This window comes from Larus michahellis, chromosome 19 (assembly GCF_964199755.1).
Source record: "Larus michahellis chromosome 19, bLarMic1.1, whole genome shotgun sequence".
NCBI lineage: Eukaryota > Metazoa > Chordata > Aves > Charadriiformes > Laridae > Larus > Larus michahellis.
The window spans coordinates 7,538,621-7,608,128 of NC_133914.1; the positions used below are offsets into that span (position 1 = coordinate 7,538,621).

Below are 69,508 nucleotides of genomic sequence, written 5' to 3' on the forward strand. Positions count from 1 at the left end.
GTAGGATCCGTCCACCTCTGTGCTGTGTGCTAAGGGTGTCCCTGTTCCTCTGGCCCCGTTTGCAGCCCCTGTCTCGTGTAATGGTATTCAAGCCCCCAAACCCTTCCTGGTGTCTTTTGCTCCAGCCCTGGTCGCACCAGCCCCGATTCTGCCCTTTGCTCCTACCAAATGCAGAACTAATCCCAGTTCAGAGCCCAGCCCCTCACCTGAGGGCTTCCCAGCCCTGTAACCTCCGCAGGTGCTGCCGGCGGCGATCCTGGGTTACCTTGCGGGTTTCCTTACAGCGAGGGGTGAGTGGCTTCATGTCAAGCACAAATCCCCGTGGGAACCCACGAGAAACACCTGGATCCCAGCGCCCTCCCCCAGTGAACACCTGGGTGACGTCCCCAGCATTTGAGCCCCCTGTGACGTCCGGGATGACATCCCGTGGGGCGCTTGCAGCTCGCCCGTGGCATGTTCAGGCTGCTCCCACCCCTTGCCCGCTCAGGACACAAATCCCACATCCCATCCCAGACACTCTCTTGTCCCAGGTTGCTCAGCCACCCAAGGGGGACCCTGGGCTTCCCTCCAGCTGGGCAGGGGAGTTCCCCTGCGGCACCGCTCCTCCGGCCCTGCAGAGACAGACCCCACACACTTCAGAGCTCGTTGGCTCTGAAGTAGCTGCTGTTGCACGACTCACACCACAGCACCGGGGTGCTGGGTCCCTGCGTGCCCCGTGACGGCATGGGGCAAAGGACAGTGTCCTCTTGCACCCAGCCAGGCTCACTGCTGGGTCAGGGGCTGGAACCTTCTCATCCATCGACCCACGGCAATTAGGTTCTGCACTAATTGAATTCTCTGATAGGAAAGTCTTTAGTAGTTGAACTCTTTCTTTCCCTTTCGTGGTTGAGTCCAGAACTGATCTGGAGGGACAAGCTTGCAGGGGTGTGCCAGGTCTTTGGGAGCACCTCTGAGGCACGACCGCCCCGCCGCGCTAATGGCTGTTTCTCCGAGTTATCAAAAGACCATCAGTAGACAAGAACTGGGTGCCTCGAGCCTCCTCGCCAGGACTCTCCATGCCTGCACTTCGCTACATGGCAGTGACATAGGGACAATCCGCAAGAGCAGAAACGAAGAAAGATGCTCCACCTGCAACACCAGCAAGTGGAGGTGGCTAAACTGGTGACACTGCTTGGCCACAAGTGCCATATGATGGACACATATTGTTCAGATGCTGTGCGTAGCGTGCACAGACTCCTGCAAACCACATCCAACAGCCCCTTCCCCCAGGCACCAGATGGATGGGGAGATGGGGGGGGGATATTTCGAAATAGGTTTTGGAGGCTGCCTCAGTTTCCCCACCTTTCTTGTAGCTGTTTATCAAGGGAGAAGTTGAATTCGAGCCATGCATGGGATCGGGAGCTCAGGTGCTGAGTGACCTGGAATGAGTCCTGCCTTTCCTGCAGCGCCCTCAGAGAAGCCATCCAAAAACCTCCCCGAGGAGAGGCAGGATGAGGAGCAGAGATCAGCTGGCCAGAGCGCTAGGATGGGAACAGGGGTTTTGGAAGGGGACCCGTCCCCTTGGCCCATTCGGTGCCTGGCAGCAGCTTTCTGTGCCTGAGAGCACCTAGAACCATGGAATCGTTTAGGTGGGAAAGGACCTTTGAGATCATAAAGTCCAACTTGGCCGTGTTGAACCGCACACCATTGGCCTCAGCCCGTCCATCCAGCCTGTCCACATCCCTCTGTAGAGCCGTCCTACCCTCCAGCAGACCGATGCTCCCACCAACTTGGTGTTACCTGCGAACTTGCTGAGGGTGCCCTTGATCCCCTTGCCCAGGTTTTTGATAAAGATATTAAAGAGAACAGGCCCCAGTTCCGAGCCCTGGGGAACACCACTTGTGACGGGATGCCAACTGGATTGAACTCCATTCACCACCACTCTCCGGGCCCGGCCTCCAGCCGTTTTTTCACCCAGTGAAGCGTACGCCCGTCCAGGCCATGGGCAGACAGTTTCTCCAGGAGAACGCTGTGGGAAACCGTGTCGAAGGCTTTACTAAAGTCCAAGTAAACAACACCCAGCCTTTCCCTCATCCGCCAAGCGGGCCACCTTGTCACAGAAGGAGATCAGGTTAGTCCTCAGAGGGGTTTCAGCTTCTCCAGCCTGCTTTGATGAGCTCTGGGGAGCACCTTGGGTGGCCAAGTCCGCTTTTCGGGGCTGACTGAGGGGTCTTAAAGCAGAGACCCATCCCTGAACCTGAGCCCTCAACCACAGAGGTTTCTTCCCAACCCACTCTGCCCCAAGACCCCAAATCCTTGCCCAAACTAGGAGCCACAGACTCCAGTCACTTTGGCAATTTTTTCCCAGGACAGGAAATATATTCACCCACAAGAAGGGGAAGTTTCAGTTCAAACAGCTCCCACAGCTGCTGAAAAAGGGGATTTCCAGGCCAGGGGCTGGGGCTGCACTCAGGGAGCGACGGGGCTTGGGGCGGCGGGTGCAGGGCATGAGCACCACCACAAGCTGGGCACTGTCACCCACCGCTGCACCGGGCAGCGGTGACACTGAGGCAGGCCGTCGGTCTCAGAAAATATTGTTAAATATTGTTAAAAGTCAGCAAATATGTATATTTATAAACTGCCCAGGAGAATGTCCGGAGCTCTGTGTCCAGGCGGGACTGCACGAGCACCTCAGCCCGACCGTCCCCACGCTGGCTGCAAGCTCAGCTTCACCAAACGTCACCTCTTCTCCTCGCTGGCTCTCCCCAGGCCCCCCAGCTTCACTGGTCCAGTACTGCCCCAGTTCAGACACACATAAGCAATATTTAAAACAATTTTATTCATGAAAATATGCTGTACAATGCACTATACACAGTTCTTTACATTGCCACATACACAAACTCTAATAGCACGATCAAGAAAGTTACCATTGCCTACGATAGATGCATGGTGAGAGATGACGCCTGTCAGAGACCCTCCCCCCCAGTCTGTACAGTTATAAATACGAGGGAAAGGACGGACCGAAAACTGCCGTATGAAGCAAACCGGTGGGGTCCCTTCAGCGTCCCCTCGACACCGGCTTCTCGCTCTGGGAAGGGCTGGGGCTTGGCGGGAGCAGGGCTGGGAGCAGAGGATGCTCCTTGTCCCCAGAGGCTGTCCTGTGGGGTGGGGGGGGCCGGGAGGGAGAGGGGGTGATGGAGTGGGGAGGCTGAAGCCAAGCGAGGTGGGACGTGAGGTGGCCTGTGCTCGGGGAGCTCTTTCCAGAGAGGGAACCTGTAGCCCCTGCCAACGAAATAAAGCCCTGGTTTCCCCTTCCAGCAGCGCCGGCAGCGGGGCGGTGGGAGCCGCAGGGGGCACGGCTGCGCCAGCACCCCCAGGACCTGCCTGCCCCATGGGCACAGCCCTGACACCCCCGTGCCATCACCACCACCACCCGATCCGGGCACCATGGTCCCGGCATCCCTCAGCTCTGCGGCGGGGCCAGCCCGTCTCGCCTCCCCCTCCAGCCTTCCCCGGGGTCCCAGCCACTTTGGGAGGGGGGGGGAGGGGGTTGGGGGGGGTGGTCTCTGTTCCTGCCTCCCGCTGCCCGCCGTCCCTCGCACCGCACGACGAGACTGTACACACGACGCTTACCAACACGACTCCACCGCACACACGACAACCCCACGGTCACGAACCACAAAGACAGCTTGGCAATGGGACGCGCCCCGGGGGGGTGGATGCCCCGGGGGCACCACGCAGCAGGGCAGGGGGAGGCAAGCCGGGGGGAGCAGGGCAGGCGCGGGACAATGAAGGGGGGGCATTTCTCCTACTGCTGGTGTGGCTTCCCCTCCGCGATTATGGTCGGCCCCGTATCTGTGACACTGAAGGGGTTTGTGCCGGGGGGGGGGGGGGGTCTCTGTGCCTGAGCATCCCATCTGCAAGTGCCCGACTGCCGGGGGGAGCCCCCGCCGGCCCGCGCTGCCCGGCTGCTGGTGTGCTGCTGGAGGTGTGCCTGGAGAGCGGATGCCTGGAAGAGCCAGGACCCCTTTCCTTCCTCCCATGCTCGGGGGGCAGAGCCCCCCTTTTCTCCCCTGGCAGCCCCAGCTGCCCTCCCTGCCTCTCCTTCCCCCCCACCCCCGCCATGCGCAGAGCCGGGTGCCAGGTATTAAATAGCCATTTGCCATCAGTTTCCAACGATTTTAAGTACGCCTGAAACGAGAGGTGGTGTATAAAACAAATGCGGTAATGATCCTGACCAAAGAATAATCCTTTTTAAAAAAGCATTCAAGAAAGATTATATATAATAGAATATATTAAATTCTGTACATGATCAAATAATGTAAACATAATTAATTAACCTGTAAGAATGTCTTTAGAGACCATGCCCGCCGTGTGCTCAGGGCGAAGGTGAATGGTGGCACATGGGGCTCCTCTGTCGCGCTTTGCCACAGCCGGGTGGGTCAGGAGAGAAGCAGGAGGTGCCCACCCTGGGTCCCACCCTGCCGTCCCCAAGCACCCCCGCTTCCCCCCGGGGCCAGGTGGGACCCAGCGCCCACCCCATGGTGGAGGAGGTGGTGCTGGAGCGAGGGAAGAGCTGGGCCAGGAGGATGTGCTGGTTCAGTGGAATAATCCTGCTGCACCCCAGGGGTGGGGGGTGGGGGTTAGAGAAAGCCTGTGGTGCCCAGAAGGAAGACGGGCTGAGCCCCGGGGGACAGAGCAGCAGCTCCCACCGCCTCTCCTCCCAGTCCCTCCATCTCCTCCGCCTGGCCGCCGTGCTCCAAACCCCCGCTGCCCCAGGGCTGAGCTCCCCGCAGCCGGCAGTCCTCGCCACGCGGTGCAGGAGGGCGGTGGGTCCCTGGCTCACCCCTGGCCGCAGAGCAGTGGGGACAGTTTGGGGTCCCCACACACAGCAGGACCAGGTGTGACTCCTGCTCCCCATCCCCCTGGAGCACTGGCCCTTGGCAGATGGGTGCACCAGGGCTGCCCCTTCCTGCTGCCACCCCCCCGCACCAGCTCTCCTGTCATCCCTGGGGATGGGCAGCGAGCCCCGCGGGACAGGCATGCTGGCTGCTGGCTGGAGTCACTCCTGAAACCAGTAGTGACCCCCCCCCAGAAACCCCCACAGCCCCGGCTGCGAGCCCTGTGGCACCTCCCTGAGCTCTGCACGTAGGGGACGCAGCGTGGGTCCCCCAGGCTTGGGGCAGGGTGAACCAGCCACCGCATCCCTCCCCTCCTCTCGCGCACACACCCCCTCCTCCGGCATGACCCACATCACAGCCCCTCCAGCTTCCACGCCACCATCCAACACCCAGCGCCACGGCCGAGCCAAGATGAGACTTGCAATGGGGCACAGCCCTCCCCACAGTCCACGGCCCCGCTCCTCCTCTCCCTGCCCTCCATCCTTCCTTCCTTCCAACGCAAAAACTCAATGGCAAAAGAGTGCATGAAATCAAATAAATACACCCACCCCTCCCCGACCCTGTGAGCTCCCCCTGAGCCTCCAGCACAGGGGACCAGGCCAGCAGCGGTCACTCCCAGCAGGACCATCCCCTGCAGGAGCATCCCATGCCTGCTCCGGGCAGGGCGCTGCAGCTTTCCCGTGGGCAGGCGTGATGACCGTGGCACCCCCAGCCACCGGCGGGCACCTGGGCTACCGAGGTGCTGTCCCCAGGGCTGCAGGTTGCGCGCCCTCCATCGCCAACCCCCCCCCCTTCTCACTGCTTGGGAGGAAAACCTGCCTGGAGCCACGCAAGGGGCCCCACAGCAGAGGTGGCCTGGGCGCGCGGGCTTGGCAGAGCTCGGATCTCCACCTGGATTTAAGGGTGACGAGCTCTCCCTTGCCCTGGGGCAGGCTCCCTACTCCTGATACTTCTACTCAGAGGACTCATTTTCCGCGGTGGCTCAGAGAAAAGGTCCCTTTCCAGAGCGGGGTGCCCACACAGGGGGTTCCCACGCCACCAGCCGTCGCCACTCTGTCAACCAGCCCAAGGACAAACCAAACTGGCACCGTCGCAGCGGGGCATTGGGACCATCTGGAAAGGCTTTCCCTTCCTGCTCCGCCCCTGCACCCGCCGGGCTCCGGCTGCCTCTCCCACGCATCCTGCGGAGGATGCTCGCAGGAGGACCCAGCAGATGGGGCATGCGTGTGGGCTGGGGGCCCTACCCCGTCTCAACATGTGACCCTACGGTTTGTGTTTCGTGTTCGACCTCAAGCTCCGGCCGATGGCTCTAGCCCATCTTAACAAACAAAGGCAGAAGAGAAAGGAAAAAAAAAAAAAAGTTAGTCTCAATGTTCCCCTCGTGGCTTCTCGGTGGTGAGCGCCCCCCCACCCCGGGGCGGGCGTCACCCGGGCACCCAGCTCTGGTTTGTGGGCTGCGGACCCCCGGGCAGCGCGGGCACGTTGAGCCCGTTCTGCGGTGGGAGAGCCGAGTCGAAGTTGAAGTCCATCTCATCGCTGTCCATAAAGTCATTCAGGATGATCGACTCCACATCGCACTCCAGGCTCCCGTTGAACATGTCCAGGTCCAGGTCTGCTGGGAACCTGTCTTGGCCCAACACTGGGGGGTGGACAGCCCCCGGGTAGGGGCCCTGCAGCGAATCCAGCAAGCTCATGTGTGCCCCTTGGTTATTAGCGTAGGAATGCAGGTGCCCGTGGTGCGGCATGGCCGTCATGCTGCACGTGTCACTGGGCAAGCTCATAAGGCTGACAGGATTAGCTAAGGCACTGGTGTTGACCGCAGGGTGGTGACCGGCTGGTGACGGGTGGTACAAAGCGTTGCTCTTCATGAGAGAGCCCGAGTGGGACGGGTAGGAGGACAAACCCTGCTCCCCGCTCCCGCACAGCAATGGGTTGTGTCTGTGGCCACGGGCCGGCACCATGGGGCTGGCCTGCGGCAGGGGCAGGTCCCCCGGGACCATGCTCTCCTTGTGCGCGTAGGAGATGGAGGAGAGCAGGTCCTGCAGCGAGGCGTTCCTGTAGGAGCTGACGGGCGAGAAGGTGGCTTGCTTGTTCTCCTGGATGGTCTGCATGGGCAGGCGGCGCATGAGGCTCATGGCCGGCTGGCTGTAGATAGTCCCGCAGTAGGTGTTGGTGGCGGCCCCCATGGTGGAGCACTTGGAGTTGAAGGTGAAACTGGAGCTCCGCTGCCGCAGGGCGGCTGGGGGGAGCTGCTGCGAAGGGCTCATGGTGTAGCCGTCCTGCAGGTCCTCCAGCATGCTCTCCCCGAGGCTCTCGTTCAGGCTGATGGTGCCGGTCAGGTCGGTCAGCCGGGGCAGCTCCACGGAGCAGCGGGCGTTGAGGGAAGGAGACATGGTGCTGGAGGGGCTGGGGTACATCAGTGGAGAGGAGGGGGTGCCGTCGTCCTCCTCCAGCTCATCCGGCTCGTGGTTGGACATGATGGGCGAGAGGCGCCCGCTCAGTGTGCTGGCCGTGGAGTTGGCCCGCGTCCTGAAGTCCGCCCAGGCGTCGTACTCGTCGCTGGCGTGGGACGCGGGGCTCTCCGACCACTTGGCTTGCTGGGAGGAAGGGCTGTCCTCCCCGCGCTCCTGCGTCACCTGCAGCTGCTTCTTTTTGCTGGCCTTCCCCTTGATGCGCAGGAACTTGCTGTTGTTGTCCATGGAGACCGCCCGCCGGCGGGGCGTCTTCCCCGTCTTGCCGCCCTCAGGGTTCAGCATCCACCAGGAGCTCTTGCCGGTGCCCTCGTTCTGCACGCGGATGAAGCGGGTGTGCAGGGAGAGGTTGTGCCGGATGGAGTTCTGCGGAGACAGCAAGGACAGAGGGGACGGTCAGCAGCGGCTCCAGAGCCCCAGGCAGGAGGGGGATGACCACAGGGCTGGGGGTACCCGGGGCATCATGGGAGACCTGGGCTCCATCCCCTGGGACATCACAGAGGGGCAGGGCCGAGCGGGCTCAGCTGGGGGGTCTCTCCCACAGCGCTGCCAGGCATTTCACGCCCAGGAGCCCACGGGTCATGGCCCTTTGCTGCATCCATCCGCTGTCTATCGTCAGCACGATTACTGTCATGGCAGGGAGTGGGGGGAGTGTCTTTAGCATGTACCCCGGGGACCTGCACCAGCCCTGCAGCAGGCAAGGCCAGGTCTCGGGGGACTCTTCTTCCCTGGCAGGAGCCTGGGGAGGGACAAGGCAAAGAGGACATAGAAAGGACAAGGAAAGCAGAGGCAGAGTCAGGACCATGCACAGGTCCAGGTCTTCTCCATCCCTCCCAGCCCTGGCCAACCACTCTGGGAGCAGAGCCCGCCAGGATGCTCCCCACACAGCCTTGCCCACCAGCATGTCGGCAGAGGTCCCAGCCCCCTGTCCCCACCCCACCAGCTCCATGGGCAGAGGGACTCCCTTTCCCCACACACTGCCCCACACCGACCCTCTGGAGCTGGCTCCAAACCCACGTTCCTGCCCGGCATCGTTCTGCGATGTGCTCCCTCCTCCCTCACCGCCGGGCAGGGTGATGCATCGGCACCACCGCAGCCCAAAGCAACGTGTCAGCACCGGGTAAGCCAGACCTTGTCCCCAAAACGCCCGTCACTCTCTGCCAGCAGGGCCGGGAGCGCAGGCGGAGGGCGTCTGGTTCCCTGCGCCTCTGCAGGCTGGGACAGGGACAGAAGACACAAGCCCTGCCCAAGAAGCTGGGGGTACCACAGCACAGAGGGTCTGCAACGCCAGCTACAAACCCCACTGCCCACACAAGGCGGGGGACTGCTTTGCTCCCAGACAATCCTGGCTCCCTGCATCCACACCCAGCGCCGCGGAGGGGTTCACACTGAGCAGCACTCCGTTCCTCTGGCTCTCGTCTGCCCTGCAGCGCCGAGCAGCGCACGGGCTGGAGCGGGGATGGCCGTGCAGAAGGCAGGAGGAGGCAAGGAGCTTGCACCAGGGCCACATCCCAACGCGAGCATCCCCAGCTGCCACTAACCACGGGGCGACGTGCTGGGATGCCCCTGGGGAGATGCCTTCAAAGCTCCGGCCAGGGGAAGAGCGGGGGTGAGGACATCTGCCTCTTGCAGCCCGTGGGATGCCGCTCCAGCTCCCCGTGCCTCAGTTTCCCCAGGGTCCACAGGGGAAAGGGAAGACGCAGAGCCCAGAGAAGCATCACCCCGCGGTGCTGCGGCGCTGCCGTGGGCTGGGGGCTCGGCAGGGGCTGCTGAGGGCAGGGAGCTGCTCCTGCCCCTGCCCAGCCGCGGGGGGACGGGGAGGGGGAAGGAACCAAGGTGCCGGGGAGAAAGTTTGGTGCCGTTGCTGGCGTACAGCGGAATACTAATGAAGAGGCGAGTGAGCTCCAGCCTCATCTATCATATTATGTAACGGCTTACTTCTCTGCACTTCATTTATTTGGAGATTGCTCCCAGGCTGGCTCCTCGCCAGCAGCCACCAAATCCAAGTCTACAGAAATCAATCTCGCGCTGACTGATTAAGCCGTGTTTAGAACTAATTGCTCCTTCGTGTGTGGGGAGAATAAATTACGGGCTTTAATTTCACATCTTTAAAATGCAACTGCAGGTATGGGCTAGCCGTTAACCCCTTCCTGCGCGGCCCCCGGTACATCTGCGGAGGGGGCAGGCCGTGGCTGGCACGGATCCGGGAACAGGCTGGGACAGGCGGCGGTGGCTGCCCGTGCCACTGCTCATCGCCGTCAGCCAGAGCAAGCCAAGCCCTGGGCCAGCCAGCCTGGCAGGGAGAGCTCTCCCTGACCCCCCCAGACACCTCTCCCTTCAGCCACAGGGTGACCCAAGCTCCTCTCCATGCCACCGAGCCATGATGCAAGTGGCAGGGGACAGAGCATGTGGCCATCATTGCATTTGCAGAGCCAGAGCCCCCAGCCGGATCAGCCCCGTGGTGCCACCTTGCACCCACACACATCATCCAGGGGTGTGGGGACACCCCGGCAGGGCTTGCTGTGCACCCTTGTAGGTTTGGGGACCCCCGATATAGGGGGTCCCTCGCTGGCCAGCGCTCCCCGGGTCTGCTCAGCCCCAGAGGCAGGAGATGCTGCAGCTCTGCATGACTGGGGCTGAGCTGCCGTGCCTGGCACAGAGAGAGGGAGCAGGGTTTGGGGGGTTTGGGAACACCACGGCTGGATGGGGGTGACATTCATCAGGGTGATAACCTCCTCTGCAACTCCCTCTGCTTGGCAGCTCCAGCACAGGGCACGCAGGCACCCAGCACCACCCATGGACCTGGAGCCATGGTGGGGCTGGTGCCGGGCAGGGGACCGGGCTGGCGGGGTCAGGCTGCGGAGGGAGAGGAGGGGAGGGCAGGCTGCTGCCTCTTCTGCAGCGGAGCTTCATTAACAGCCAAAAGACAGCAGCAATTAAGTGCAAGGCACGGCGAGCCTGGCTCTCTCCTCATTAGCACCCCGATGTGCTCAGCTGGCCACGGCTCGGGGTGCACGGCGCAGGGCAGGGGGCTGCACGGGGGCGGGATGGGAGCTTATTAACACCAGGCAGGCAGGGACCTCTTCACCCACCACCACCCCGGCAGCCCCCAGCCCCCAGCATCCCACAGCCCCCAGCATCCCACAGCACCCAGCCCCGGGCTAGCAGGGAGCAGTCCATGACGACACGGCCCGAAATGTGGGGCTCAGCTCCTGGCCAGGCCCTGGCAGTGTGACAATGTGTGAGGGGACATCAGGGCAGGCAATACCTCCCTGGCAGCAGCTGCCTTGCACCAGTGTCTGGCAGATTTTCGGCTGGGTGCAGGGGAAGCAGGCGAAGGCTGATGCCAGTCCCAGGGTCTCCGTGACGCCTCCGGCACTGCTCTGCCCCTCTCTGCCCTGCGACCCAAAGCCCCGCCGCTTCCCGCAGCAGCCTGCACCTTTGCAGGGCTGTCCGGGCCCTGCACCCTTGCTGTGTCTCCCTCCCCGTCCCCATCTGTCCCCATGTCGCCCTGCCATGCCCTGCCTGCCCTGCTCCAATGGCTCAGGCCCCTCGCCAAAGCAGCAAGACCCTCCTGGCACCCTGGCCCTACGTGGCACCGCAGCCCCACGGTACCCAAACGGCACAAGGCAAGGAGCATCGGTACCCAGCCCACATCCAGCCCATGCCAGGGGGTGACATCCACCATGTCCCAATCATAGAATCATAGGATCATAGGATCATTCAGGTTGGAAAAGACCCTTGGGATCATCGCGTCCAACCACCAACCCCACTCTACAGAGTTCTCCCCTACACCATATCCCCCAACACCACATCCAAACGAGTCTTAAACACATTCGGGGATGGAGACTCCACCACCTCCCTGGGCAGCCTATTCCAGTGTCTGACCACTCTTTCTGGGAAGAATTTTTTCCTCATATCCAGCCTAAACCTCCCCTGCTGCAGCTTGAACCCATTCCCTCTTGTTCTATCGCTAATGACCTGTGAGAAGAGACCAGCACCAACCTCTCTACAGTGTCCTTTCAAGTAGTTGTAGAGAGCGATGAGGTCTCCCCTCAGCCTCCTCTTCCTCCAACTGAACAGTCCCAGCTCCTTCAATCGCTCCTCATAAGATTTATTCTCCAGGCCCTTCACCAGCTTCGTTGCCCTCCTCTGCACTCGCTCCAGCACCTCGAGATCTCTCTCGTATTGAGGTGCCCAGAACTGGACACAATACTCAAAGTGTGGCCTCCCCAGTGCTGAGTACAGGGGGACAATCACCTCCCTGCTTCTGCTGGTCACACTATTTCTAATACAAGCCAGGACGCCATTGCCTTTCTTGGCCACCTGGGCACACTGCCGGCACCAGGCGCCAGCCCTCGCCCCCCGTAGCTCCGCGGAGGGGCAGGGGATGCTCGGGGTGGTGGAGGTGAGGGCTGGAGGTGGCACCAGGGCTGCCGGGTGCTGCAGGCGGACCCAGGTGCTGCTCAGCCCCGGTTGGCACCAAGGGAGGATGAGGCTGGAGCCCGCGCCAGTCCCTGGCCACGGGCTGCTGGAGGCTTTGCCAAGCTGGAAGACCCGGGTGCCATCCCGGTACCCGTCTGCCGGGGGGCTGGCCCTGCTGCAGGGGCTGCCATGGGGCTGAGGGGGCTGGGGGGAGCTGTGGGCACTCACTGAGCCTCCTCACCCCCCCCCCCAGGAGCCCTTCTCCACGGAGCTTCATTGTCAGGGGAACAGCCAGTGTGAAATCGGTCTGATTAGCAATTAGTCCCATTGTAAAAGGATTAGCCGGACCCTATTGTTTGGATGAGTGACTTGACTATCAATTTGCATCTGGCAGCGATGTTTTCTGCCGCTGCTGCTGCTGCATCGCTGGGATGGCCGGGATGGCCGGGATGGCTGGGATCCTGTGTGTCCCCCTCCGTGTCCTTCGGAGGGGCCAGACGCTGCCCGCGGGGCTGTGCCCGGCGCGGCGGCGGGTGCGGGGGGGACCCGAGACGGGCATCGACGCCAGGCACCGAGGTGCCCTTTGCAGCATCCCCAGCGCCCCACCGATCCCCAGCATCCCAGTGGCGGGTCCAGCTTGGGGATGCCCCCAGGGTCTCGGGGTGCGAGGGGGGGCTGGACATTCTCCTGCGTGTCCCGGGGGGAGCACGGGCTGGGGGAAACAAGCGCAATTCCAGCCAGAGCAGGATTGCACAAGCCCTGCTGCGGGCCAGAGCTGGGGAGAGCAAATGAAGGGGGCTCTGTGGACCCCGCCACATCCCCTGCACCCATCTGCTGTCCCCGTCACTCCCCCTTGACTGCCACCCCCCCTCACCCAGGGTTTTTCTGAGTAAAACCCCCAAACCCCAGCCTTCCCCCCACCGGCGCAATCTACCCCTCCCAATGGCAGCAGAGCCCAGTCGTGCTCGTGGAGACCCTGCGCATTCCCAGTGACCCCCAGCCCTGCAGCCAGGGCGCGTCGGGGTCCGTCCGTCTGTCAGGGCTGCTGGTCCATCCAGCTAATGAGCCCGTTACCTGGCGGGGATTCGCACGCTGGTTAACAGGAGGAAGCAGCGACAGGGCCACTAACGAGCGAGCGCTCTGCCGGCCGCTCGCTGGCAGCACGAGGGTGGCTCCGGGGGTTAATTGATGCTTATTTACTTCTCACACATAAAAATTGCCAGCGTTGGAGGAAATATTCCAGGGGGCAGATGCTGCCGACAGCCCTGATGGTGCCTCATCCCAGGGGATGCCGTGCAGGGCTGGCGGTGGCACGGAACAGTCACCGGTGACACTCCTAAAGACGTAGTGATCGCCCAAGAACCGGCACTGCCCATGGGCACCAGCACCTAAGTGCAGGATGGCCATCACCATGGCCTCTTGGCACCATCCCCCGGGGATGGCCAGCCCTACTCGCCACCATCGGAGCGGGCCCTGTCCCCTCCCTCCTGCCCGAAGCGGCTGGTGGGGGTGTGCAGCCCACCAGCGCTGGCACCGAAGCGCCGCATCCTGAGCCCGGCCCACGCCTGCCTGGCGAGCAGATGGCAGCTGGCACAGCATGGCCGCCCGCCCCGCGCGCCAGAGGGATGCCAAGCACCCCAGATGCTCACAGCATCCCCCCTCAACCCCGCGACCAGGAGGGACAGTCCGTGCTGACAGCAGCTGCCTGAGGCAGCGCGCAGGATGAGAACCCCGACAGCCCCCAGGCACATCACGCCCCCCCCCGCCACGGCAGCCCCCCCTGCGCAGGTGGGTGAACCCAGCGCCAGCCCCGAGGGGGGGGAAGTGGCATGGAGGAGAAAGATGGGGCGAGGGCAGTGTAAATCCAGCCTAACGCGTGACGAGGTTCCTACGGCTCCGCACCAGGCTCCCCAAGGACGGGATGCAGCCTGGCAGCAGCAGCACACGGGGCTCAGGAGGGCTGTGAATCCCCACCGGCCACTCTGCTGCGGGCAGCCCCACTGATCTCCCCATCTCCCCGCCGTCCCCGGGCTGGGGTGGCACATGCCAGCTCCCCGGCAAGGAGCAGCCCCCGGCGCGGGGCTCAGCGAGGCGGTTTGGAGGAGCTGCCACGTGCATGGGATCTCCTCTGTTCCGAAACTCAGCCTGTGCTCTGCACTGCCCCACAGCATGCTGGAGTGTGGTAGCCCCATAGCACGCTGGCGTGGGACTGCCCCACAGCACCCCCCCACTAGCCCTCTGCGCTGCCCCCTCCCACCCCCAGGCAGCCCTCTGCAGTGCCCTGTAGCCATGCAGCTGCCCCACAACCAGCTCTCTGCAACGCCCCACAGCACCCCATGCTGCGCCCCATAGCACCCCACAGCCATATCCCTGCAGCGCCCTATAGCAGCATCTCACAGCAAACCCACTGCAGCGCTCCATCACCGCTCGCAGTGCCCCATAGCATCCCACAGCCAGCCCCCCTGCAGTGCCCCACAAGCCCCCACCCCCCACCCCCCTGCAGTCTCTCATGCGCCCCACAGCCAGCTCGCTGCACCCCAGCTGGGGTCTGACATCTCCCCCTTGGGGAGCTGGGGCTGTGTCGCCCCCCAGCGTGTCCCCCCCCTCCCCACGGCATGGCTGCCGGCGCTGGGCAGGGGGACGGCAGGGGCTGCCCGGTGCCCCCGGGAAGGGCACGGCGGGTGCAGACGGGGGGCTCCCGCCTCCCCGCCGCGGGGGTCTCGCCGGCGGCTGCCGAGCGGAGGCGAGTGTATTCGGGTCAGTGCGTCGCCTGAGCAGAGCCGCTCTGACGTGCTGCTAATTGAACCAAATGCCCATTAGAGGCGTGACGGGCCGCGGCCGTCCCAGACCCTCCGTCGCAGGTGGCTGACACGCAAGGAGCCTGGGGGCCGCTCAGCATGGCCGGGCCAGAGCAGCTCCCGCCTCCTCAGGCACCACGGCCGGCGCGAAGCCCAGCCAACATCTCATTAGGAGCCGCTAATCATCCCCCAGGCGTGCGCTGGGCCGTGGAGAGGGGCAGCTGGGGCGTACGGGGTCCCCACGCTGCAGCCCACCCCTCACCCATCCCCCGGGCACAGCCCCTCTCCAGCCGCCCCCCGGGGCAGAGCGGGGCAGGGAGCAGGCAGGGGGTCCAGCCTTGCCCTCCTGCCCCATAGATCCACGATGCCGTGGGGCAAAGCGGGGCTCCAGGCAAGGCCCAAGCTGTGGGGTGTAGCAGTGGAGCTGGGAACCCGCGCTGTGGGGCCAGGCTGGGCCAGCCCGGGGCAGATGCTTGCCCCCTGTCCATGTTCCTCTGCCGTCCCCTGGGGCTGGGGGATGGTGCGCCAACACCAACCTCTCCTGAAGGAGAAGGTCCAGGTGGAAACCATCACCGTGACCCCGACCCACGGCCAGGACTCACCAGCCCCATCCCACACCCCCAAAGCCAGAAGGAGCCTGGCTGTGGCCGCCTGGGCTCCGGGGAGGTTTCAGGACAGAGATGGGCACTGGATGGTCCCCAGAGAGAAGCCCGTCCCCTGCCTGGCTCCGGGCTGGTCCTGGCCCACCTTTGCCACCACCCCGTGGCTCGCTGCGGCCCCCCACCCCCGGGGGCCTCCCACACCATGCTCCTCCTCGCCACCCCGCTGGACTCAGCAGCCCAGTTTGCGTTTCGCAGTTGGCTCGGTGCCTCCCTGACCACGGGCTCCGCAAGCGATTCCCAAACCCACCGGAGAAGCGACTGACGCAAATCAAACCACACAGCACTCGCCACCCCCCAGGCAGCCCCCTGTGCCCAGCGCTCGCCCCACAGCCTGGGGATGCTCAGCGGGGCATTCCCACGCTGCAGCCCCCACGTGCCCCACTGGGACAAGCCGGAGAGCCCCGGGTGGGTGCCGAGCCCCGGGTGGGCGCTTGGCTCAGCCCTTTCTGTGCTGGGGCCATGCAGCGGGGTGAGCCCCTGGCCCAGGTTGCCCAGAGAAGCTGTGGCTGCCCCATCCCTGGAGGGCTTCAAGGCCAGGTTGGACGGGGCTTGGAGCAACCTGGGCTGGTGGGAGGTGTCCCTGCCCAGGGCAGGGGGTGGCACTGGATGGACTTAAAGGTCCCTTCCCACCCAAACCGTTCCATGAGACCCTCTGCACACCCCCCAGCCAGAACAGAGCTGGCAGAGCGCGGGTTGGCCACATCAGGAGACACCTTATGCCCAGGCTGGAACCATCCCAGCGGTGGCAGGGGTGCCACCAAAGCAGAGGTGGTCGCCACGGCTGAGCATCCCTCTCCCGGCCCCAGTTACCGCTGCTGCCAAACAGCTGGTTGCTACCAAGTTCTGCAATGGGAGTGTTGCCGTTGCCATGGCAGCCGGTTTATTTTAGCCAGCTGCCATCACCCCATGTCCCATTCAAAACCAGGAGCATCCTCCCTGCCCCGGCGGGTCCTGCCTTGTCCCCGTCTCCGGGCACCTCGCTGAGAGCCCAGGGAGCACCTGCAGCGCCCACCCCCTGCGGGACAGCCTTCCTCTGCTGCCCAGGGGGATAACACAGCACCAGCATCTTCCTCTCTTCCCACTACGGCTACTGGGGCTCACACCAGCCCAGCCACCAGGTCCCAGTGAGGTGGCTCGGGGGCTGGGTTCCTCCAGCCCAGGGGGAAGGGGGTGGATGCGTGGGGGCAGCGTCAAGACTGGCATCGGGTGGTTTTGGCACTGGAGGGACGCCTGGATGACACCTCCGCTCCCACAGCCTGCTCAGAGACACCCCCCGCGCCGCTTCGCTGCTCCCTTGGCCAAAGCCTTGGGCTTCTGATGGGGCCAGCGCAGCCCCGAAACCCGCCGTGACTTTGCTGGGGCTGTGCGTGACACCTCCTCCTCCTCCTCTTCCTCCAGCCACAGCCCTCCCCGGATTGGTTCAGGACCGGGGGGACCCGAAGTGCCAGTCCCCGCTGCGGCTGGTGGGGAAAAGGTCCCTTCACCCCACGTTGTCTGTCCCAAGCCCTGTCCTATGGGGCAGCCCCAGCCAGCACCTCGAGGGGACCGTGATGTCTTCCCAGCTGGGACCGTCCATCCTTGGAGCTACCAGGCTGTGCCCGGGGGGAGCAGAGGGACCGCGGGGGCAGCGGTGGACCCCTGGGGATGGTGTGTAACGCAGTAATCCCTCTGTATCCCCGGCAAAACTGCTGTCTCCCTGGATCCCCCCAGCACCCCCTGGCCTGCCCCACGCACTCCCCAAAGGGCTCATTAGCTCGCAGCAGGGTGGCTGCGGATAACGAGCAGGCGCGATGGCCTCCTGGGGAAGTGGGCAGGGAGCGGGCAGGGAGCGGGCAGGGAGCAGGCAGGGAGCGGGCAGGGAACGGGCAGGGAGTGGGCAGGGCTGGGGAGCCCGAGGACCCTCCTGCGGGAACCGGGGGGCTCAGCAGGCGGTGGCCTGGCCCCAGTCCGGTGTCACTGTCCCCGCAGCCCCCCGCCTTGGTAAAGGCACGGGCTGCACATTTGGGGTGCAGAGCCCAGGGCCGAGCTCAGCACGGGACGTTGCGGGGGAGCCTTTCCCAGCACCCCGGGGGCAGTCACGCAGCGGTGGGTGCAGGGAGCCCGGCTGCGGGCTGGCCTCAGCACCGGGTGCCACCGAGGGACACGGCCCAGGCAGAGCGGGGCTGGTGCTGCAGCGTGCCCCGCTGCCGAGGTGATGGGCTGGCTCCACACTCGCCCTGGCTACGGGCTGCGGGCCTCGGTGGGAGGCAGGGGACAGCCAGGAGTCTCTGCCCTCCTCCTGCCTGCCCTCCCTGCCCCCAGCCCCACACATGGCCCATGCCCCTGCCATCACACAGCGCCAAAAGAGGGAAGGGGGGGGCTCGGTGGGGTGCTGGGAAGGTGTCTATGGACCAGATTTGCTGTGGCCGTGTGTCACACATTTCCGAGCCGGCTGGCCCGGGCACAGCTGCCCGCTCGCCTTTGGGCTGCGGCGGAGCCGGGGGCTGCTGGGCCACCTGCCCTGGCCAGATGGCAGGGGGACCTGGCGGTGCTTCCGGGCACGCTGCTGCCTGGGGATCTGTGCCAGAGCCCGCTGCGCGCCCTGCTCGTACCCAGCCCCGTGGTGATGCTGAGCGTGGGCTGGGGGGTTGAGAGGGCTCGCAGGGGGTGAGCATGGGGTCAGGCTCTGCCCCCTTTGCAGCGCCCTGCGATAGCCCCAGGCATCTCCTGCCCTCCCAGGCCAGCACAGCACCCACATCCAGCCTCCCAGTTCACAGCACCCCGACACTCGCAGCTGGAAACCACGTCCTCTCCCAGCTCCCTGGAAAACCTCGTGGCGCCGAGCCCCGTGCTGGGAACTGCAACCCCCCCCCCCGCCCCCAGCACAGATCCCCTGCCAGGCTGAGCCCAGGCAACCCCTTCCCCGAGAGACCCGCACAGCCTGGCCGCGCCGTCCCCCCCCGAGAGCCACCCCACAGCCGGAGAAGACCTGGAGCCTCCCTCAAGGGTCCCGAGGGTCCTGGTGAGAGACGCTCCGCAAGGTGCCTGCATCCAGCTGGGAGACATCAAGCCCCCTGCCCTTGGGGACAAAACCCACCCGTCCCCCAGCGCCCCAGTCCCAGCCTGCCCAGACCCCTCTCCAACACGCAGGACCAGGTGAAACGCCTTGGAAAGACCCTCCCCACCATCAGCCACTTATCCAGTAATACTCTAATTACACCCCAGAGCTGGCCACCAAAATAGCTGCAGTAAATCACTCGGAGCTGCCATGTAATTTTTGCATGAAATTACAGTATTTTTTCCCCTGGGTTCAATTTCCTCCACACCAAGTTCTCACCGCAGCCAAATAATTAAAGCAGCCGCACTCCCTTTTCCTCGGGTACCATTTTAACTCCCCGCTGGCTGCCCCCCGCCGCCTCCCCTCGGCTGCCCGGTACCGGGGCTGTGGCTGCTGGGGACAAGGTGTGAGCGGGCACCGGCGGCAGCCCTGCCTGTGCCCACACCGAGGACGCCCAGAGCCAACACGAGCCGCTCCGGATCCGAAGGCAACACAGATCAAACCACGCTGAGAGACCCCGGGGAGACCCAGCACCCACCAGGGATGCAGGAGGCACCCCAAGCAGGATGCTGAGCCCCCGTAGGGCATCCAAACCCCACCAGGCAGAGGAGCCGGCTGTTCCCGGGAGAGAAACAACCCGCCTCCTCTTCATCGCGTGCAGGAGGAAGGCGAGGGGAGCAGCGGGGCTCAGCCTGCACCATCCCGCTTTACACAACGATGCTCGGACACCTGTGGGAAGCGACCATCCTATGGGGTGCCAGGAAACCCCATAGAATCATAGAACCATAGAGTGTGTTGGGTTGGAAGGGACTTCTAAAGGCCATCTAGTCCAACCCCCTGCAGTCAGCAGGGACATCTGTAACTAGATCAGGTTGCTCAGAGCCTCATCCAGCCTGGCCTTGAATGTCTCCAGGGATGGGGCCTCCACCACCTCATCTCGGGTCACTTGAAAAACTGGGAGAGATGTGGGTCCCAGCCACACGTCACCCCTGTGTCCTGCCCCGATGCACCGACCTGAGCAGCACCGCGTTGGCCTGAGCGGCAGCAGAACCCTCAAACGCTGGGGGGTTTTCATCCAGCCCCGTCCTCCCGCCCAAACCCTCCGGTCAAGGCTGCACTGCTTTTCAGCCGGTGATCTACCTCATGGCTGGACTGCACCCAAACTAGCAGGGAAATCTGGGCACGGGGCCACGCGCTGGGGCACACATGTCCCCCAAGGACTCACTCTGCTCCAGGAGATCCCCACCTGCCCCACGGCCCCACACCAGCCCCAGGGACCAGCTGCGGGGACCAGCCCCACGGGGGTGCTCGGAGTAGACGTGAGCCCCTCAGCTCCAGCCATGGGTCTTTCGAGGGCCCATAGAGCAAAGCCAACCCCTTCACAGACTTACAGAATCCCAGACTGGCGGGGTTGGAAGGGACCTCTGGAGATCACCCAGTCCAACCCCCTGCCAGAGCAGGGTCACCCACAGCAGGTGGCACAGGAACGCCTCCAGGCGGCTTTGGAATGTCTCCAGAGACGGAGACTCCCCCACCTCTCTGGGCAGCCTGTGCCAGGGCTCTGACACCCTCACAGCAAAGTTCCTCCTCATGTTTAGGTGGAACTTCCCATGGTCAAGTTTGTGCCCGTTACCTCTTGTCCTGTTGCTGGGCACCACTGAGAAGAGCCTGGCCCCATCCTCCTGACACCCACCCTTTCAGTATTTATAAGCATTGATAAGATCCCCCCTCAGTCGTCTTTTTTCCAGACTGAAGAGACCCAAATCCCTCAGCCTTTCCTCATAAGAGAGATGTTCCAGTCCCCTCAGCATCTTGGCAGCCCTTTGCTGTCCCCTCTCCAGCAGTTCCCTGTCCTTCTTGACCCGGGGAGCCCAGAATTGGACCCAGCACTCCAGGTGTGGCCTCCCCAGGGCAGAGCAGAGGGGGAGGATGACCCTCCCATTGCTGGCTCATGGTCATCCTGTTGTCCACCAGGACTTTCTGCCACGCTGTGTCCCACCCACAACCCCAGAAGGTTTGTGCCGGCTGTAGAGCAGGGACGGGCTTCCCGTGCTCCGCAAACTCCCCGGCAGCAAACCCGGGGCAGATGCAGGGAGATGCATCTCAGGGCGGCCCTTGGAGATAGGTCAGGCCATGCATGAAAAAGTGCCTTTTCCAAAATGCCTGCAGAGATTCCATCCCGCCACCAGCCAGCACGGCCGGGAGCTCAGTGCGGGAGCACCGGGGTCCCAGCCCCGAGGCGGAGGGGGACCAGACAGGCTGCCAGGACAGCGGGGACATCCCTGCTTCCAAGTGCTCTCGGCTGAAAGACATTTCATGGAAGAGTTTTATCCTGATAAAAAAATCCCACTTCTTCAAGAAAACAAGTATTTGTATTAATTTGCAGGTTTTAGGCCCAAAAGGCGGGGCAGGAGAGGTTTAGCAATGCAACGCCTTTGGGTGACAGGAGAAAATATCCATCACGGGGACCGGCTGCGCAGCGCAGTGATGTTGCAAGAAGCACTATTTAAAAGATGTCTGTGACAATAATGAGCAGTTTCCAGCCACCAGCAGCGCCGGGTCCACCTGCTCGGGTCAAGCCCATGGCACCCCTGTCCATCCCGGCAGGTTCGCACGCTGTCCCCGCTGTCCCCACGCCGCTGTGCCTCTCGCAGGACACTGCTCCGCACCCCAGCACGCAGCAACACCCGCAGCGGGCCGGCTCCAGCCACCCCTCCTTCGGCCACATGAGGTGACACATCCCCAGCCACCCCGGCGGGGTCCAGCCTGTCCCCTCCACCAGTGTCAGCTGCCCCACACCAGCCCCTGCAGCCGGAGCACCCCCCTCGGCACATGCTGCAGCACAGAAACCTTCCCAAAACCCACACAACTCCCTTTTTCCCACTCCCAACTTCCATTTTTCCTGTGTGCATGGGACACAGAGGGGACAAAGCCCTGTGTCACCAGCACAGCCCACCTGGGACAGGCAGGAACCGGCCCCTGCAGGAAGCAGAGACCCCTGTGGTCACCCCCCTGGCACCACGCCGGGAGCCAGCGTCCCGCAAGGATGGGGACAGGGAGGTGGTGGCATGAGATGCTGTCACAGCTGTCACCATGTCCCCGCAGAGCCAGAAGCACAGCAGGAAACGGCCTCACGCTGATGTCCCCCCCCCCGGCCCAGGTGAGCCCGAAGGCACCAGGTCCTGATCCGTGTACCACGTCCCCCCACCGAGGGAAAGGCAACCTGGAGATGCCGGCACAGCCGAGATGCCACCGCGCGTGGTACCCTCTGCTGCGGGGCCCCGAGGGACATCAAGCACCTCTGAAACAGCAGCCCTGTCCCCCAGGTGTCGCGGAGCAGGCGGCCGCCGGTGACAAGAGCCCCCCCGCGCCGTGTGCTCGCACTCACGCACGCAGACGCGGACCCCGGGGCAAGACACGCCGGGACGGGAGCTGCCAGCGGGGCTGAGCCCGCCGTGCCTTCAGCGTCACCCAGGCAGCCAAAAAGTCTCGGTCTGTGGCCAGGGCTGCACCCTGCGGTCCCCGGCCACACGCAGGCCCCACTGCAAGAGACGGCGAGGAGACACCGGGGGGGCGAGCGCAGCCCCCTCGCCCCGAGCGTCCCACATCACACGCTCGTCGCATCTTGAAGCCACCCCCCCCACACCCCCCCCCAGCACACGCTCGGCGAGCCGAAGTCACGCACGCAGAGCAAGGTCACCGCAGGGCCCCAGGGACGTTTCCGCAGCCCCAGCCCCATCGCTGGCAGGCAGAAGGGATGCTGCCCTCACCCACCCAGCCCAGGGCTGCCGCGGCCAAGGGAAACTGAGGCACGGGGGGGGGGGCTGCGGCAGAGGGGGGTCGCCGGCAGAGCTGCTTCTCAGCCGTTGCTCAGGAGGCAGTGCTCTCCCCGCCATCTGCCCCCTCCCACGGCCCAGAGCCTCAGCCCCTGCCCCACGGCCATCCCAGACGTTGTGTCCCCACCCTGCTCACAGCCAGGACCCACGGAGACGGTCAGGGGGGTGATGGCACCCTGGGGTGCTCCCCGAGGGGGATGTTCTTAGGGCTCACTGACACGGGGTGAGGGGCTCACGGCTGCGGGCGGCTCGTGAGCGGGAGAGGGTCCTGGAGGAGGAGAGGGATGGGGGGTCCATCCCTGCTCTGCCCTGCAGAACACCCATAGCAGCGCGCCATGGGGGCAGCCAGGGAGCTCCCCGGGGGCTCCCGGCCCCCATTTGATGCTGAACAGGAGCCAAAATCCAACACGGTCTGGGAGGGGAGATGGAAAACGCTCCATCTTCCCGGGGCCAGGGAGAAAGAGCAGCCACCGGCTGCTGCCCCTGGATGTCACCAGCCTGCAGCGAGGTGTCACACCTCTCCCCGACACATGCGCAGGGGCACAACACGCACCCACCCCGCATGTGTGCACCCCCAAACCCACACCTCCCCCTACAATGCCCAAGGACCCCCCCTGCACCCCGTCATCCCCAGCCCCCCGTGCCCCCCGCCGCCCACGCCAGCACGCAGACGCGTGCCCCGACACGCACGCCGCCTGCGCTGTGACTCACTGGCCCCCCCGGCAGCAGCTTGCCTTGCACCTGCCAAGAACGGGCCCCCCCTCTGGCCGCCCCCGCAGCTCCTCGCTGCTGGGGTCTCGCCAGCCTGAGCTTACTCACAGCGCAGGCAGCCGGCAGGAGGGGGGTCACCCCCACGCACATCAGCTGCCCGGAGTGGGGGGGGGCTTGCAACCTCCCCGCCATGCCCCAGCAAGCGTGGGGCTCGTGCCACTCATTGCTCCCGCACCCCAGTGCTCCCCACTGCCGGCACCCTGCAGCCTCCAGGCACCCGCTGAGTCCTTGTCGGGTCACTGGGCAACTGGTACCGGTTGGGGCTGACCTGTTGGAGGGCAGCTCTGCAGAGAGGGACTTGGGAGTCCTGATGGGCACCAAGTTGCCCATCAGCCAGCAATGTGCCCCTGCGGCCAAGGTGGCCAACAGGCTCCTGAGGGACATTAAGAGCGTGGCCAGCAGGTGGAGGGAGGTCATCCTCCCCCTCTGCTCTGCCCTGGGGAGGCCACATCTGGAGCGCTGGGTCCAGTTCTGGGCTCCCCGGGTCAAGAAGGACAGGGAACTGCTGGAGAGGGGACAGCAAAGGGCTGTGGAGATGCTGAGGGGCCTGGAGCATCTCTGTGCTGAGGAAAGGCTGAGAGCCCTGGGGCTGTTCAGCTGGAGAAGAGCAGGCTGAGAGGGGATCTCATCAATGCTCAGCAAGAGCTAAAGGGTGGGTGTCAGGAGGATGGGGCCAGACTCTTCTCAGTGGGGCCCAGCGACAGGACAAGAGGTAACGGGCACAAACTCGAACATGGGAAGTTCCACCTAAACATGAGGAGGAACTTCTTTGCTGTGAGGGTGTCAGAGCCCTGGCACAGGCTGCCCAGAGAGGTGGGGGAGTCTCGTCTCTGGAGACATCCCAAACCCGCCTGGAGGCGTTCCTGTGCCACCTGCTGTGGGTGACCCTGCTCTGGCAGGGGGTTGGACAGGATGATCTCCAGAGGTCCCTTCCCACCCCTGCCCATCTGGGATTCTGTGATTCTGCACACACAGCGCTGTCCGCAACTTGTGCCACCGCGGCCGAGGAGGCCACTGGGCAGGTTACGGACCCCTGGTGTCACCCCACATCGACACACTCACACGCGCATGCAGGGTTGCACCGATGTGCTTGCACCCTGCGGGGCTGGTGCTGTCAGCACAGCTCCACCACGGGGACCCCCCCCCGTGGGACATCCCCCTGCCTCGGCAGCTCCGCAGGATCCCGCTCTGCTGGATCCCCTCGGTGCAGGCAGCACAGGCCAGTGCAAAGCGAGCCAGCCCTGCCCGAGGCGATGCACCCCACACGGGGGTGCAGGAGAGGTGCTGTCTGCGAGCAGGTCTGGGGTTCCCCCCCCAGAACCCCCCCTCGCAGACAGCCCCTGCTTGCACGCACCCCCCCGGCCCCAGCGCACAGGGCAGAGCAGAGGATCCACGGGGAAATCCTGGCCACCGCCGCACTGCAGGCTCCCATTTCATCCAAATACAATCCACCCCCCCGGCCCCGGGGCCGCGGCGCCTGGCTGGGGCCCCCGCAGCTGGCCCGGGCAGGGCTGAGGGCTCCTGCATCAGCGAGGGAATTTCCAGGCTCCTGATCCGCTGCTGGAGACAGCACCTGGGGCTGCCACTGTCACAGGGGGCTCCCAACCGGTGAGGGGGGGTTCCTGACCCCCCCCCTGCCCCGGGACCCAGCGCTTCCCCCTGTTCAGTGGGGCTTAGCAGGGCTTCTGCTCCCTCCGAGACTCGCCCCGGGAGCAGAGGGATTTGCCACTTGGGATGGGATGGAGCAAAGCTGTTAATAGAGCGAGGGGGGTGATGGCATCTGCCAGGACACTTTTCTGCCCGCTGCGTTCACCCCAGGACGGGCTCACGGCATGAAGGGCATCGCCTGGTGGAAAACGGCCCCAGGACCAGCACAGAGTGGGATGCTCCACGCGTCTCACCAGTGCCCTCCTGGAGGTTACCAACTCCTGCCAAGAGCAGTCGCTCAGAGGTGACCAGGAAAGGGAATTACCAGTTCTCCTGGACACTCTCAGCCTCCCTTGGCTATTCTCCCCTCGGGAACAGGGACTCCCCCCGAGCCCAGCCACAGTCCCCAGCTGCAGTGCAGGGAGGGGGTGGGACACGTGGCGGGCGCCGTGTCCCCCATCTCTGCCTCTCCTACCACCTCAAGCTGCCCACCCACTGGGCTCCCCAGCACCAGGCTGACCCACGAGGCACCTTCAGGGAGGAGAGCAGGGACCCGGCTCTGTGCGTGCCAGGCAGGGCTCCCACCCCCCAAAGGCCATTTGCCGTATCTTCCCATCCTTGGCTCTGGAAAGGACCTGCCAGCCTGTCTCCACCGCTCAGCCACAGCCACCCAAGGCCACCACGGGCCACCACACAGGCACGGCCCTTCCACGGGTGCTTTGCTTTCGGGTGGCGAGCGGCTGGGCACGGCAGAAGGCGGTGGGTGGGCTGAGGTCCTCCTCTACCTGCCTGCCAGCGCCGGCTCCCGGATGCTGGGTTACCCGGGAAACGGCGGATGACATCGCAGGGGAGGCAGGGAAACTCTGCCCGAGGTGTTCGGGATGCCATCGCCGTTGCCAGGGAAACGGCGGGCGACATCCCGCAGGTGAGGGAGGGTGGCGAAGCGGGGGGCCGGCAACGCACCCCGGCTCCCTCTGCCTTCCCTTCCTGAAAAGGGGTCCCTGTCCTGTGCCAGGTGGGAACGTGCCCTGGGGGTGGGCAATGGGGTTGGCCTCCACCTTGCCACCCCCGCCCAGGTGATGTGGAAGGGATTTTCCCCTTGGGGACATTGTCACCCCGCCTGGGGCTGCTCTGCTGGGCTGGTGGCAGCAGGGAGAGGAGCCCTGCGAGCGCTTTGCCGCCCGCTCCCCCGCCGCCGCTGCCCGCTCGCTTTGTCTCCCCGCAGCCATGGGGGACACCTTCCCCTGCCTGCAGCTCCCCAGCATCACCCCATCCTTCGGGAGGCTGCCAGGGGGCCAGGAGCAATCCCCCCCACCAGGGAGAGGGAGCTTTGCACCCCCAGCAGCACTCCCGGCTTGCCTTTGGGTTAACTGCAGCCTCTGCTTTTCCCTCCAAGGGGGCAGAAGCACCGTGGACGCCCCAAGATTTCCCCCGATGCCCCAAACACCTGTGGTTGTAAACAGCTGCTTGCCCCCAGTGGGGATGCACCGTTACCTCAGGCAGGGTGTCGTCCCCCCCTCCCCATTTGATCACACGGGGTGGGCAGGAGAGCCACCGCCGCAGCCCGTCACGGCGGTCTCTGGGCTGCGCTTCCATATGTGCCGGCTGTAGGCGCCGGGCAGGCAGCGAGCTGCAGGGATGCTCCCAGACCAGGCATAAAACCAGCAGGACCAGGGGTAAGGAGTCAGCGGAGCCACAACGGGAGGTGTTGGGGGGTAAAATGCCCGATGCAGCCTCTACCCGCCCCCCGCGCCAAGCACAGCCCCGAAAATGAATCAGCAACCGCAGGCAGCCGGCGCAGGAGGCAGCCGCACCTGGGGAGGCAGCGGGGTTCCCTGTAGGATGCTGCAAGGCAACGGGAACACAACAATCCCCCCTCGGAGGAGTTCAGCCACCCGAGGCGGAGCAGTTTAACCTGCAATGGCAAAAATTACATCAGCCGGAGCCTGCCGGGGCAGCGGGTCCCGCGGGCGCTGGAGGGAGGATCCATCCCCACGCTGCCACAGCCCCAGTGGGGGACGCTCGCACCCCGAACGATGCGGGGGCCGGCTGGTGGAGATGCTCCAGGTCAGGCCGTGAAGCATCTTCGGGGCTGTTTTTTAGTGCTGCCGAGTCTCCCTGGAGCAAGAGGCCCCGAGAACCCAACCCGCCCCGCCGGCAAACCGGCAGCGACGCCGTGGGCCGCGGGGTGCAGCCCCTCGCTGCCACGGTGCTCGTGGTCCCAGGACCCTCCTCAGGTCCCCGCTGCCAGCGCGGCTGTCTGTCAGTTGGAGGAATCAGACACTTGGAACCAAAGCCACCAAAAAAACGTGTCGGGGGTGGGTTGTGGTGGTGTTAAAGTGTCCAAAAAGGGGCACGAGGAAATGGTGCCGCAGGAACAAACCAGCCCTGGGCTGCAGGGGGACGAAGCCCCGCGCCTGAGCCCCATCCACAGCCCTCCTGGACATTCGTTTTAGGGTTTTTCCTGGGGGAGCGATGGGCTGGGGTGCCAGGGAGGGTGACGGAGGATGCCGGGGCACAGGGAGAAGGTGTGGAAGCAGTGGGAAGCAGGAAGGCTCCCTCCGAGCTCCTGTCACCTTGAAGCTCATCCCGAGGGGTCCAAGCACCCGGAGTCACGCCTCAACACCTCTAACTGGGGGGGACACCTCCAGCAGCTCCGCGGGGTCCCTGGGCTGTGGGCATCTGCCAGCGGTGCCAGCCCGGCTACGACCCCCTGCCAGCGTGCCAGCTCTCCCGGCAGATTTGGCGGGGAGGGAGGGAACGGGACACCCCCATCCCGGTGACGTCCGGGCTGTTTCCCAGGGGACCTGGCAGCCCTTCAAACGGCCGCCTTCCCCGCGGGGGCCCCCACCCGGCTCCCACGCGCTGTCGGCCTCCCGCCTTCGTGACACTGAGCTTTAATTGAATTAGACGGTGCTGCCTGGGCAGCGCAGCCTGCAAACCATCCTCGAATTCCTGGGCACGGCGCCCGCTCGCTGTCTGCAAGCCCGTCCCCGTCGTCCCCCCCCCGCTCCCAACCCCATCGCCTCCTCCCCCTGCACTGACCCAGAACCGAGGAGCATCCGACCCACCACCCCCCGCCCCGAGCGAACGAGTGGGAGAGGGGGGTCTGGCCGGTCTCAGCGGGGCTCATTACACACATGATGCGGTTGGAGGGCACAGGGCCCAGGGGGGACACCCCCCACGCCTCCCCCCGGCGGGGTCAGCTGCGCGGCAGCAGCCGGCGAGCCAGCCCGTCCCCGCGCCAGCTTCCTCCGCTACAGAATGTACCGAGGGCCCCGCAGCCCCAGCCAGGGACACGATGTGCTCCCCGCTCCAGGCCCTGTTTTTCCTGGCCGGGCTCCTGCTCCGCTGGCGGCCGGGCCCTGTCACTCAATGCAGCTTTTGTTCCTTCCCCGCTCGCCTCCCTTCACACCTCCATCCCACCCCTTCGGCCCCTCCGCGCGCCCTCCGGACCCGGCCGTGACCGTCCTTGGCTGTGACCGTCCCCTGGCCTCTCCCACAGCTCCATCGCCGCCTTGATGGCTTTTTCCTTCCCTGCGAGCGCTGGCCGCGGCAGAGGCGATGCCATCCTGCTGTCAGGGCAGCCCGGCATCTCCAAACCCGCAGGCAGCATCGGGTACCCGCCAGAGCTCCCAAACCCCATCGCCCAGGAGGCAGGAGGACGTTGTGCCCTTTCTCCGGCTCACGGCCTCATCCTGCTCCGTGCACAGCCCATGGTTAACAGGTCCATCCATAACTCACCCACGTGTTTTGCGTACAACCAAGGCGAACGTCTGCCCCTCGCAGGGCTCAGAGCCGTGCCAGCCCCACCGCTCCCCACGCTGATGCTGTCCCGGCCGTACAGCACGGATCCCCCCCCTGCCCAGAACCCCCGGGGACACCCATCCCCGCTGACACAGGGGTGAAACCCACCGGCGATGGGGATGTGGGGAGGGCAGGACCCCGAGCTGCCCGCGCAGGAGAGCTGAGCATCCTTCGAATCCTGACACCGCTGGGAAATGAGTATTTGAGATCCCAGTACAGCAGTTCATTCCAGGTTCCCAGTTTAAACATTTCCTACAGTAAAAGCAAATTAATCGCTAGGAACCAGAGCTGCCGACCCGTCCTTCAGCCCCGCGGGAGCTGGCTCCCGGCTGCCCAGCGCCGCCCGTTTTCCTGCCCTCCCCTTTCAGCCAATTTGCTATCTTGGCTGGTTGACCCAAATTTGCTTTTCCTTTGTGGCAAAAACCTCCCCACCAGCAGATGCTGCCCAACTGACCCAAAACCCAGCTCCCCACAACCCAAACCTTCGCTGACCCCAGGAGCCATCCCCACGCCCGCCGGCTTGGCACAGCACGGCACAGCCAGCACCGGGATCCCAGTGCTGCTCACGCTGGGAATGGTACAAATACAAAAACCCCAAACGCCTGGGCACAGCTGGGCATGAGGCCAGTCCTCCTGCCCCACAAACGCAGGCTGTGGGGCTGTAAAGGGTGAGGATGAACAGCAACCGTGTCCCCAAGAGCATCCCTACAGCCACATGTGCCACCGCTGCCTCCCCAGGCCCCGGAGGGGGCATCCTGCCCCCATGGCTTGTCAGGGAGGCAGAAGGGACACGCTCGCCCGGGCAGGGCCCTCATCACCCCCAAAATCACCGGCGGGTCTGGCTGCCGAGCATCCTCACGGCCTGCGCTGGGGCAGTCGCCCATAGGGCTGGGAGCCCCCAGCTCTGCAGTTCCTGGGGAACCCCCAGCAATGCAAACCCTCCCCGTGACAGCACCACCGTCCCCCCCACACACCCTGGCATCACCCAGCGCTGCTCCCTCCATCTCTCCATCCCCCCATCCCTCCATCCCTCCATCTCTCCATTCCTCCATCCCCCTATCCTTCCATCTCTCCATCCCACCATCTCTCCATCCCTCCATCTGTCCATCCCCCATCCCTCCATCCCTCCATCTCTCCATCCCCCATCCTTCCATCTCTCCAGCGCCCCATCCCTCCATTTCTCCATCCCTCCATCCCCCTATCCCTCCATCTCTCCATCCCACCATCTCTCCATCCCTCCATCCCCCCATCCCTCCATTTCTCCATCCCTCCATCCCCCTATCCTTCCATCTCTCCATCTCTCCATCCCCCATCCCTCCATCTCTCCATCCCTCCATCCCCCCATCCCTGCGCCCCTCCATCTCTCCATCCCCCATCCTTCCATCTCTCCATCTCTCCATCCTCCTATCCCTCCATCCCTCCATCCCCCCATCTCTCCATCCCTCCATCCCCCTGTCCCTCCATCTCTCCATCCCACCATCCCTCCATCCCCCCATCTGCTCACACCCCTGCCCATACCCCGGCAACAGCCAAACCTGCTCCCACCTCCAGGCACCCCACGATTAAGCCGGATGGCATCGCTCCTGCCTCCCCAAAGCCCCTCTTTTTTTTTTTTTTTTTTTTGGACACCCCCCCACACGCACTTTTTTCTTTTGCGGCTGCTTTCCTCCCTGGCGGCTGGGGGAAGGGGGGGGGGGGTCTTTCCTGCATCCGTCTGGCAGCGGAGCCCCTGTCGCCACGGGGGCATTAGCAGCAGCGCTGCGGGGAGCTCCCCGGGGAGGAGTAAGTGGATCAAAGGGTTTTAGCAGCAGACGGCTCCCAGACAGATCTGGATCGTCTTCAAGGCGGCCACTTGCGGCTACAAATGCACTTTCTGCCTGCCGCTCCCCAGCCAAAAGTTTCACACCGGTTTTGATGGCGTTTAACCCCTCGCTGCTCCCGGCCCCGCAGCCGGATCCCGGCTGGATGGGGGGGGGGGGGTCTCACACACACACACCCTCCGCCGGGCAAATCCAGCCCCGCAGGAATGCCTGGAGGGCTGGGGGTGCTGTGTGGCTGTGCAGAGACAACCCCCCCAAAAGATGGGGTGTCCCGAGCCGGGCAGCGAAACAACCCGCTTGCCGGTCCTGCCCCCCCCCCCGCCTCCCCCGCCCAGCACCGTGACAAGGGGGAAACTGAGGCACGCAGCGTCGGGGAGAGGATGAGGATGCTCCTGGGCACACGCTCAAACCCTCTCCTGCATCTCCTCCCCAGCCCCTGGCAGCAGGTGACAGACACCGCTCTGTCCCACCCCACCGTCCCAGCCAGCCTACCCCCCCCCCACGTCACCCCCAAAGCTGGCCGGCAGCGTGGCGAGGAGCCGGAGCAGGGAGAGGCTTTGTTGGAGTAAGGCTGCCATGAATTATTCAGAGCGCGATGATAATTATAGGAGCCCCCTGGTTCTGCTCCCGCGCCGCGGGCAGGAGCAGGATTCGTGCTGTGGGGAGGGCTGGGGGGCAGGGACAGGGGTCCTGGGGATCACAGCCATCACCAGCCCCATCTCCCTGGGGCTGTGGGGTGACCCAGCGAGGCAGGAGGGGACCCCACGCACCCTGCCCCCCCCCCTGCTGAGGAGCCCCCTGCCCCAGACCCCTGCAGCTGGATGCCTTGCTGGTTAAACTGGCAGCTCTGGGGAGCCAGGCTGGCCCCACCGCCGGCGCTGCCCACCCCGTGGCGGCTGCAGCACCCCACACTGCCCAGCCCTGCGCCCCACTGCACAGTCCCGTACCCCGAACCCCCCAGCACTGCACCCCGGTCCCCCCACAGTGCTGTACCCCAATGTCTCGCTGCCTCGCTCCCCAAACCCCGGCAGTTGGGGTCACCCTCCCTGAGCCCCACATGGGCACAGAGACGTGTCGCTGCCTCACGGGGACGGGGACAACGGGCACAGGGCTAACTGCCGGGACCCTGCCACCCATCCCGAGAGTACCCCTTGTGCCCCCCCATGCCAAGCCCCCACTTCAAACCCTGTCGCTGCCACCGCAAGCCCAACGCGGGGCTGCCGCTGCCATAAACCCCACAGCCCCGCAGCCGGCACAGGGGGCTGGCAGCCTCCCCGTACAGCCGCTCCTTGGCTGGCGCGCTCAGGCTCCGGGATGGAGGGAAAACAACAGGGGGGTCAGCCAAAAAATACGCACGGGGAGTGAGTGGATCCTACCGCCGGGATCCCAGCGCTGCCTGGCCATGACCGAGGCGTGGGGAACCTCGGCCAGAAGGTCCCGGTGCATGGGAGGACACGCGGTCGGAGGCCAGGGATGCTGCTCGGGTACCGGCAGCCCCACCAGAGATGTGCCCGCTGCCACCCGCCAGCACGGGGCAAGGGGGGGCACACATGTGCCCCGCGGTGCTGGCCCGGTGGCAGCGGGGAGGTGGCTGGACCACCTCTGAGCAACCATCTTCCCGGCACGGCACGCAAGGAGGGGTCCGGCATGCAAGGAGGGGTCAGCCCCATACCCGGGTGAGCCGGACCCCACAGCATGGGGTAACGGGGGGGTCCCCCCAGCCCAGCCGCTGACACACCCCTCTGGCATTTTCTCATTCCATCGCGGGCTGCTGTTGCGCCGCGTGCATTTGCCACGGCCTTGTCAGCGGTGGAAAAAGCCCTATTTTGCAGCGTGGGAACTGCACCCCCAGACCCACAGCGGGGGGGCACATCCCAACTGCTCGGGCTGCCGTGCCACGGGGCGAGGGGGGACAGGGGTGTCCCCTCCAGACGAGGCACTTTGCAGTGACACCCCGTGTACCCCACAGAACACAGAGGGGACGGGAGGCAGAGTCGAGCACACCGGGGCTCGTGGGCATCATCACCCACGTTCCGTGACCTGGGAAAACGGAGCTTCCCGGTGCCCAGGGTGCACCGGGCCAACTGGGAATCCCACCCAAGGGCAGGCGGCGGTGCCCAAGCCGTGACTCCATGGCGCAGACCTCACCCAGGACACGGTGCGTGGGGCAGAGGGCAGGGGGCCAGCAGCTCCAGGAAAGGCAAGCCCATGGCACAGGGTGTGAGGGCACCCTCCTGCCTGCACCCCCTGCCCGCACCCCCCACCCGCACCCAGCAGCCCCCAGTTAGCAGGGAGGGTGCAGCAGGGAGATGAGCTCCAGGCACGGGGCGGGGGGGGGCTGAGTGGGGGGAGGAGGGCAGTGGGATGCGGGTACGGGGTAAGCAGGGGTGGGGTTTGGGGTATGTGGGTTCAGGGCATGGGGTGCACGGGGGGGCGGTTCAAGGTACGGGGTGCGCAGCGGGTGTGGGTACGGGCTTGCAACGGGCAACGTCTGGGTGGGGGGCTGGGCGGGTGGGGCGCACGGCGCAGGGTTTTGGGGGTGCAGGGTTTGGGGTGCAGGGTGGGGGGTGCAGGGTGCGAGATGCAGGGTGGAGGGCGCAGGGTTTGGGATGCAGGGCGCAGGGTTTGGGGGTGCAGTGTGCGGGGTTCAGGGTTTGGGGTGCAGGATTTGGGGGTGCAGGGTACAGGTTGCAGGGTTTGAGTTGCAGGGTGCAGGGTTTGGGGTGCAGGGTGCGAGATGCAGGGTTTGGGGTGCAGGGTGTGGGGTGCAGGGTGCGAGATGCAGGGTGCAGGGCGCAGGGTTTGGGATGCAGGGCGCAGGATTTGGGGGTGCAGTGTGCGGGGTGCAGGGTTTGGGGTGCAGGATTTGGGGGTGCAGGGTACAGGTTGCGGGGTTTGGGATGCAGGGTGCAGGGTTTGGGGCGCAGTGTTTGGGATGCAGGGTTTGGGGTGCAGGGTGTGGGGGTGCAGGGTGCGAGATGCAGGGTTTGGGGTGCAGGGTGTTGGGGGTACAGGGTGTGAGATGCAGGGTGCAGGGCGCAGGGCGCAGGGTTTGGGATGCAGGGCGCAGGGTTTGGGGGTGCAGTGTGCGGGCTGCAGGGTTTGGGGGGCACAATGCAGGGTGAAGGTTCTGGGGTGCAGATTGCAGGGTTTGGGGAGCAGGTTGCAGGTTTTGGGGAGCGGGATGCAGACTTTGGGGAGCAGGGTGTGGGGTGCAGGGTGCTGGTTTTGGGGTGCAGAGCAGTGGCCTGGCACGCTGCGGTGCTGCGGGGGTGGGGGGGGTTCACGCCGCCACGGGACCCCGCGTGCCTGGGGCTGACATTCCCGCCGCTCCCTCCGACGCCCGGCAGCCACCCCACACCCCGGCAGCCGCCCCACACGCCAGGCTCCCCGCTCAGCCCAGGGGCTCCTGCGGGCTGCCGCTGACCGGGCCTGCCCTAGCCGTGCCCGGGCAAGCTGCGCTCCCCATGCCAACCGCGCCGGCTGCTTGCCAAGCCTGGCACGGCTCCCCGCCACCGCTGCGCCCGTCCCAGCGCCGTGCACAGAGCCCGGGCACGTCTCCAGCTGCCTGGCATCATGTGCCCCCCACCCCCACCCCCCCCAACCCGCCGCTGCCCCATTCCCACCTGCCCGCCCCTGCTCTCCAGGGCTGCCCACAGGGCACGTCCCCAGCCCCGGTGCTTGCCGCAGCCCCACAGCTGCGCCAAAGGCGGGCACGGCCGCAGGGATGTGTTGTATCCCGGGGCTGGCACAGCGCTGGGTGGGCAACGGCCGGTCCCCAGGCACAGGCAGAGGCATCGCCCAGCCTCCGCGCTGGGGCCAAGGGCACGGCAGGGAGGGAAACCAGCATCCTGCATCCCGCCGCTTGGTACCCGCAGCCCTGGTGACAGGCTGCGCAAGGCATCAGGTGGGGGCTGCCGTCGGGCTTCCATATTTGCCTTAAAAATATGAAATCCAGCAGGAAGCAGAGCAGCCCCGTGGTCCCCGTCACCCCCCGTCCATAGTTGAGCGCGGGCGAGTCCCGCTCCGCCGCCACGCACGCGCGTCCACCGCCCAGCGTCCCGCCAGAAACCGAACCCCGGGACCTGCAATTAATACCTGCGATAGAATGGAGCTGATTATAATAATTGGCACGGTAATTGCGTTACACCTAGGGAAGGGTGTAAGCAGAAAGCCCTGCGAAAGAGATGCTTTGTCTTTGCTTTTTTGTTTTCTCTCCAGCTCGCAGGTAATAGCCAGGAATGGGCAAACCCTCTTTTAATGGACTCTTAATAATGCTGTAATTTCCCTTTGCAGGGAAAGTTTTCCAAACAGTCAAAGATTCAAAACAAAGCAATGATTGTTCCTATTAGCATTAAATTCTACTCTGGGAGAGAGAATAAATCAAGCAAGGGGATTCAATTCAAAACAGAACTATAAAAAATCCAATAATGATTTTTTAATATTAATAAGAAAAATATATTGTTATGCACCCTTAGCATTTAAACTTCTAATCCAATCAGCGCAAAGTGCAGAGATAAATCACAGCCGCAGAGGAGAAGGGAACAACCATCAAGCAGGCAGCAATAAAATGCTGTCTTACATCCCTGGGACAGGCATAGGTTTGACAGTCTCAAACAAAAAAAAAAAAGAAGGGAAAAAAAAAAAAGCCGAAATTTATGAGCCTGTCGCTCCACAAGCTTGTTAATTCCTTCCATCTCCGCACACGTTCTCCACCTGGGGCAGGGAGGGCGCGAGAGCCGGGCGAGCTGCAGGCAGGAGGTGACACAGCATCCTGGCTGCTGACCCCATGGACGCGGGGACGGAGCCGGGGACTTGCCCTTCTTCATCCCGCGTCACCCCGCAGGGTCGCGGCTGGGCGGCGGGACGGGACGGGCTCCCGGGGCCCTGCGGGACGGAGCCAGCGGAGCTGCTGCTAAGGGAGGTGCCAGGCGCGGCCCCAGGCGTGCTCCCAAGCACGGTCCCCACCGTGGTCTCCCCAGCCTCCGCCATTGGAGGCTGCACGGGGCGTTTCCGATCCCATGCTCCCCAACGCACCCAAGAGCCTGGGCAGGCTCCAGGGATGCTCGAAACATCGGCGCCCACCAATGCGGTGCCCACGCCCGCCAGCATCGACACACCGGTATGGAGCCAACGGTCCCCACGTGGCCCCCAGTCCCCCTCCGCTCCCCGTCCCTGCCTGCAGAGGGAACAGCCCGTCCCATCGCACAGGTCCGTACACGCGGAGCGGCAAAGCATGTGGCCACGTAACCCCCCCTCCGGGCTAGGAGATGCCCCCCACTTTGCCAGGGTCACAGCCCAGAAGAACCCCGGCCAGGCTCCCCCGTGGCCCGCGCCGTGCCGTCCTCGGTGAACTCGTTACACATAACAGCCCCACCATTCGCCGCTGACGCAGCCGCAGCCGGACTATTCCCCCGGATTTATCGGCTCCAGCCAGCGATGAGCCTGGGCAAGCTGCAAAACGCCATGAACAGTGGCCAGCGGGTCTCAGCTCCCCCCGGGTCCCCCCGAATCTCAGCGGTCCTGCCGAAAGCAGCTACACCCAAGGGGAGGGAAACGTGGAAGAGCAGCAGCGGGAAGCGGGGGGGCAGTGAAGCACCTGCAGCTGGCAGCCCCGGCCCAGCGATGGCCGAGGACAACAGACGTCTCAGCCACGCAGGGAGTTCCCGGACGGCTGGCAAACTGCTGACGCCACCAACCCGGGCGAGAGGGCATTTGGGGACAGGGGGACGGACACGCTGCTCCTGCTCAGGAGCGCCCCGAGGCTCCGATCCCGCCGGATCCCAGCAGCTGAACTCCTGGGGAGGCTGGGGCGGGGTAGGGTGGGGGGGGCAAGGGATTAATTACAGCTATTACAGGTCCAAACCTGACGTGTTGTGGAGCGTTTCTGATCCATTTTCATTTCGGATGATTTGGGCAGTGGGTCGGGGGGCAGGTGCCAGGCTCGTCCCCATGGTCGCCAGTGTGGCACCACTTGGCTCCCGTGCAGCCGGTGCCATCCTGTCCCGGGGTCGCAAAGCCCCGGGAGCCGAGGGCATCCAGGCCCCCCTGGCACCTTGTGATATGTTTTAAGGAATAAAAAAAAAAAGAGGTGATATATCCCTGCACCTGGCTTTTGGGCTCTCCTGCGGACAACAGCCAGGACCAAGGTGGCTGCACGGCCCTTGGCGCGGACCGACAAGTGGCACTGGGAGCACTGGGCTTGGTGGCCAGTCCAACCAGATGGGGGGCCAGAGGCTCAGCCTTTCCCCCATGGGGTTGCCCAGGGAGCCCGCGGAGGGGGGACCCGCATCCCCCCATCCCTGCACCACCCTGCCGTCCCTGCCAGCCCGGCTGCAGGAGTTGATGCCAGCGGTCCCCGGGGTGGCACGGCCACCAGCGCATGACTGGAAAGCACTTGGGGACCTCAGAGCGTCAGCGGTGCCACCACTCCCACCACTGCAAGGCTTTCCCACCGGACTCCGAGCAGGATGCGGCACCCCGGCACGCAGAGCCCATCCACGGCACCGTCCCCTGGGGACCCTGGCTGGGCAGGGAACTGGCACAGCCCCGCGAACGCCCATCTCCTCCCAGTCCCGCCGGAGAGGAGCCAGACTCCCCGGGAGACACCACGGCTGCCTCCGGGAGGGCAAGGGTCTGGGCTACCAACGGCGAGGCTGCGGGCAAGGGGATGCGCCTGCCGGGAGGGCACCCAAAGCCCGGCTAGGGGGTGCGGGCAGGGGGTGGGCGAGCAGAGGGTGGGGGCGGTTTGGGGAAGGGGAGGTTGAACTTTTGAACCAGCAGGCGGGAGAGATCAGTGCATTACCTTAACGCGAGTTAAAAATAACCGTCTCGTCTCTTGAAATGAGCCTGTCTGCAATTACAGCTTGGCATGTCTGCTCCGGAGCGTCCCCGGGCTGGCACCGCGCCAGGCGGCTCCCAACAACCCTCGCCTTTCTTCCCTCTTCTTGGGGGGAGGCTTTTCTTTTTTTTCTTTTGTTTTTTTTTGGGGGGGGTTGGGTTGGGTGGTTTGGGTTTTTTGTTTGGTCCCCCCCCCCCCCGCCCCCGCTTCCCAGGAAATCAAAGGCGGCTGCTCGGCGCCCTGGCTGGGGCTCCCCACCGCCTGCCCAGCCACGGCGGAGCCTCCAAAAGCACCCACCCCCTGCGGCACCCACCACCCCACAGCACGGCCACCTTGTCCCCCACCCCCATCCCCTGAGGACACCAGCCCGTGCCCCTTCGATGGCCGTGCAGCGGCATGAGCCGGCCCGAGGCGCGTTGGAGGGTCCATCCCCGCGCACCCCCCACACCCCCGATGCCCGTCGGACCGCAGGGCGCGGGCGCACGTGGGAGCCCGGCACACGTGCACCGTGTGTGGCGGTACCACGCCCCGAGCGCACGGGCACGGGCGTGCGAGTGGACACGTGCGAGTGCCGGCGTGCGTGCACAGGCGGCGGATGCCCCGCGGCATCGCTGCCCGCAGCTCCCCGTGCTCTGCCCAGCCCGGCAGGCAGGCACGGGCAAGGGTTTGCTTGGCCCAGGGAGCCCAGAGCTGAGGCTGGCATGCGCGTCCTGGCATCCCCCCCCGTGTCCCCATTGCCAGCACCAGGGGCTGTTTGGGAAACCTCTGTACCCGAGGGGGGCATAAGTGGGGGAGCAAAGCGTGGGAGGCAGCGGTGACCGGCATCGACCCCGGCACCCACACCCTGAGGGCCAGCGGGCAGCAGAGCCCTGTAGCCTCCCTGCCGCCAAGCCCCAGCACAGCCCCATGGGCACAGCTGGGTGCGGGGGGTGGCAGGGAGGGCTTGGGGGGGGGAAAGGATGAGCCCCCTCCTGAAAAAGTGGGCAGCAGCCACGCAGACCCCAACATCATCCCATCCTGGTTGCTAACTCCTCTAGGGCAGCCCCCAGCCCCACGGGACGGCCAGCAGTCCCAGGGGGGCTGGACACCCCATGGCCAGACCCATAGCGGGCGACAGCTCAGGATGCTCTGGGATGCTGGAGCATCCCCACTGGGAGGGAAAGGACCGGCCCGCTACAGGGGTCCCGGCACCCCCTTCCCAGCGCTGGCTGCCTTGTACTCCTCCTCCTCTTCCTCCTCCTCCTCCTCCCCGCAGCGGGTGAAAGCAAGCTTTGTGCCGGGGCTTTCAGTTCTCCTGGCTGGCGCCCGGCCAAGGCACCACATAATAATGAACAGATGCTGGCCAAAATGAGCTTCAGCGGCAGACAGGCGAGCCTCCCCGCGTGTCCTTCCGTAACCCAAAGTGCCTTTCACCTCGGCACTAATCAGGCACCTTCAGCGGGAAGAGAGGAGCCGACGGGAAGTGTTGGGCTAATTAAAAGTAACGCGAGCGGGGAGCCCACGGCGGTGGGTGCGGGAGGGCACGGGGGAAGGCTGTTGTGTCCCCCGTCCCCTCCCCGTGCAGGCAGGGCCGGGGTGCAGTGGGGTGGCAGGGCAAGGGGGAGACCCCATACCCAGCTGCAGAGCATCCCCACGGGAGACCCAAGGGCACGGTGACACCACGGCTTGGGATGGACCCCGGGGATGGAGGGAGCAGCCTGGGGCTTAGGGTCCAACCGTGCCCGGACCCTGCTGCGGCGGTGAAGAGGGGAGATTCATCCCCTTCCTGCATGCCCCCTCTGCGAGGACACGGTGGTGACAGGGGTCCAACCCCGCTCCTGAAGCTTGGGGTACCTCCTGCTGACGGCAGCATCCCAGCGAGGATCCCACCAGGATGGGAAACGGGGCCAAGGCGCTCCAGCTCGCTCCCACACCCCGCCCGGCCCGACCCGCTGCGGGCACGGCCTCCCTGCGAAATATTTACGAGGCTTTTTAAGAAGTACGAAGCCAAGCACCGGGAAATTAATTCACTTCCCAGCCCAGGACGCTGGCCCTCCCGTCACAGCGCCCGGCAAGCGGGAGGGCGGGATGCACGCAGGGACGGATGGAGGAAACGCCAGGCTGCGAGCGCTCTTCTAGTCCGCAGGATCTTAACTGTAGCTTATATTCCAGCGGTTATTAAAAATAAAGGGGGGGGGGTGCGATGGGGAAGCTAAGAGCAGAGCAAGCTGTTCATTTGGAGCCTTTCCCTTGGGTTTAATAAAGCCCCACTCACTGCTGTAGTATCATTTTTATGCTATCATAAAGCCGGACCATTTAGCAGGTTTGTGTTACTTCAGCAGTTAGCGCTGCATGAAAAGCCATTCCAGAAGAAGGGGCGGGGGGGGGGGCGTGAAACAACAAAAAAAATTAGAAGGAAGATGAAAACCTCCAAAAGGAGACAGAAAAACGAGGCGGGAAGGAGGAGAGGAGCCGGGGGATCCCTCCTGGCCGTGCCACCAGCAGCACGTCTCGGCAGCTCGGGGGGAACGCGTGGGCCCCCACCACCGTGTGAAGTCAGGGACACACAAGGAGTCTCCGCTCCAGCCCCGGGACACTAAAGGGTGGGGTACCCCCGCCCAGAATCCGGGGGGGACCCCACCTGTACTGTGGGAAAGGGTTGGGGGGGCCCCTCGCGTTGCATCGGTGGGGATTGGAGAGCCAGGATGGCGTTTCCAGGGGGATGAAGCGGAGGGTTTCCCCAGGGTGAAGGAGGTGGCAGCTCCTCCCAGCCCCGCTCAGCCCCCCCCGGACAGCTGGGCTCCCCAGCCCCTCTGCTCCCAGCCGTGGGCAGCTCTCCGGGGAGCATCGGGCTCTCCGTGCCGCTGGAAAAATCGCCATATATGGAGAGGATGGGGATACGTGAGCCGAGCCGAGCCAAACCATCCCATGGGAGCCCCGACCAGGCACCCCCCGTGCTCAGCCTGGGGCTGTGCCCCCCGCCGAGCCCCCCAGGGCCGGGTGGCACCCACGCTGCTAAGCCCGGTGCAAACGGGAGCGAGCCCGCTGTGCAAACCAGAGCCGTGTCACCCCTGAGCCCTGTCACCCCATCCTCCCCAGAACTCCCCCCTTCGCCACAGTGTCACCCCCCCCCATGACACCACCCGCTTCCTCGCTGGCACCCGGGCTGCCCGCTGCAAGGGGAAAGCCATCCCCATTGGTGCCAGGCGCTGGTTTTCAGCCTCGCCAGCTGCACAGGGCAATGTCCCAGGCAGATGCACTAGCCACTAGCCCCCATGCAAGAGGGGAAGAGCAGGGGCTCAGGCGGGGGGTGACATCGGTGACAGAGCGTGCAGAGCCAGCAGCAGCTCCCCCGAGGGATGCTCTTGCTGTGTCCCGGCAGTGCCGGGTGGCTTTGTGCTTTGCGCCGGCAGGGACGGGGCCAGGGCCATCCCTCAGGGGTCTCCGTGCCCAGCAGGGAGGGGAAGCACCCCTGGGTGCACCCAGACCCTTGGGCGGCACGGGGCACTCACGCCGCACCCCCACCCAAACACCCCTTCCAGCCCTTTTTCTCCCCAATTCGTTTCCATCCTGCCCTGCAAAAGGGAATGTGGCTCCTGGCAAGGGGGGGGATGCTGTGCCTGGCAGCCCCCGGCCCCGAGCACGCCGCGCTCCCGGCTCCCCCGGCCCCTGCCCAGCACGCCACCGACCCAGAGAGGTAAAGGAGGAGGAGGTGTCGGGGAGGGCTGGGAAATTAAGGTTTTCAGCGCTGTCAGAGCCACATCAAACAGGCACCCACCAGCTGATTGCTTGATTGTTGTATTTTGGATGTCAAACCGGAGCAAGCAGAAACCTTTAAAATGCATCAGTGCCGCTGCCTTTTTGACGGAGGGTGTTGGTTTCCCATTAACAAGTGGAAAGCGTGAGCTGGAGCAGAAAACTTCAAGCGCTTTGGAATTGATAAAATAACAACTCCCTAATTAAGCAGATCTGTCAGTCAACGGGCGCCTGCTGCCCTGCATCGGGAGCAGCAGCAGCAGCTCCGCCGCACCAGCCCAACGTGCCGGCCCAGCCCGCTGCAGCGCAGGGGAGCCCCGGGGGCTGCAGAGTCCGGGGCCGGGGAGGTAGGGAGGGGGCAGCGGCCGCAGCATCCCCCCCTCCCCAAGAGAGAGACCGGGCTCCTGGGCCTGATGCTGAGCACAGCTGAGGTGTTCAGATGCCCTGCCTCAGTTTACCTCGCCATACAACCATGTAATGCAACCCCCAGCTTGGCGCGGAAGGAGAGGCCTGAGCCCCAAAACGCACCCCGTGGCCACATCCTTCCCCTCCAAGAGATAATTAACCAGCCTGGGGGAACATATCCCCGACAGACACACCAGACACCACGGCCGGGTACGGGTGCAGCATCCCCATGGCCAGCTGGATGCGGGAATGGGTCCTGCTGGGAAAGCCCCCCAGCCCCGGAGCAGGGCAGTGGGGTTTGGAGAAGTCCTGCCGGAGCAGCAGCAGCGCAGGCAGCACGCCACGGGGATGCCGTGCCCTCGGCTGGGCTCCCAGACCCCCGCAATCCCGCTCTCCCCAGCGCGGGGAGGCTGCAAAGGAGCTAATTAAAGGAGCAGCCCATTACCCGAGACCCCCCTCCGACACCGCTGCGCTGGGTAATGAAACGCTTTAAATCTGCGATGCTACTCCCAGGCCTGGGGCAGGAGGGACGTGGCATCTCCAGGGGCTCTTTAATAAGCCGCCAGCAGCTCGTTACTCCAGAATTGACTGCCCAGCGCTCCGGCTGCTGCCCCGGCACCAGGAGCTGCCAGCCCGCCCCGGGGAGGGACGCTGGGGGGCACCCAGGGAGTCCGGGGCCAGAAGGGACGTGGGGCTGTGGGGAAGGTGTTTAACCCCTGCCACGATGGTGTCCGAGACGGCCAAGCGGAGCGGGGCTCTGCACGCCGTTTCTCACCCCGGGCTCTGCCAGCCCTTGCGCCCAGCTGGGGATCGGGCACCTGCAGCACCAGGACAATCCCGAGGTACCCGACCCCCAGGCCGGGGTGAGGCAGGGGGGGTCACCGGGTGGTCCTCCGTGTCCCGCCTGCCCAGCAACTGGGAGAGCACCGGGCCGGGCTGGGCCGGGGGGTTTAAGCCCCAGTGCCAGGGCGGGTGAAGGGGGGCTGCCAGGAGGGAGGGGGCAGCAATGGTGCCTCCCGGGCAGCAGATCCGCCTGCCCACAGCCCAGGGGAAAACAGGCAGAGGCACAGCGGAGCCACTCCGACCTGGAGATAGGCCGTGGAGGCAGGGAGCATCCCATCCTGGGGTGCACCCAGGCGAACACCCCCCGAGCGAGTGGCTCCTGCAAATGTCCCTTGGTGCCCAACAGCAGCGGGACCCCGAGCATGTCCCCCCCCTTGCACAGCACACACTATGAAGCCTCTGGGGACGCAGCCCCCTTGAGGAAGCCACCAAGCCCCATGGCAGGTGACAGGGCTCCGTTGCCAGCACCCCAGGCAGCGCTGGACACAGGCCCAGCACCATCCCTACTCCAAGGGACAAGGGACACCAGGAAGGGCGTGGGGGGCAAGGGACAGGGCTGAACAACCCGCGTTGCTCCCACACGCTCCCTGGTGGAGGCTTTGCCGGGAGAAGGTGATGGCTCACAGGTCCCCCATGACTCTGGGACACATCAGGGGACCCCCCCCCCCCCGGGTGACAAGTGACACAGGGAAAGGCCACTCCTGCTTCCCAGGAGGATGCCCTCCAGGGTGGCCTCTCCCCAGGCTGATGCGGGCAGGCAGCGCTACCGTCACGGCCTGTCCCCACGCCAGGGGCCAAAGCCGGTGCTGGAGTAGGCGGGACGGGAAGCCTGTGCCACCTCGCGCACCCGCACAGGCACACCCGCGCGTTGCCACTGTCCCCCGCGCACGCCCTGGCATGCCCAGAGAGGACACAGGTCACTGCTCCGTCCCCTGCAAGCTGGAGGTGGGTCAAACCCCAGCACTTGCCTGTGACAAGGCCAGCTGTCCCCAGCCGGGTCCTTCCCGCCCCGGGAGGGCTTTGCTCCATGGCCTTGGCTCCTGTGCCAGCACCAGGAGACACGAACTTCCCCTTTCCCTGCTCCCTCCCGGCCACGGGCACACGAACTGCCTCCCAGCGCCATCCCCTCGCCCTTCAGGGACACCAGGGGCTCCCCAAGTGTCCCACACCCCCAGCGACGCACAACTCCCCAGGAATCCCTGCGCTCCTCATCCCAGCCCTCCCCGGCCACCCGTCCAGAGCCCCGACAAACCTCTCCGGTCATGTCCCCAGACCCCATCGGTGAGTGTCCCCCACTGTCCCCAACGAGTGCGAGTCCTGGGGAGACCCTTCTCCCTCGGCGCACGCCCAAGGCCAGGCAGGTCTCACCCCAGGTGGAGGTTTGATCAGCCTCCTGCAACCTCCGCAGCCCACAACGGCCTCCCCGGGTGACTCTCGGCACTGGGGGGGGGGATGCCAGCTGCCCCCTGCCCACCCGTCACAAGCAAAGCAAGGCAGAGAAGACGCCCAGCCTCCACCGCGACACCAGCTCCCACAGCCCCGCCGCAGGTGCCGCAGACAGACGGAGTCCGGCCTCCCTGCCCCAAAAGAGCCCCATTTGCAACCAAGAATGAGAGTGGGGCAGGCCGGGTCCAGCCACCTCAGACGGAGCCAGGGCACGTTGTGCCAGGACCACAGGCTGGTATTAGAGCCCCCGAAGCCTCGTTACACACTAATCACACTGGAGGTGACAGGGCTTAGGGGAGGGCTTAAGAGAAACCGTCTCCTTTTTACTGACACCATCTGGACACAGGCAATCTCTTCCCCCTTCCCAGTGCGGAGCCAGGCGAGCGCCAGCCGGAGGGGCTGGGGCCGGTGTGACCCCCAGGAGCGGGCACCCCCCATGCCCTCACGCGGTGCCGGGATGGTCCACGTGATGCAGCCCCAGCTGGCACCCAGCGAGAGGGGACTGCTCCCTGTGCCAGGGATTTCTGACAAGCCCATGGTGCCAGCTGGGAGCAGAGCCAGTGTGGAGCCGTGGGGACCATGTGTGGCCCCCGGGAGGGGGACACGGCCCCGGGGAAGGGGAGGGCCAAGACAGGGGAGACGTACTGAGTAAAAGCGCATCTTTTTGCCCAGAACTGGGTAAAAGCCAGCCCAGAGACACCTGTTTGGGGACAGCCTTCCCTCCAGCTGTCCTCCCGGGCATGCCACCAGCACTCACGGACCCAGCACGGACGGGGTGCCCGCAGGAAAGGTCAGGCAGAGCCGTGGTGGCAGGATTGTCATTCACCGTACCCCAGCATTCGCAGGCCAGCGGGAGAGCTGGCCATGGCCCCCTCCCCGCCGCCATCCCCCTCTCCCTGACCTCCCCGGGGAGGACGGCGGCTCGGCGCTCCAGCTCTATGGCACCCGGCTCCATGGCACCCAGCCCCAGGCCAGCGGGTGAACCGGGGACAAGACCACCCCGCTTCCAACACGCAACGCCTCCAAGCACCGGCTCCCCCCAAAACTTGACCAAGCCCTTTTCCCCCCAACCACGAGGAAAGCAGGGATCCCCCCCAGCCCAGGGCGAGCTCCGGGGGAAGCATCCAAGCCCCGGTGCACCTTGGGGAGCAGGGGGGGAAAGTTGCGCTGGGGGTCAGGGGGGGTCAGGTACCTTCCAGCCGGCAGAGCTGTTGCTGTCTCCTTTATCCTTAAAGTAGGGGACGTATCGCACCATCCAGTCGTAGATCTGGGAGAGGGTGAGGCGCTTCTCCGGGGAGCTCTCGATGGCTTTGGTGATGAGGTCGGCGTAGGAGAGGTTGCCCCAGGCGTTCCTCCGGGAGGTCTTGGCCTTGCGGAGCTGCCCGACGTCCGCGCCGGGGGGCGGCAGGGAGGCGGCGGCGGCTCCTCTGCGCTCCACCGGGGCCGCCGCGTTCTCGGTTCCCTCCCCGCCGCCGGCCGCCAGCGCCGGGGGTCCCCCCGCCGCGCCCCCATCCTCCTCCTCCGCCGCGAAGTCGGGGTGCGGGAGAGGCCAAGTGCAGGACCGGGGCCGGCTCTGCGGCTCGAAATCCGGGTCGATCTCCACCTGATGCGCCTGGAGCTTTTCTTCCATGGTCCCCTCCCCGCCGCTCCCCACCCCGCTCCCCCCCAAACCCCCTCCCCGGAGTTACTGGTGGTTTCCACCCAAAAAAAAAAAAAAAAAAAAAAGGAGAAAAATTTAAAAAAAAAAATAAAAAAGAAAAAAAAACACAAAACGAAAACACACGAGCTGGAGCGGAGTGCGAAGAAGGGCTCCAAGCCCGGCTGGCGGGGGAGAAGGGAAGGAGGAGCCGCGGGTCCTGGCGGGGCGCGGGCAGCGCAGCCCCGGGTCCGGCGCAGCTCTAGCAGGCGGCTCTGCCCGGCTCCGCGCCGGGGGACGGGCGGCTAACGGGAGAGACGAGCCGGGGGGGACGCTGCATATTCATCGGTCGCCTCTCCGGCCCCGGGCGAGACGGGGGGGTTGGTTTTTTGGTTTGGTTTTTGGGGGGGTTCGCTGTTTTTTTTTTTTGGTTGTTTTTTGTTTTGTTTTGTTTTTTTTTTTACCAACCGCGGAGCTCCGGAGTCGTTCCCGGCACAAAAGGCGGCGGGGCGGCTGCGGGCGGGCAGGGCGCGGGGAGTGCCGCATCCATCGGCGGGGGCTGCACCGGGCTGGCGGCGCGGTCAGGCAGCAACAGATGAACCGGAGCGACCGGCGGCGGGCGGCATCCTCTGCCGGGGACCGGCGTACTCCGGGCGGCGGGGCACCTGGGCGGGGAGAAGCGGGATGGACGGACGAACGGACGGACGGACGGATGGGGCGGGGGGAGCCCTTGGCACGGCGGGGGGCCCGGCGCTAAGTCCGGCGGCGCGGCGGAGCCATGCTGGCGGGCGGCAAACGCACCTGACAGCGCCGGGCGAGGGCGGCGGCGGGCGGCGGGCGGGCGGCGGGCGGCTCCCCGCCCCTACGCCCCCCCGCTCCGTTTCAGCGGCCGCGCACCTGCCCGCCGCCGCCGCCGCCGCCGCGCTGCCGCCACGGGCCGCATGCTGGGGCGGCCGCCGTTCGGTTCGGTTCGGTTCGGTTCGGTTCGCTGGGTTCGGTTCGTCCCTCCGTTGCCCTCCTTCCCTCCGCCGTGCCCGGCCCCGAATGCGGCCGCCGCCGTGACACGGGGGGAGGGCCCGGAGGGGCGGGGGGAGGGCGGGGGCGGGGAGGGCCCCGGCGCCGCGCGGGGCAGCGGCGGGGCGGGACGGAGCGGAGCGGCCCCGGCACCGCGACCCCCCCACCCCGGTCCGCGGACCCCCGGCGGCGGCGGCGGCCCCACGTGCGCCCCGGGCGCCCCCCATTGTTGCCCCGAGCCGCCGCCGCCTCCTCATTGGTGGGAGGCGCCCGGCGGACACGCCCCCCCCGCCCGCCTATTGGCGCGGCGCCGGCGGGACGCTCGGCGGAGGGGGGGGGGATTGGGTAAGGGGGGGGAGCGGCCCCGCCCCGCGTGTGACGTCAGGGGTGCCGGCCGCATCCGCGCGTCACCCCGGGCAACGCCGTCCGCGGGACACGCCCCTTTACTACGGAACACGCCCCCTTCCCCGCGGCCACGCCCCCCAGCGCGCGGCCGGGGAGACCCCCCGCGGGCGGGACACGCCCCCCGGCAGGACACGGGACACGCCCCCCGCGAGAGGCCCCGCCCCCGGCGCGAGGCCCCGCACACACCCCCAGGGGTCCCGGCGCGGCCGGTGGCTCCCCAGTGACGTCACCGCAGGGGTGTGAGGTGGCGATGAGGTCACACCCAGCGGGATGCCCGCAGCCCCCCCTCCCCGGCCAGGCGGGCGGCAGGGGGGCGGGTCGGTTCCCCCCGGCGCTGCACCCGCGGTGGTGCCCGCTCACCCCGCGCCCACGGGGACACGCACCGGTTCCAGCGCCCACTGGGGGTGCGTGCCTGACCCCCCCCCACCCCCTGCCTGCACCGCACCAGGGGGGACCCCTCCCCATGCACCCACTGGGGACACACACCCGCCCCAGCACCCACTGGGGACACACACCCCTACATCCACTGCAGACACACACCTGTACCCACTGGGGACACACACCTGCCCTTCACTCCCTGCAGACACACGCCTGCACCCACTGGGGACACATACGTGCCCCGGCACCCACTGGGAAGACACATCTGCACCCACTGGGGACACACGTCTGCACCCACTGGGGACCCACGCCTGCCCCAGCACCCACTGGGGAGACACGTCTGCACCCACTGGGGACACACACATGCCCCGGCACCCACTGGGGACACACGCCTGCACCCACTGGGGACACACACATGCCCCGGCACCCACTGGGGACACACGCCTGCACCCACTGGGGACACACACATGCCCCGGCACCCACTGGGGACACACGTCTGCACCCACTGGGGACACACGCCTGCCCCGGCACCCCCTGGGGACACACGCCTGCACCCACTGGGGTCACACACCTGCCCCTGCACCCACTGGGGACACACACCTGCACCCACTGGGGACACACACATGCCCCTGCACCCACTGGTGCCCGCAGCACCTCTGTGTCCCCCCCCTGCCACCGCACACCCAGGCCATCTCCCCCACACTGCCTGCTCTGACCGTCCCCACCCCCCACCCAGCCCTCCACACCCGCCATGGGGACGTGCCACCAAGCAGCCCGGGTTGCGCTGGGGCTTTGTCACCCTGGCTGCCACTGGTTGGGCCTGTGCCTTTAGCGCCATGGTGACATGCCACGCTCCTCCTGCGGCCCCGTTCATTGTCCGAGGGGACGGGCTAAGGTTACCCAAGCAACTCTGAAGCTGATGGTTCCGGCCTTGAAGTGCTTGGCCTGACAGCTCTAATAATATAATAAAGTATAATATAATCTAATAAATATAATATAATGTAATAAATATAATACAATGTACAGGAGGTACTTGACAAGTGCTCTGTTTCACGCAAACTGCAAGTGGTGGCGGTGGCTGCAGGTGCCCCAGCGTCCCTGGAGGCACATCCCAGCTCGCGGGGGGTGAGGGGTTGCGTTCGCCACCCCCTGCCCTGCAGACGGGGACCTGCTGGCCGAGCCCCACATCCACCGGTTCAGCTGGTCCGGCCGGGCTGAGCCTGAGCCAGGCTGCCACCAGACGTGCCCTGGTCACACGGGGCGTGCGGTGCCAGAGCAGCCTCCAGACAGACCAAAACCCCCCCCGCCCCGACCCCACAGACTCCAGTGTGGAGCAATCCCCCACATCTCCCTGTGCCTCCCTCCTCCCCGGAGCGTTTCTCCTGGGATCTATCCCAAATTTCCCTTGCCACAGCTCACACCCACATTCTCCTTCCCCTACCCGCAGGCAGGATCGTTCCCTCCTCTCTCCTTTTCCCCACTTGGAGCCCGGCGGCGTTTCTTCCCTGGGTCTTGCCTTTATTAGTCAAAACCCTCCCACATTTCTCACCTGCTCTTCCAGCCTTGTTGTTCCAGCCCAGGCTCTGCTCCCCAGTGCCGAGCCGGGTGGGAGGGTCCCATCCTGCACAACTCTTCCCGCGCGGCTCCCGCGGGGGTCTCTCCCTGCCCAGTGCCACTGGGTTTCTCCAGCAGCATTTCTCCGCCTCCGCTGCGGCGGGCGCATCTCCCTGTGGCCACCCTGAGCCACCCCCTCCCTTGGGCGACAGTGCTCAGCGCTGCCAGGTCCCCACCGAGCTTTATCACTACCTAACGCTGCAGAAACGCGCTGCTCTCCCTCACCCGCTGCCTCACCGTCCGCACCTGTGGAGCAGCATTTACCCTGGCGCAAGGGGGACAGGCAGGTGTCGGGCGGCGGCGTGGCTCCTCATGCCCAAAAGCTGCCCAGTGCTCCCACCCCTGGCTTGCCCATGGTCCTCCTCACTCGTCCCCGAGGGCGCGGAGCGGCGCGGTTCTGGGTGCACGCGGTCCCGGCCAAGGCACCCGCAGGTCTGGGGCAGGGGATGGGGGGGGCACAGCGGTGGGTGTTCTACCCTCCGCCCCCCAGCAGCAGCGCGGGGCTGGCTTCCCGCACCACCATCCCCAGCACCTGCTTAATTATCACTTAACCGCCTGGCAGCAGGCAGGAGCAGCGCCATTAAGCCAGCTGCACGCTGCCACCGTCCCCGTTAAGCAGCAGGCCTCGCTGCTCATCCAGAGCTTTAGGGTAAGAGGAGTCTCCGGAGCAGAACTGGGGGACACCGAGCTGTCGCGTCGCTCTCCCAACACCCCGGCGTCCCCTCCTGGTCCCCGCTGCCCCATCCCAGATGCCAGGCTGGAAGCTGGGGGAGTGGGGGTCTGCGGGGTAAGCACTGGGGTTTCAGAGATTTTTAAAAGTCAAAACCCTCCCACATCTCTCACCTGCTCCTCCAGCCCTGTTTTCCCAGAAGTGAGCACCGGGACCCGCGGGGAGCACCAGAGCAGCAGGTCTGGGGGGCAGAGCAGAGCAGAGCCCGGCTGAGGAGCAGGGAAGGGGGTGATGGGGGTGGCGGGGGCCGCGGGACTCAGGCACGCATCTCTCCCCAGCATCCTCCTCATGGCCAGCGCAGCCCCTGCCCGACGCAGCGCCCCGCTCTGTCCTTTCCCTGCCACACCGGGGCAAAGGCGTCCCGTGGGGTGCAGGACTCCCCCCTGTCTCCCCGCTGGCCGGAAAACGGGGCTCCCCTGGCCCCCCGATCCATGCGTGGGACAGGAACCAGTTTGCTCTCGATGACGATGATGCCACTCAACACCTTGGTTTATCTTGTGAAGCTCATGCTTCAGGAGAGGGAGGGAAGGGGTGCCGTACACGGATGTGCTCAGCTCCGGTGAGGTGCCCGGCACCTCCGAGGTGGGGAGAATGAGTCTGAAATGGAAAACGGGAGCCTAGTGGGGATGGAGCGAGCAGGACCGGCTCTGGTACATCCTGCCGTGCACGTGTGAGCTGCTCCGTGCGAGTAACACTGGCAGCGAGGGGGGCTGTAACTGCCCTGTCCCAGCGCTGCCCCCCTGAAAGCATCAGGTCTGTGCCCACCCTCAGCACGGATGCTCTGGTGCCTGGGGAGTGGTGGGTGCTCTGGTGCCTCGGCTGCTGCAAGTCATCTGCAAAACCGGTCTGGATGGTCCCAGAATGGTCTGAGCAGGAGGACCCCCAGCGTGCCCCATGCTGAGCCCCACAACATCTGCTCCCCAGGGGAAACCCTCCTCTGGATGGGGGAATGGGGGACAGCAGGGAGAGCTGGGGGGGATCATACCCACGGACGGGAGGCAGGAAGGGAGAGGGGCCCCTTGTGGGATGAGGAGGAGGAGCAAGAGGAGGAGGAGGAGGAAGGAGGACTGCTGCTCCAGGCATCTGCTGACTGACTGAGGAGTTTATAAATACTTTATAAATACTTAAAGAGTGGGTGTCAGGAGGATGGGGCCAGGCTCTTCTCAGTGGTGCCCAGCGACAGGACAAGAGGTAACGGGCACAAACTGGAACATGGGAAGTTCCATCCCAACATGGGAAGGAACTTCTTTGCTGTGAGGGTGGCAGAGCCCTGGCACAGGCTGCCCAGAGAGGTGGGGGAGTCTCCGTCTCTGGAGACATCCCAAACCCGCCTGGAGGCGTTCCTGTGCCACCTGCTGTGGGTGACCCTGCTCTGGCAGGGGGTTGGACGGGATGATCTCCAGAGGTCCCTTCCAACCCTATGATTCTATGATTCTATGACTGGATCTCGGGCAGGGTGGTGCAGACGAGCCCCCGCTCCACCATCTCTCTCTGAGCAGAGCCAAGGCTTGGTGGCCTTGCTCGCTGCTGGCGTCACCTCCTGTCCTACCAGGCCAGCAGGACCTCCATCTTTCTTCCACCCGAATCATTCCTGCAACATCCCGTGCAGGCCCCCTCCGCCCTCTTTCGCCCTCTCATTTACACCCGAGGGCTGTTTTGACGCCCCCGTCTCCTTCACCACCCCTCCTGGGGGTACCCAGGCCCTGTGGCAGAGCCCCCCGGAGGGTGATGGAGCTGTGGGAGCCAGCGCGGGTGCCAAGGAGGGACCGCACTGGGCAGTGCCCTGCTAGAAGGCAGATGGGGATATCTGCCCGCGCAAAAAAAAAACATCAGCAGGCTCCAAGGACTGTGTTTGTGGCCGATTTGTTCGCCGCCAAAGAAAAATCCCGCTTCCAGCACCGCAACAGAGGGTACCCGGCTGCAAGGGCGCTCCCCCAGCACCGCGGTCTGGGCCGGGGAGAGGAGAGCGAGCGGCAGCCAGGGAGAAGGGAGCCCTGCCAGGGTGCCCATCGCGCCCCACAGCCCATCACCCTTGCCCCAGGCCACCCCCCGCACCCCAGTTCTGGCAGGAACCGGCAGACAAAATTTCCCACGGGCGGCCAGAGAGAACCAGGGGATATAGCAGCGAGAAAATCCCAGCAGCGTTCAAGGCTCCTGCTCCGCATTGAGAGGCAAAGCCACACGTGCAGCACGTCCCGCGAAACGAAAATTCACCCGAATGCTAATTCGGGCCTTTGAAACGCCACGTGTGACGATCCCACGCCGTCTCCTCGCAGAGCGCCTGGGTGTCGCGGCGCAAAGGGATCTCAAGCGGCGTGTATTAAAAAATCCTTTCACGGAACATAAAGTGGAAGTTAAGCGAATGAAATGATAAAGTCGAAATGAAATATTTTTACTTTCCTGAAATGAGCTTGGTGTTTTGACATGATCGGAATAAACATTTTGACACTGCTGAAACAAGAAAGTCAAAGTGATTCTGCTAGACTTCTTCCTGGAGAAAATGGCAGCAAAATCGACAAGTTCCCGGGGAAAGATTTGATTTCAATAAACCCCTGTTTTCTGATGGAAAAACGCTCCAGACAATGTTTTCCTTCAGCCCTGCACGGGGAGCAGGTTTCCAGGAGAGACCTGGGTCACCTTCTTGCCAGGCACTGGAGCCGTTTCCCGGAGCCGCGGTGGGGAGGGAGGGAAGGACGGAAAGCTGCCTCCATCCTGCCTGGGGAAGGGCGGGATGAGGAGGGATGGACGCACCCTGCACACCTTGGGGTTGGATCCTCCAGTGTCTCGTAAGGGCCAACGCCGAGCCCTTGGTCCGCGCCAGCGGCCCCGGCAGCCCAACAGCAGTGGGGCTTGTCCCCTCCCTCACGCTCACATCACGTCAAACCAAGTGCATCCCAGTGGGACTAAATCTTTGTACTTTTACTTGGGGAAATTTCAAGGAGAAGTGTCTTTAGTTGAAAACCAAAAGCATTGCAGTTTGAAAGGCTGGAGTTTTGCTGAAAAACTCAGCAGACACCTTAGGAATCGTCCCGTATAGCCGATCGCTCCATTTCTTTACGTGAGTTGGGTGGAAAATTTCTGATCAACAATTGGTGTACGCTATGGGTATTAAATTTTGCTCCAGAATGGCTTTTAGGGAAAAAAATTGCTCTTTAATAACAGTAATGCTTAATAATAGTTTTCAATGTTAATCCTTGGTCACAATTCCACGTGATTAAATACACCTTTGCTCGATAGAAAACAGCGTATTTGAAAATACAGATAGAAAAACGAGCGACTCATTCTGGATGTCATCTCCAAACACGTTGAGGAACAGGAAGTTATTGGAAGTGGTCAACATGGATTTACCAAGGGTAAATCATGCTTGACCAATCTGACAGCTTTCTATGATGTTATAACGGATTGGCTGGATGAGGGGAGAGCCGTAGATGTCATCTACCTTGACTTTAGCAAGGCTTTTGACACTGTCTCCCATAACACCCTCATTAGGAAGCTGAGGAAGCATGGGCTAGATGAGGTGACAGTGAGGTGGACTGAGAGCTGGCTGAGTGACAGAACTCAGAGGGTTGTGATCAGCGGCACAGAGTCCAGTTGGAGGCCTGTAACCAGTGGTGTCCCCCAGGGGTCAATACTCCGTCCAATTTTATTCAGTATATTCATTAATGACCTGGATGACGGGACAGAGTGTATCCTCAGCAAGTTCGCTGATGATACCAAACTGGGAGGGGTGGCCGACACTCCAGAGGGCCGTGCTGCCATGCAGCGTGACCTGGACAGGCTGGAGAGCTGGGCAGAGAAGAACCTCATGAGGTTCAACAAAAGCAAGTGCAAGGTCCTGCACCTGGGGAGGAAGAACACTAAGCACCAGTATAGGTTAGGGGTGGACCTGCTGGGAAGTAGTTCTGAGGAGAAGGATCTGGGGGTCCTGGTAGACAGTAAATTATCCATGAGCCAACAATGTGCCCTTGTTGCCAAAAACGCCAATGGAATCCTGGGCTGCATAGGGAAGAGTGCGGCCAGTAGGTCGAGGGAGGTCATTCTCCCCCTCTACTCTGCACTGGTGAGGCCACAACTGGAGTACTGCATCCAGTTTTGGGCTCCCCAGTTCAAGAGGGACAGGGAACTACTGGAGCGGGTCCAGCGTAGGGCAACCAAGATGACTGAGGGACTGGAGCATCTCCCTTATGAGGAAAGGCTGAAAGAGCTGGGACTCTTTAGCCTGGAGAAGAGAAGGCTGAGGGGAGACCTTATTATGGCATACAAGTATCTAAAGGGTGGGTTTAAGGAGGACAGAGCCAGGCTCTTTTCAATGGTTCCCAGTGACAGGACAAGGGGCAATGGGCACAAGCTGGAACATAGGAAGTTCCGTTCAAATACACAGAAAAACTTCTTTACAGTGAGGGTGACAGAGCACTGGAACAGGCTGCCCAGGGAGGTTGTGGAGTCCCCTACTCTGGAGATTTTCAAGACCCGCCTGGATGCAGCCCTGAGGGATGTGCTTTAGGTAATCCTGCTCTAGCAGGGGAGTTGGACTAGGTGATCTCTAGAGGTCCCTTCCAACTCTGAAGATGATTCTGTGATTCTGTGATTCTGTATGTCATGCAATGAGTTCCTGAACCCTCTAACCTCACCTCCTGGCGTAGCTCCCACGGCCGAATGCAAAGGCGGTGAAATCTCCCCAGCCCAGCGCAGCGCTCTCTCGCCCCACACCCGCAGCGGCTCCTCTGGGCTCAGCGTCACCCCGGCAGCTCACAGTCGCTCGTCGCGCTCCCCGTCTCCCCAGGCAGAGCCCCCCATCATCTAAAGGGGGACTGTGTTGGCAAGAGACTTTAGCGGGATGTGGTCGGCTCCTAGCGCTGGCGTCCCACAGGTGAGGGCACGAAACCATTGCCAGGGACTCAGTTTTTGACTGGACGCATCACTACGCCGTTAGCACCCAGCAGGGATGTGCCGATCCCCATGGGAAGCACTTACCAGCAGTTGAGGTCCTTCGGGGAGCCTCCTCCACCTCCCAGCTCCATACGGGGGACCGTGCCCCACGTCCCTCGGCTCCTCTTTGCCCCGTGTCCTGCCAGGGTCCCAGTGACCTGTAGGAAACGGCCAGCATTGGCCACCTCCCCCAGTGTCTCCCCTTTTGGGTGCTGTCGGTGGCCAGCGCGGAGGTGGGCAACAGGTCCCCCAGCCCCGGCCCTCCCCAGTCACTGCACAGAGGGGTCCCCACCGTTGCTGCTGGGCTTTGCCCTGCACGATGGCACCCACGCCGGGGGCTCGGTTCCCCCCGAATTCGCGAGGTTGATTCCTCAGACCGAGCTCAGTCGCAGCTTCTTCAATAGCTTCAACCTCTATTTGCATTTAGAGGCGAAAACATTCTCCTCGGAGGTTGCATGCTAATGCAGCATCCAGGCATCCTGCATGATTGCCTCCTAGTTAGTCTCATCTGCCTGAGTGAACTGAAAACTGTTAAACACATTGAGTGTGTCAGACCAGATATTATCAGAAATAAGACTACCTTTCGCTGGCACCCACGGCTTGCAGACACACAGCAAAGAGTTATTTAAATCTTTTCCAGCTGTCTCCCGTGTTTCCAGAGAGGCTCGGCTCTGGCAGGTCTTTTAACCCTTCCCTTCCGATAGGTGATGTTTTTTTGGTTTGCTCTTTCCTCTCCTGGGCTTCAGGGGTCCCCACTGGGCTTGCCCAGCTCCCCGCCGTCCGCTCACCCCCACGGGCTCCTCTCTCTGCCAGCACCAGAGATGTCTCCCACCACCCTCCGCCTCGCTCGCGCACCCGGCAGCTGCCCTGGGTGCCCTCACCCAGCCCCTTCCCCTCCCTTTTTGGATCCCCCAAACTCCGGGCTGCGCTTCACGTTTCAGCGAGGAACCCCAAAGCCTCTCGGCCGGCAGCCTCGTCCCTCCCCACCCCGGCTTGGCGCTCTCCCCACCACCGTCGCCTCGGCGCGGGGCTGCGTGGCTGCCTTCCCAGAGCACATACTGACGACGCTGTTTCGCGAGCCTGCCTTGGAGCGGGAGCAGGAATCGAGAGTAAAACCCCCAGTTTGCACGGCCAGCGTGTTTGAGAAGGGCCATCTGGCTGGGCCTGCGGTCCAAGCTGAATTTGCTGGATGGTTTTGAAGGTCACCGAGCAGGGGCTGAACGCGCTTCCATATTTTCCCATATAAATACCTGCATCTCCAAGGGAGGGAGCAGGAGCATACGCCAGCAGGAAGGGGCTACGCACACCCTGCCTGTTGACGGGGAGGTGGGCAGGACCCCGGAGCGAAGCAGCAGGGCTGCAGGAGCACGGGCACACATGCAGGCACCATGCAAACACATGCACCATGCAAACACGCACACGCACCTGCTCAGAGGCCCTGGCTCTTCCCGCTGGGCCAGGCTCCAGCCCCAAGCCCATCCCTCCGGCTGCCCTGGGCCACGCTGCTCCGGCAGCAGAGCTGGGCCCCCTTTCGAAGCAGAGCCCTTGTGTCCGTGGACCCCAGAGAGCCCCTTGCATCCCCACAGCGGCCAGGAGGAGGACAGGAATCACCCAAGATCCCCAAGATCCTTGAAGACCCCTTGCTCCAGGTCTCCCACAGCCACCCAGCCCGGTCCTACGCTGCACCGACCAGCACGCAGCACCCAGCCGCAGTGCTCAGGACCTTCTCCCACCCATGCTGACCACTGCACGGGGACAGCCAGCTCCCTGCCATAATGACAGTACCAAAGCTCTCTGTTGCTTTCCTGGAGAGCCCTGGGAAGAGCTCCAGGCTCCAGCTGCCCCTCAGTGCTGCCCTCGTGCCCACACCTCGCCCCACGCAGCCCAGCCATCCCCTTTTGCCCCTGGGAGAGCAGATGCTCGGGGCAGGCAGCTGGGTCATCAGCCAGGAATGAAGCATCCTCTGCGTGCGCGGGGCAGGGAGCCAGCGACCGGCGGGTGGAGAAGGCAGTGCTGCCGGTCACCGTGGCGGGGGAATGTGTTTCTCATCATTGCATGCCATGAGGCGTGGAGGGGGGGGGACAGCGTGGGGACAAGCGTGGGTCAGCGTCCAGCGTGCTCCGAGCGTTTCTTGGTACGGCCAGCTGACACTTTGCTGGGCTTTGCTGCCAGCGCCACGCTGCAAGAGGGAGGTCACCTCCACCAAAGGCACAAACCTGGCTCCTACAGGGACCCATCACCGTCTCGCCCCATCCCAGCACCAGACCCAGACGGGTCCTGCATCCCCGAGGTCGCCGGGAGCTGACAGCATCCTTGTGCCAGCCCTGCACCGACCTGGGGAAGCCGGGAGGGAGATCTGCCAGGGCCATTGCACTCCTGGGTCTCTGCACTGGGCATATGTCCATGCCCACCCCCACATCCCCCCCCAGCCTGTGCTGAGGATCCCGGCTCCCCTGGGCAGACGTGCTTTGGGCACAGGGAGAGCAGGAAGGTCCCGGCAGGAGAGGGCAAGCATGGGAGAGCCCACCCAGAGGCAAAGATGCTGCCAGTGATGCCACAGCCCTGTGGAAGGCTGCAGAGGAGACGAGGCTGGGCTGGGGAGGCACAGGAGGGCCAAATTCTGGAGGGCTGGGTGTCCCCCAGCGCCTGGGGACCCTCCACCGTGCCTGGGTGAGATGGAGGGCTGTGCTCCGAGGCAGGTACACGCACACAGTGTAGTACAGGTACACCAGGCAGCCCAGTGGCTCTGCCCCTCCAGCCAGCACTAGCCACCTGGGGCCGGCTCCCGCGGCGTGTCCACAAAGCGGGGGTGTCCCCAGGGCTGCCTGCGGGTCACCGAACGGGGCCGAGTCCTGCACCCACAGCCTGGGCACCCCGGCCTTGTTCCAGCCCGTCTGCCCGGTCCTCACCAGGCTGTTCCCTGGGGCTCACTCCCCTTGCGCTGAGCCGCTGCTTCCCCTCTGTCTCCCGCGGGGATGGGCAGCCCGTTTGTGGTTTGGGAGTTTGTCACCCATGGCCCCCACTGCCACAAAACCCATCCCTCAGTAGGCAGAAGTGGTGCTGAGAGGCATTTCCCACCTCCAAACCACATGCCTGGGCTTGAGGCTCGTGCCGGGGGGACATCTCTCGCCTGCCGAAGCCCCAGCCAGGTTCAGGCATCCCCCTCCTGCCAGAACCCCACGTCCATGGAAGCCCATCCATGGGAGCGCAGCTGCCAGCCGGACGGTAGCCGCAGCGGTGGGATGCCAAGTGCAAGCATTGCCAGCCCGGCTGGATCACGGGGAGCATCCCGAGTGGAAAACAGCCGGTGCGAGGCGGGGAGGAGGGTGCGGCCGAGCGGGTCAGCGCAGGGCCCGCTCCCTGCTCCGCCGTGCCAGAGGATTGACGGGAAGCCTTAGGCGGGTGCTGGCGTCTCCGCGAGCCTCACCCCGCCGGGGCACGCTGGGTGGGCAGCGTTCCCTCCCGCTCCGGCTGCCCGGCTCAGCCCTGCTTGCAAACCCCCCCAGCTGGCTGCAAACCCCGCCAGTGAGGGACTCGGAGCCACCCCAGGGCAGGGACACCAAAAAAAAATGTGCCTCCATCCTGTGGAAAATTACAGATGCCTTTTTTTTTTTTAAAGGGTTAGGTGGTTTGCGTTTTTTCCCCCCGCCCTGTTTGTGCAGGTATTTGTCAGAGGATATTTTTAAATGAGCGCAGAGCTCGGGATGAAGTTCATCAGCGCGGCATCCGAACGGCCTGCGCTCCAGCATTCCTGCGGCTGGGGCCAGTGGGGACCTGCTGACCCGGCCGGAGAGGTCGGCCGGGAGAGGACGTGCAGTTCCCTGCCCCTGCCCGCGGGGACGGAGACACGCCAGGCTTCCCAAGAGCGCCGGAGGAGAGCTCGGCTCCCGGGACGCCCCAAAGCGAGGGGCCTCTCCTGCTGCGGTGGCTCAGCCCCACACGCGGCACCCATCCCGGGACATCCTGACGGGCGAGCCCATCCGGCAGCACGCCTGGCCTCCCCGCCTCGGCTGACACGTGGCCCAAAACCTGGGTCTGTGCTCACCCGCCAGCTCCTCGCCAGCAGCTCTGCAAACAAACAGCGTGAGCTGAGCCCTCGGGGCCCGGCGCGGGACGTCCCACCCTGCGCAAAGGAGCCTGATGGATGCGGTCACCCGCTCCCCAATTGCCTCGGGGACAGCCCGGTCAATTCGTGCTACTTGCTCTTTGCTTCCATCCCGCAGCAATGCAGACCTTCCGCCTTCCCCAGCCCCCTTGTTCCTGCCTGCCTCAGTTTCCCCTGTTCATGGTGCAGCTGGCAGGAGCTGAGCCGTGCGAGGGGCGGTGCGTGAGGTGGGAACTGCTGCAGCACGGAGGGGTGACAGGCGAGCTCCTGGACACGGGCAGGAAGGGACCTCTGATACCGCATCCTCACACCACGCACACTCCACACGGGAGCCAGCACTTGCTCACTCCCACCCACGCAAAACCCTGGCGAAACCCGGCATGCCCTTGGCACCCAGGGACACGGCAATGTCCCGCAGCAGCGGCCTGGGAGAGGTGCGGCGGAGGGGGAGGGGAGGGTGTTGAGCATCTCACAGCAGAATGAAGGGTCAGAATGGCCCAGGCTTCCCAACCCAACCTTCGGGAAGCGCCGCCTCCAGACAACCTCCGATGGGAGTCCTTCAGGCTGGATTTGAGCCCATGTTCTGCTCTCCACCCATCCTTCTCCCACGCAGAGGGCTGGTGGCCAGTTACTTCTGGCGTTATGGGCTCCAGCCAAGGCCCAGGAAAAGTGGGTGCCACAGTCACCTTGTCCTGCCCAGTCCGGGGCTCTTTGCTGGGGGTGCGACCACAGGGAAACCCTTCCTGGTGGTGGTGGAGCAACTGCCGTGGTTAGAGGTGGTCATGGTGTGCCTACTACCACAGGCCATAGCGAACAAGGACATTTGCCATCAGCTGCGGCCAGACCAGCACCACAGAAGATGTTTCCACTTGCTACAGGCATTTGGCAGAGGGAAGGATGTAAATTAGGATCCAGGAGCCCATTTCTCCCTTGGTCAACCGCGGACATCTCCCAGGGGGCTGGCACTCTGGAGATGTGTTGTGGGTCAGAGGAGCTCAGCTACTTCTCCTGGGTGGTGACTGAATTTAGAGGGGGTCATTTTGTGCCTGTTTTTCCCCAAAGAGTGGTGGAAACCCAGAATTCCTCAACGGCTGGGCTTTACACACCGTGTTCCCGGGGCTTTACCTCTCCCCAGGGCTCAGTGCAAAGGCTGCACTTCCCTAAAAACACTCCTTTTGCCCGTCAGGAGCTCTGCTGGCTTTGGCAATGAGCTAGCGAGTCTGTGTCAAAGTCTGTTCTTGTCAGCAAATCTGGATGAATTATCTAATCTTCTGCAGGCCTACAACAAAATGCATGTCTCGAGCCTCCGATGCGCTGCAGACATGCCAATAGCTCTGCAATTAGCTGCTTAAAAGCTGGACAACCTACGGCACTCTTTAAGCACCAGCGAGTACGAGACGAAGCGTTTCGGTGCCAGGTAATCTGCATGGAAATGCTGCGTGCACCACCACCCAGGATGAAAAGGTGGGAGCTGGACTGCTGTAGACAAACTGGTTAAGCAGCGCACACGCGATGGGAAGCTGGCAGAGAGGACACGCACCAAAATTCTTGCCCCAGCACTGAGCATCCCCCTCAGCCTGTCCTGCAGCCCTCCGCCCTCTCCAGCATCCTCTGCGGGGCCGTGGTCCAGCAGCACTCGGCCCCTGCTCGACAGAGGATCTTGCCCTAGACCAGGTGGGGCAGCATCCCCGCTGCTCCTCCCCACAGCGGACGGGCTGAGCTGCTCCTCCACCTTGCGTGCCTCTGCCCTGACACCCACGTGGCACCTTGCCTGTGTCAGAAGACTTCATAATGGGAATCCACGGGAAAATCCCTGTTCGTGAGCAGGGTGGACGTGAATTATGTCATCACTGGGGGCGACAGGCATTGGCAGCTCCCTTTGGTGGCATGTCCCAAGAGGTCGGCCAGTCCATCAGTGGAAAACTGACATGTTTCTCTTACAAAATGCACAGCAAAAACCCACCCATTTCCCTGTTTATTGTAGCAGAACATTTCTGACAATGCCAATGCAACCTTTATGGTTAGCAACGCAGCCGAGGAGGAACTCAGAGAATCACAGAATCCCAGACGGGCAGGGGTGGGAAGGGACCTCTGGAGATCACCAAGTCCAAGCCCCTGCCAGAGCAGGGTCACCCACAGCAGGTGGCACAGGAACGCCTCCAGGCGGGTTTGGGATGTCTCCAGAGACGGAGACTCCACCACCTCTCTGGGCAGCCTGTGCCAGGGCTCTGACACCCTCACAGCAAAAAAGTTCCTCCTCGTGTTTAGGTGGAACTTCCCATGTTCATGTTTGTGCCCGTTGACCCTTGTCCTGTCGCTGGGCACCACTGAGAAAAGCCTGGCCCCATCCTCGTGACACCCACCCTTTCAGTATTTATAAGCATTGATAAGGTGCCCCCTCAGTCGTCTTTTTTCCAGACTGAAGAGACCCAAATCCCTCAGCCTTTCTTCATAAGGAGATGTTCCAGGCCCCTCATCATCTCGGTAGCCCTTTGCTGTCCCCTCTCCAGCAGTTCCCTGTCCTTCTTGAACTGGGGAGCCCAGAACTGGACACAGCACTCCAACAACTCAACACCATTCAGTTACTATTCCCTTCCCCCTTGCAGCCGTATCACACCTAAGTGATGTCCAAGCACAGCAGGACCTGTCCCCACTCCCAGGAGACCCCATCACATGGAAAGAGCCAGCTGATGGGTCCACATAAAAGAGCAAGGGGTCCTCCAGATCATCTGCTTCATCTGCTTCATCGTGCTGAGGGTTACAGGCAACACAGAGACAGAGAGGGGTCTGAAGGAGAGGAATGAGAACGCTCAGCAGATAGTTACAGGCCGTCAGCAGGTGTGGAGGTCACCAGAGAGGAAGACACCAGGGGGTTATATCTGCTGAAGGTGGCATGTAAACACCTAGACAGGGATAATAACAGCAGTGCACTGTATTTCATCCTGCAGACATGGGGAGAGCTCTGCACAGACGCCCCCACCACCTGCAGCACGGCTGCCATCGGCATCCTAGATGTTTCCCCACGTATTAAGCAGAGTCACAGGAACCCCAGCTTGTACTGGTTTGGGGGGGACATTGCCACTGTTGCTCCCGTAAGAAAGATGGACACAGCGCATTGAGGTGGGGGTTAAGCACTTCTTTCTGCAAAAAAATTATTCAGCATTAGGTAAAAATTTACATCAAAGGCCATTCATTGACACCCTGGACAGTCCCATCACAGCTGGTGCAAGCACAGCCGTGTGAGCACCTGAGGGATTACGTAGCAAAACTGCTCAAAGCACACTCATGGGGCGTCTGAGCCCACGGCCACCACAGTGGGCAGGGTCCCTTTGGTGCAGTGGCACATCCGTGCGGGGAGACGCCTCCAAGGAGGCACGAAAGGGCCAAGAAGCTCTTCAAATGCTTCCGACAGTGTCCCTGCAGCAAATGCCGTCTGCCGAGTGCGCGGGACGCTCGGCCTGTTCGTGCAGAGACGCCTGGCCCCGTGCCCGGGCAGGGTGTGCTGCGCTTTCTCTCTTCCACGGAGCGGTCGCAGCCAAGCTGATTTCCCCACATGGAGCATCTCCACCCTGACTGGTGTTGCCTCCTCCCACTTCCCTGGGGAGCCTGTCGAGGTGGTGGCAGGTGCTGTGGATATGGCGTTGTCCCGGGGGGACAAATCCTCTCCCTGGACTGTCACCTCCTTTAGAAATGGCATTGACATCCTTGGTTGCTGGTCTGTCCCGCCAGCCCCTGGGATGGTGTTTTTAGCCCTCTCCTACCAGGGTTTTCATCAGTTGTCCTCAGGATCTCCCATGCAGCCCTCTGTGGCCACCTCCCCACGTGCACACCTCTGTCTTGATGGGAGAGGACATGCCTGGAGATGAAGACCACACCGTCAGAGGTGCTTACAAAGGAGCTGAGGCGTTTGGACCTCCCTCTACTCAACACTCGTTAGGCTGCAGCTAGATACCTCAGCTGCTTCTGGGTCTCCCAGTGGGCATCAGTGAAGTGGAGTGAGTTCAGAGAAGGTCACCAAGGTGGTCCAGGGGCTGAAGCGTATGCCATTGTGAGGAGAGGCTGAGGGAACAAGGTTTGCTCAGACTGAGGATGAGAAAGCTTCAAGGAGGGATCTTCAAGGTCATCTACAAGGAGGTCATTGAGAAGGCAGACCCAGGCTCTTCACAATCGTCCACAGTAGAAGGACGAAAGGCAACAGACATGAATTGAAACAAGTGAGGCTTGGACTGGATACAGGGGGAAGTTTTTTCACCACGGGGAAAGTCAAACATCGTAGCAGGTTGCCCAGAGAGACGGTGCGGTCTCCGTCCATAAAGGCCTTCAAGACCCGAATGGTCTTGAAAAAACTCCCTGAGCAACCTGGTCTGACCCTGCTTGGAGCAGACGGTTGAACAACAGACCTCCAGAGTCCCTTCCACACTGACTTTTCCTATCAGACTGTGTTGCTGCAGGTGCTGTGGTTTTCTTTTTCTGTACAGCTTTTCCCTTATTACGTCTTCTGTCTGAATTCCTTAAAAAGCCATTTCACTGTTGAAGGAATGTCTTGGGAATGGCTTTCTGCTTTCACTTCAGGAGCGTTCAAGATTGTTTCCATTTTCTGGTGGCTTGGGGGATTTTTCACACCCGTGATTGATAGTGTGCCACATACAGCAAGCCCTACATGAGCACTGATGTGGCAAAGCACAGCATCTCCAACCCACAGAAATGCCACAAGTGAGATAGTCCACAAAACCGTAACTGTGCCTTCCTATAGATATTCAGGCTGCAGGGTATTTAATTACGAGATCCCAGATTATCAGCACGCGCTCCTGCCTTGTTCAGTGAAGGAGGGATGATGCATCTTGAATGACAAGCTGCTCAATGCTTTCTTTTCCTCGGTGCTTGTTCAGGGAATCGCGGGCTCATTCATGTCCAAACCTCACGCTGAGCAAGGTAGAAGGGGCCGGTGTCGCTCCTGGCGTGAGCAAACAGGAGCCACCAGCAGTGCATTAACAAGGGAGACCATCACATGTAGCAGAGTTATTTCTGCCTTCCTCCATCCAATCATCTCTCACCATCCCACCTCTACTCCGCCCACCCATCTCCCTCTCCAAAATTATTCTTTAATCCCGGGGGAAGGTCTGGGAAGCTCCTTTGGGAGGGTTTACAGAGGGACAGGACTGCAGGGCAGTGCCAGGCAGGTGGGAGGGATGCAGCCCCCAACCAGCCTGCATCAGGACATGGCCGGAGGGGATGGGGGCCATTGGCACCTGTGCGACCTGGCACTGGCATCTTGCTGAAGGTGCCACCCCTTGGGCAGATCGTGGGCTCTGGGCTCGCAGCAGGGCATCCCCTGGGGCGAGCCGCATCTGGGGGTCTGACCCGGACCCTGCCCCAGGCTGGGATTTCCAGCTCAGCCCCGCTCAGGAGGCTGGGCTGGAGCCGGCAGCCATGCCAGCCCTCCGCGGCTGCGCGGGCACCCCCTTCACCCTGAGAGCGCATGGGAGAGCGTGGGACCCGCGTCCCACCTGCTTGGCACGCAGACGGGGGCCAGCTCTGGGCAGGAGCCAGGTCTCTGCTCCCGGCATGGAGCAGGAGAGGAGCTGGCCTCGCTCCGCTGCACGGACAGGAATTGAAAAATTGCTGGAAGGCTTCCATTGAAGGGGTGGGGGGGGGAAAGAAAGGTGTCAGTGAAAACTTGTTCAGCCAAGCGGGGCTCCCTGGCACAGGGGCTGGCGCTGGGCAGGTCCCCTCTCCGCCGCGGTCCGTTCCCCGTGCCAGGCAGGCAGGCACAGGCAGGCACAGAGCGGAGCTGGCAGCAGGCAGAGCCGTGGGATCTGCGTCCGAGGCTGCGCGGGGGCACCTGCAGACCAGCCTGGCACTGCCACAGCTTGTTTTCCAGAGCTCAGCATCCTCCCGGCAGCAAAGGTGGAGGAAGAGCAAGGCCGTTCCAAAGAGCTTGCATCCCTGGAGCTTCTCCCCCTCCTGCCCATGCGCTGCCTGTCCTGCCTGCACCACCCCGTGTGGAGCTACTCAACCAAGTCCTGCCCACCCGCCTGACAACGACAAGGGGGGTCCTGGGGGTTCCAGGACTGCCACAGACCACAGCGCTCACTGGTGATCCAGCAGGAGCCCCAAAACCACACACCACCCTCTGCCACCTGGCTGCAGGACAGATCCTCCCTTGGGGACAAGGTTCTGCAGCCATGGGTGACCCTTCGTGGGGGAAGACACGAGGATGGCTCCAGCTCCCTCTCTGTGCTGCTCCACATGGCTCAGAGCCAGCCCAGCCCTTCAGGCTGCTCAGGACTGGGATAAAATCCTTCCCTCAGTTGTCAGTGGGTTTGTAACGACAGCAACCGGGGTGTTTTCCTCCATGCAGGACCCACCAGGATTTTTCTTTGCAGGTGAGGCATCTCCTACCTGTTTCCACAGCCTCACAGGCCGGACACCGTCTCCCAGTGATGATCCCACACAAGGTGCTCAGGTGCCTTCTGAGGTCTGGAAAAGCACCAGTGATTTTGTAGTGTTTTTTTTTTTTTTTTATCCCATTACATCCCTTCTAGCCCAGGTTTTGTTCCAATAACTTCAGGCCGCGCTTCCTCTTCCTTCCCAAATCCGCAGGTGTTTCACCAGGGAGGGCCTCCTTGCTAAAAAATGCCACCTGCTTTGCTGGCATCCAGCTGTAAAAGCACCAGCTGGATGTTCTGCTGGAGCCCTCTCCTGCCTGGACCCCCCTGTCCTGGGCTGGCTCCCCCTTTGCTCCACGACCCCCATAGGCACGCAACGCTGCTGGCGAGGAGAGCTCTGCCACAGACAGAGACACTTGGAGCATCTCCTGCCCGCCCGCACCAGCCTGGCTGGCACCCTCGCCCCGGGGCAGCGGTCCAAGCAGCCCAGGAGGACGGGCAGACCCCGAATCAGTCAAACAGATGGGCTCGGATGCAAGCAGCCAAGAGGCCATGTAAATACATGTCATGTTTGGAGGACAGGGTTCCCGTCAGCGAATATCTGGCTGGCTGGCTGGGCATGTTTTGTAGGCAGGGGAATGCTCGGCTGCTAATCCACGTAATCCTGCTCTAGGCTGGATTCATTTTAAAAAATAAATAAGTGGCTGAGAGCAGTTTTTGGTCCATCTGACTCAAGTGCTGGGCCCTGATGGGGAGAGGCAGAACCACAGGAGCCTTATTTACATTGATTTTCACTGAATGTGCAGCCTGGATCAAGGAATTAAAGGACTACAAGGCAAGAGTAACCTGCAAATCAGGCGAGGGCATCCCAGTAGGCACACAGGATGTAAAGATCTGATTAGCCACTTGCCTGTACTTTAACCCCTGTTTAGTGCACCATTTTCATATTCAGATCCAGTGCCCAGACACGCATACAAATGAAAGAGGCTGCTGTGCCTAATTTTTGAGATTTTGGCCAAAGAGTAGAGCGACACTGGAATAAAACACCCAAACCATATCATAGCGCAGGGCAGAAGGAAAACCCTCCCTCGGGTTGTTTCCCCCACGGTTACGGTGGTGCAGCCCCAGGGGCTCATCAAATCTGCTGGGTGCTGGAGCATCCCACCGGGACAGAAGGATCCTCCGCGCATAAGGAGACCAGCCATCAGGCCATGCCAGGGAAAGTTTCTCACCCCGGCAGCTGGAGAGAAAAGACAGGGAATTACTGGGGAGAGTCCAGCAGAGGCTACGGAGATGCTGAGGGGCCTGGAGCATCTCTGTGCTGAGGAAAGGCCGAGAGCCCTGGGGCTGTTCAGCTGGAGAAGAGCAGGCTGAGAGGGGATCTCATCAATGCTCAGCAAGAGCTAAAGGGTGGGTGTCAGGAGGATGGGGCCAGGCTCTTCTCAGTGGGGCCCAGCGACAGGACAAGGGGCAACGGGCACAAAATTGACCATAGGCAGTTCCACCTAAACATGAGGAGGAACTTCTTTGCTGTGAGGGTGGCAGAGCCCTGGCACAGGCTGCCCAGAGAGGTGGGGGAGTCTCCATCTCTGGAGACATCCCAAACCCGCCTGGAGGCGTTCCTGTGCCACCTGCTGTGGGTGACCCTGCTGTGGCAGGGGGTTGGACAGGATGATCTCCAGAGGTCCCTTCCAACCCCTGCCCGTCTGGGATTCTGTGAGAGCATCAAACAGGGAGGCTCAGCTGGGGTAGCGCCTGCTTTTGTACGACACGAACCACAGTCTGGCTGGTGGCGGAGCTTTGGCAAACCTCTCCCCTACCCCAGGAAAACCACGTGAAGGGCAGCAGCCAGCCTAGCTGACCTGTCTTGCATGTAAGAAAATAACGCATCGTCTCCAAAGCAGCTTTTGCTTTGCTTCTAGGAGAGGGGCAGCTGTGGCCCTCAGCGGTGTGCCAGGAGGAGCCAGGGCCTGAAGGGACTTGCACCCACTGTGCATCAGGCACCTTCAGTTCAGAGCCAAGTTTCTGTGATGATCTCAGGGCCAGATTCACAACCGCAGCTGCTCCATGCCAGCGGAGACACACACCCCAGCCTGCTGAAACTGGCAGGAGGCAGGTGCCAAAGGGCCCTTTGCAGAAAATCACCTGTGGTTGTCACAGCCAGAGACGATCTGGCTGCTCTGCCTGTGTCTCCAGGTTCCCTGGTAGGGTGCCGATGCCTGCGTCCACCCATCCCCAGTGTGGGAAACGCCTGACCCAGATTCAGGGCTCATTAGCAAGTCAAGTTCCTCATGAAAAGCAGGTTCTTGATGCTGCATCTGACCATGAGTAACTTCACATGGTTGCACAACACCTGCTTGTGCCATCTCGCTTCCCTTTCCATCCTGACGAAACCTGAAGCTCAGGCATCACTCTCAGCTGGCGCTGGCAGGTCCCGGTGGCACGTGGGTAATGCTGTACTCAAGACACCTGCAGGACTGCGGCCACTGGGTTTCCCAGGCCAGGAAAAACCTGCTTCCCAGGAGAAACATCCTTAGGTTGGAAAAGAAGAGGCCCCGACTCTAAAGACTTTTAGACTCCAGCTAGAAACAAAGTTGGCAGCCCTTGCTTGGTCTTTGTTCGCAGGCTGACTTCTCACCAAAGGCCGCAGATGAGCCTCGGAGCTGATTTGCTGCAGGTTGTCACTGGGCTGGGGCTGTCCTGCACCACGCTGGTAGGGCAGGAGACACCGGAGATGGACAAGACGGTGTCGGGATGCACATTGGTGTCTGGCACATGGGAAAAGGTGTAGTGCAGTGGAGAATCATGGAGAACCTGCCCCTTTGGGAGTTTCCCCTGAATCACGGCCAAATAAAACCCCACGGGAACTAGCCACGTCTGTGCCAGAGGTGAGAACATCTGTGCTTGCTTTGGACGGCCGTGACTGTCCTGCAAAGCAAAGACCTGTCAGGAGCAAGCTGTCCCGGGTCTGATGGGCAGCGGGCACCGGCCGGGTGAGGCTGGCAGGAGGGGCAGCGGGGAAAAGTGGCCCCAAGGATGTGCTAAGGGACACGGCACAATGTTTGGTCCCCTCCTCCCTGCCAGCGTGTGGGGACACCTGCAAACCCCAGGTTGTCTGATGCTTCCTGTTTGTTAGGCGGGCACAGACTGCCAGGTCTACATCCCCTCATTAATTAAGCATTCGCTGTATTGTCACCGAGCTCAACAATTTGCAGCAATTAACCCCAGCAAGTCTAACGACCTGTGCCCTGAGCCAGCAGCAGGCACATCACACCTCCAGCCTTCAGTGCATGGGACAGGGTGACTGCCAGCCGTCAATACGGGGCTCCGACTGCCCCAAACATGGCCATGCCCCTTGGGGCATCCTGCATATCTCTCTGAGCTTCCGTGCTCTAGGTCTTCTGAAGGCAATCGAACATGACCATGGGGGCCTGGGTCACCTCTGAACATAGAGGGGACAACCAGGGCGATGGCCCAGTGTCACACAGTGGGGCATGGAGTGCACTATGCCCTGTGCTCGGATGCAGTGGGTGAAGGCAGGGTGTGGGAACCACCACAAGCATCCCTCTGAGGCCCCCCAGGTCCTCGCCAAACAGTGGCAAGCGAGAAAAGCTTCCAAGAAACTTTTTGTTGGTCTTTTGTTGGTCTTTTGAGAGAAGAGTCTTGCTCAGGCCTTGCAGCAGGTGAGTGGCCGAGCACAGCATCTTCCTTCACCTTGTCTTTTGCTGGACCGAGGCCCTGTTGTCACTGGGTGGGATCAGATCCCATGCCCGTGGGAGCCCAGGGCAGCACACCCACCTCATGCAGAACCACCTCACCACACAAGCATGGGTGTCCTAAGCCAATGGTCCTCAGCAGGCGCTTCCCCTTGAATGCCCTGGAAAATACATATCGTCTGACATGGAAATGCTGGAGCAGATTTTCAAAGCGGTCCTCGCCCACCTCCAGGGACTCACAAAGGCTGCAGGAGCCTGTTCCTCCCCACCCACCACACGGACCGGAGGAAGGCGATGCCCCTCGCACCACGTGCCACCCAGGAGACAGGACACCTTGCAAAAGAAATCTATTTCCTCATGCGGCAGCAAACCTTTCACTGCCTGGTGATTTAGCTTCCCTTCTGCTTCGAATTAGGGAATAAAAAGCAAAAGTTTTAATGTAATGGAAGTCAGTGCTTCAGCCTTGCAAGTTGTTAAAATTTAAAAAGGCAACAATAAATCTGCTGAGCTGAGAAGAGCGCTCAGAAAAAAAGGGAGAGATTTGTTTTCTCTTTATTATCTTCCAGGTGATTTCCAGGGCTCACTGGTATTTTATTTCTTGTTAATTGTTCTCCCTTCATTCGAAGAGCTCTGACACCTCCCAGACCTGAGCCAGGCACGAAGGACTGGCCGGGGACAGCAGCGAGGGGAGAGCTAATACCACACTTGCCTCCCTCAGGGAAGGCTCACCCCAGTGCTGGGTCCGATGCGTTTTCTTACCTCTTCCTTTCCCCAGATCAAATCAAAAGGTTCAAGGTCGTGTGTCCTTAAGAAGCGAGATCCGCATGCCCCAGAAATGCCGATTTTCAAGCCATTATCAGTGACTGGCCTGAACCCTGACCTTTCCTGCTGCTGCAGAGCCGTGGAGGACTGCACAGCTCACCTCTTCCTTGGAGGTTCATGGAGCTGCGCACACCTGGAAAGACCTGACCCCAAACCCTGTGGATCATGGGTCTCCCAGCAGGGCTCAGCCTCGGTGGAACCCAGAGAGCAGTGAGCAGGCTGGTCCCACGTCTCCTCACCTCGCCCCTTCCAGTTCTGCATGTGATGGATCCCCATGAGCCAGAGAAAGGGACAGCTGGTGGGAAGAGACCCAGGCTCTGTTTGGGATCTCACCCAACGTTTCTGA

The 69,508-nt window shown here is 63.2% G+C and overlaps 1 protein-coding gene across 2 annotated transcripts; it reads right to left on the bottom strand.

Moving 5' to 3' along the window:
* Positions 1-2,799: 2,799 nt before the first annotated feature.
* Positions 2,800-46,253, bottom strand: FOXO6 (forkhead box O6). 2 transcript variants are annotated; one of them, XM_074563184.1, is made up of 3 exons: positions 45,862-46,253; positions 44,617-45,725; positions 2,800-7,717 (listed from the first exon to the last, which is right to left on the bottom strand). In XM_074563184.1, exons 2-3 carry the CDS (start codon positions 45,052-45,054, stop codon positions 6,305-6,307), a joined length of 1,851 nt encoding a protein of 616 aa, XP_074419285.1. In that variant the 5' UTR covers positions 45,055-45,725; positions 45,862-46,253; the 3' UTR covers positions 2,800-6,304. The 2 variants fall into 2 exon arrangements, with proteins under 2 accessions (XP_074419285.1, XP_074419283.1); XM_074563182.1 differs by having other exon boundaries at positions 44,617-46,253.
* Positions 46,254-69,508: the final 23,255 nt, after the last annotated feature.

Coding starts and splice junctions, on each gene's coding strand:
- FOXO6 (XM_074563184.1), bottom strand. CDS start 45,054: ATGGAAGAAAAGCTCCAGGCGCATCAGGTGGAGATCGACCCGGATTTC. Junction 7,718..44,616: donor ACAGCTCTGCCGGCTGGAAG/GTACCTGACCCC, acceptor CTGTCTCCGCAG/AACTCCATCCGGCACAACCT.